The 72,089-nt window shown below is 36.6% G+C and overlaps 2 protein-coding genes across 4 annotated transcripts in view; both read right to left on the bottom strand.

Moving 5' to 3' along the window:
* Positions 1-10,332, bottom strand: part of LOC108995225 (probable prefoldin subunit 4) — a 10,916-nt gene extending 584 nt beyond the window's left edge. The window contains exons 1-2 of the mRNA XM_018970741.2: positions 10,216-10,332; positions 9,970-10,080 (exon numbers count right to left, since the gene is read on the bottom strand). Of these exons, the coding sequence (XP_018826286.1) occupies positions 9,970-10,080; positions 10,216-10,224 (120 nt within the window). The 5' untranslated portion in view covers positions 10,225-10,332. The remainder of the gene's footprint in view (positions 1-9,969; positions 10,081-10,215) is intronic.
* A 24,047-nt stretch (positions 10,333-34,379) lies between these two features.
* LOC108995221 (E3 ubiquitin protein ligase DRIP2-like) lies at positions 34,380-50,716 on the bottom strand. 3 transcript variants are annotated; one of them, XM_018970735.2, is made up of 8 exons: positions 50,243-50,350; positions 49,110-49,330; positions 48,519-48,618; positions 47,414-47,741; positions 46,782-47,278; positions 46,634-46,684; positions 36,946-37,018; positions 34,380-34,742 (listed from the first exon to the last, which is right to left on the bottom strand). In XM_018970735.2, the coding sequence occupies exons 2-8, from the start codon at positions 49,198-49,200 to the stop codon at positions 34,569-34,571; spliced, it is 1,314 nt and encodes a 437-aa protein (XP_018826280.1). In that variant the 5' UTR covers positions 49,201-49,330; positions 50,243-50,350; the 3' UTR covers positions 34,380-34,568. The 3 variants fall into 3 exon arrangements, with proteins under 3 accessions (XP_018826280.1, XP_035538655.1, XP_018826279.1); XM_035682762.1 differs by having other exon boundaries at positions 49,110-49,357; positions 50,243-50,290; XM_018970734.2 differs by lacking the exon at positions 49,110-49,330 and having other exon boundaries at positions 50,243-50,716.
* Positions 50,717-72,089: the final 21,373 nt, after the last annotated feature.

Genomic DNA, 72,089 nt, shown 5'->3' with positions numbered 1-72,089 from the left:
TATACATTTTCACTGTCATATTGCATTCGACAAATAAAAGATTTCATGCTTTAATGAGCTTTAAAGTAGACAAGAGATAAGTTGACAAAAAAAAAGACTGGAAAATTCAAGGGTAACCAAGTGACTGATCTACTTTGCATTTATAGTAAAGTGATTTCTCTCTACTCTTTATCTTGTAAACATATTGTTCCAGTTTCCTGTTGACACCTCGTTTTTATGCTACAGTGGGAAATCCCTTGATGCATGATATCCAACTACTAAACTAGTAAACATTTGTGGTTTCAACTGAAAGGACTTTATTGCCATATTACTTTGGAATGGTTTGTTTGGTATGATTATATCTTGGAGACCCTAATTAAGGGGATGTTTGGAAACAATTTTCATCTCATATCTCTCATTTTCTTTCCAAACATCATTCAAACACAAACACTTCAAAACTACTCATTACAACCTTTTCAAATTAATCATTACAATTTTTCTAAATTTTCAAACGAAAAACAAAAAACAATTCAATTTTTTCAAATCTCAAAACAAAAATAATACTAAAAAAATTAAATTATAACAATATTTTTTATTCAACTTTTTATCTCTCCTTTCTCAAAACTCAATAAATACTTAACTCAAACTATCTCACTACTATTCATAAACCATCTTACTACTATTCACAAAATTCTTATCTCATCTCATTCTCCAAGCATCCCCTAAGAGTATGCATTTTGTTGCCGATTGGTCAGGTATGTGAAATGCTTTAAGAGATTTTATAACCTCTGTAGACAGCCATGGAGGGAAAATACTTCACATTGTTTATTCATTGGTGTACAACAATATATATATGTATATATATACACACACACTACATACAATTGACGATTACCCTCATAAGTTACACTTATTACATCCATGTCCTCTAACACTCCCCCTCAAGCTAGCTAGGGCACATATATCATATAAACCTAGCTTGAAACAAATAAACTTTAATCAACTCCAACACAACGACTTAGTAAACATATATGTGAGTTGACCAAGAGACTTTACAAAAGATGTAGAAATGTCACCACTTAGTATCTTATCTCGAATGAAGTGACAATAAATCTCTATGTAATTAGTCATCTCATGGAACACATGATTAGAGGCAATATGCACTGCAGCTTGATTATCACAAAATAACTTAAGAGGGACAAGAGCTGGAAACCCAATCTCTTGAAGGAAGTATTGCAACCATGTCAGCTCACTAGTAGTGTGAGCCATTGCCCTGTATTCAGCTTCTGTACTAGACCGAGCTATTATTGCTTATTTCTTACTCTTCCATGTAACCAAATTACCTCCCACAAAGGTACAATTTCCAAGTAGTAGATCTACTATTTGAATGAGATCTTGCCCAATCAGCATTTGAAAAGGCTTCAGCCCTAAGGTGTTCATTTGGTTGATACAACAATCCAAGGCCAGGAGCTCGCTTAAGATAACAAAGAATATGAATTACAGCATCTCAATGTGAGATCCTAGGCATTTGTAAAAATTGACTTAGTAAGCTCACTGCATAAGAGATGTCCAATCTAGTGATAGTGAGATAATTCAATTTCCCAAAAGTCTTTGATACTTACCTAGATCTCCAAATAACTCTCATTCCCCTTTCAAAAATTTACGATTTGGGTTCACAGGGATGTCAATAGGTCATGATCTAATATGCTAGTTTCTTCCAGAAGGTCAAGTATATATTTCCTTTGAGATAGGTTAATACCCTTTTTAGATCTACTGACTTCAATTCCAAAGAAATATCTAAGCTTGCCCAAGTCTTTTGTCTGAAACTGATAATGTAAAAACTGTTTCAGCCTAGCAAATCCAGCAGAGTCAATCCCAGTAATTATAATATCATCCACATATACAACTAACAAAATGTGACCTGCATCACTATGTAGGTGAAATACTAAATGGTCTGTTTGTCGTCTATGAATGCCAAATGCCAAAGCAGCATTGGCAAACTTCCCAAACCATGCTCGAGGAGATTGTTTCAAACCATATAATATCTTTTTTCAAAGTTGCACACAATTCCTCGATACTCCCCCTGAGCAACAAACCTAAGTGGTTGCTCCATATAAACTTCTTCATGCAAGTCGTCATGCAGAATTGCATTTGTAACATCCAACTGAAATAAGAATCAGTCTAAATTAGCAGCAAGAAAGATCAACACTCTGAACAAAGGAGATTTTGGCAACTAGGGAGAAAGTCTCCTTGTAATCAATGCCATACGTTTGAGTGTAACCCTTAGCAAGCAAGTGGGTTTTCAGACATACCACCGAACCATCAGGATGAAATTTGATTGTATATACCCATTTACAGCCAACAGGTTGTTTACCAGGTGATAGTGGAACAAGATCCCATGTCCCATTATGGTGGAGAGCATCCATTTCATTTTTCATAACTGCCCTTCATCCCGAATTTGATAAAGCATCCTAAACTGTTTTAGAAACATAAAGTTTTTAAAATTGAGAAGTAAAACATGAGAATGAAGGAGATAAAACATGACATGAGACAAATTGGCTAATCGGATGTTGAGTAACATGAGAACGAGTACTTTTGCGGAGAGCAATAGGTGGAGAGTCTGAAGTACTAGGTAACTCAAGATCTAAAGATGGAGACACGGCCGCAAGCGCCAAGAGTAAACCTGTAACGGAATTGGAAAGGCATTGAGGAGGGTTGGGTAAGGTTGGATGAGTGTGAAGGAGAAAGTGTAAGAGTAGGTAATGGTAGAAGATCACACTCAACACTCAAAGGTGTGTCCGAGAAATAGGGTATGGACTCAAAGAAGGTAACATCAGCACTTGTGAAGTAGCGTCTAAGGACACGACTATAACAACGATATCCTTTTTGAGTTTGGGAATAACCAACAAAAAAACACTTGGTAGAACGTGGATCAAGCTTATAAAAACCTGGGCCAAGGTTATGAACATAGCAAATGCACCCAAAGATTTTTTAAGGGAAAATGGTGAAGATGAAGGAAACAAAATGGAGAAGAGAGAGGAACCATCGAGAATTGATGAAGGCATACAGTTAATGAAGTAACAAGTAATAAGAACACCATCACTCCAAAATCGTTTAGAAACATGCATGTGTAATAAAAGTACTCGGGTTACATCCAATATATGACGATTTTTGCGTTCAGCCACCCCATTCTGTTGGAGTGTATAAGAACATGAAATTTGATGAACAATTCTTTTATTACTTAAGTAGCAAAGACAATAGATTGATATTCTCTAGCATTATCAGAATACAAAACTTGAAGCTTTTTGTTAAATTGGGTTTTAATTTCTTTAAAAAACACTTTGAATATGGAAATAAGTTCAGATCTTGGCTTCATAAAAAACACTCATGTCACACGAGAGTAGTCATCAATAAATGTGACAAAATACTGAAACTTATTTGATTCAATGTTGATTGGTCCCCATATATCAGAGTGAACCAATTTAAAAGAACTTGACGCTCATTTATCAACTCAAGGTACGAAAGACACGATGATGTTTACTAAGTTGACATGCTTCACAAGAAAAGGGAAACACATTACCTAGATTTCTAACTTGATGCTTCAAAAGGGAAAGAGAGGGGTGACCAAGGTGACAGTGCCATTCATAAGCAGATGATGAGGAGGATGTAAGGGCTCGAGTGAGTGACTGTTTAACATCAAGATAATACAGACCACCAGCTTCATGCCCCGTACCAATCTTGTGTACGACCCAAAAGCTTATCATACTCATCCTTTGATATACTAATCATATATTGGCAAATGGCCTGATTAGCAAATCCAGATGTCTACCATGTAGATCCCAACAATAGTCCACCGTGTGGTTAGTGCAACCACAATGGGTGCACTTACGAGATTCTCAACCTCAAGTGCGATTACCTTTGGCATCACGTCCCCCCACATGGACCTCTACCACCCTGGCCTCCACGTGCACTAGGAGCAATATAGGAGGCAACCAACCACATCATGTAACTGTGAGTCAAATTTAGTTGTCATGGATGTAGAAAAAGTATCACAATTGAACTTGGAGATAGAAACTCTACACAGGATATGAGAAAAATCACAATTCAACTTGAAAATCCAAGAAACACAATTTGGAAATATAGAAACTCATTCAAAGTATTCGAAAAAAAACCCAAATAACAAAATCTCGACCCTATATTGGTCAGAATTACACTGTATCGGCATGTATCCACTTTGAATTGCATTGTTTCGACCTGTATCGGCTCTGAACTAGCCGGTATCGGCTCGAAACCTCCCTGTATCGGGTATGTATCGGCTCGGAACCAGCCGATATCGGTCTGTATCGGGTCTGAACTGGGTATTGACCGAAACCGACTTCAACCTAAACTTAAAACCGGATTAGGTTATCCTAAACGAGAATAAGTGGTCTGGGAATTACCTTATCCTCATTACCAAATAGGCATTATTCCAGATAGGAACAATCTTTTACTCCAGGTTGGGGTTATTTGCACTTGAGGATGGGATGGCTTATCCCTGCAACCAAACACTCCGTCCCTTCGACGTTGCTGGCGACAGGCAGCACTTCCGACGGCCACTGACAACGGGGAACACATCGGGATGCACAAACAACGACGTCGAACTCACCCCTGGTGTCCAATACCAGAGATGACACCAGAAAATTGATGGAAACACCTTGAACTTCCTATCGACTGTTGACGACAAAAAGAGAAGCCGTCGGGATGCTTAGCAAACGAAAATGACCTTGGATCCAATAGCAAAAGCCACTGTTGAGCTTAGACCCAACGACAAAATTGAGATCGTAACACCAAAAATTACTCCGATTGAACATACTCTGATCGAACACCACAAACTACTTCGGCGAGCTCAAATGACGATGGCTCTGTTACCATGTAGACAGTCATGGAGGGAAAATACCTCACATTATTTATTCATTGATGTACTACAATATATATATACTACATACAATTGACAATTATACCCTCACAAGTTACACTTATTACAACCATGTCCTCTAACATATAGAGGGCTCTTTTACTATGTTTTGAGCTTTTTTTTCCCTATTTTGTTTTGGTAGTTTATATCTTAGTTCAAGAGTTTTTCAAGTTACTTTCCTGTTTACCAAGGAATCCTGGTCCATGCATGAAGAAGCTTGGAAGTAGCCTATATAATACAAGGCAATAATGAAATCTAATATATGGAGAATGACTTCAATAAAATCCCATCAGTTTTTCTCAAAGACTTAAGGGTTTGATTGTGTACTCCTTCCTATGAGTGACTTTGCTTAGGAAACTTGAAAGTGATTGTCTAGGCTGTGTTGCCCTTTCAATTTTGTTTCAACAGCCTACTGCCAGAAAATTCATGGTTTCTAATTCAGTAACATTGGAGGCATCAAATCAAAATTTGTTCATACTAATTAACTAAAAACACTTTTACATAGAATTGCAACCAAGATTCCATCAAGAAATGTAACTATAGTGCTGAATTCCAAAGCCTCATGCATTGGAGTTGGTATCAGAGTCCCCTAGCTTCTGTCCTGCATCACTAGGATTAGAAACTTTTAGCAATATTAATAGATTCCTTTGTGCTAGTTAATGAACCATCACTGAATTACAGAAATGCAAAAGTAATCTTGCATAGAGAGAGAGAGAGTACGTTTCTATTATGTGCTTTTCTTGTACAATAACCTTTTTTTTCATAGTCCTGCATCACTTGGATTACAATAATATAATAGGAGGAATTGCACCATTGCAGACATTTGAAACAACTAAACAATTTGGAATCAAGTCGATCTTGTTCAAAGACCTAAAACTTACACAACCCACTAGCACATTCAGTGACTTCCAAATTGGCCTTATTTATTTAGTTATTTATTTGATCATAAGAATAGGCAAAAGCCCAAGTATACGGGACATACACAAGAGCATCACCTATGCATGCTAGTTTAGTGACGCAAGAAATTCATGCCATTAAAATCAGCTACAATCGACCAATGGAGGTGAAGTATTAAGAAAACAATTCTAAGCTCATCCATTGACCACTCTCAATCTTAGAAGCTTCTTTCGTTCCTCTTCCTCCAAATACACTACCATAAACATATTGGGACCATCTTCCATATTGTTGCAATCTGAGAGTTTCCCTCCAAATTGGTCTTATTAATAGAAATATATTATTTAAAGTTAATAAATTAGTTCAAGATATTGAAATTATCACTCATTATTCTGGCTCATCTTCTAATATGTATCCAGATATGAAAATACTTCACAAGATGCTCATGAATCAAGTCGAATTCTCTCTAGCATCTTTTTTTTTTTTTTATTTCCCTTGATAAGTAGTTGTAGATTTTATTATAAAGAACTCAAAAGGGATAGCCTGAATACACAGAAAGTATAGAAAATGAAATTTTGAACCTGAGTATTCAAAAAGCATGCCTAGAATTCTCTTATGCATCTTATAGGGTATTCTTAGAAATTGTAAGTTTTCTAGATTGTGGGGATATTCAGGATTGCAAATGATAACTTGAGTTTGAAATTGTGTGGCTAAAATCAGAAGGCTTTTTGGAAGAAATCAAGTAGTGGTGGGACTCAAAACATTTTCAAGGCTCTCCAAGTTATATTTTCGTGAGAAAAAAAATGTTAAAAGATGATATGGAAGTTTGGAATGAGGTATTTGGGGATATTGGAAAATAGCAGAGACTTCTTTTTAAGAGTTGAAAGGCCTCAATGTGATTGAGGAAGATAGCCATTGTATGGTGAAGAGAGATTAAATGAGACACTTATAAGTGACCTGCAAAAGGAAAACCCTTATCAAGGAGATATGTTGGAGACAAAAGTCCAGGGGTTGGTTGCTTTAAGAGGGGGATAAATGTACTAAGTCCTTCATCGGCTGGCCCATTCAAATAGAAGAAATAATACCATTGATTCCATATTTATACACTGAACAAGTTAGTTGGGATCTATGTTGGAAACATTACCCACCAAACAATTCCCTTGAGGGAGGCCCTTCTGTTAAAAAGACCCTTTGGAGTGAGCAAGGTGTGGGAGGTAGTGAGAACCCTAAGTGGAGATAAGACATTAGGCTCAGATGGCTATTAGACAGGATTTTTCAAAACCTATTGGGATGTACTAAAAGAAAAGGTAATGAAGGTGTACCATGAGTTTCACTTGAAAGGCATCTTTTGATGAACCTTAATGCTACTTTCATTGATCTTATTCCAAAGAAGCAAGAAGCGGTTGATATTAAGGATTTTTGGCCTATTAGCTTAGTGGGTAGTGTTTCTAAAACCGGGCTAAGGTAATAACGTTAGGATTGCGCCTCCCTCTCTCCCTCTATGATGGTTATTTCCAGTGCTATTGACTAAAAATAATTACGTCTCCTTTTTCTTCAGTTGACTAGTCATTTGATCATTTTCTCCTTTACTTTTGCTCCTCCATTAGTCCTTTTCATTCATTTTTTCTTTTCTATTATCACAGTGGGAAGAATGGGTGTTGTGAGGAAGTTATTTGTAGACACGAAGGTATCTAAATTCATATCGGAAGGTGCTGGCATCGTTTGTTTTGTAGAAAGAAGCAGAAAGGTGGTGAAGGAGGTCAACATGTGTAGAGTCACAGCAGGTTGGCTCGCACACATGGTGGAGGCTTGTGCGGCATTCTTGGGTAGTGGCAAGTTTCATGAAACCTTTAGAGACGAGAACCATGCATTGTTGGCCCAAAGGTGCTCCAATGAGTACGATCGTTACTTGGTGTTGAGGTGATGGAGCAAGAAGAGGGTTCAAAGCTATACCAGAAGCTGTGAAAGGGAAGGGGTGGTTGAGCTTTGCAGAAGTTCTCAAAGGTCTGCTGAGAAACTCTGTTTTAGGTGTCCAAAATAGAGGATCCACTATTGTTGGTGCCCTCAGCAGAGGGACGATCAGGACACATAATGTCATGAGTTAAAATGACAGAGGAAGGAATTAACCTAGCCCAAGAAATTGGTGGGTCAAGAATGGTGTCGGGCAATCTTCTCCAAAAGCAAGTTCTTCTTGGGGGCCAATGATTGGGGATTTTACTATGCAGGTCTCCCAAAAAAGTGTGCCAACTGATAAGGAGGCTCCAGAACATGGTGTTGTCGCAAAGACCCACCCCGACAAGGAGATTGTAGGGCAAACGTCAAGAGGTAGTGTGGCGGGCTTAGTAGGTCCTCATACAAACTTGTTGGCAATGGCGCAGTCTTCATCCCAGGTCACACAGAAAGAAGCACCGGCAATTAAGTCTATTAGAAGATGCGACACTGCTGGGATCCATATCGATAAGGAAGTTTGTAGGGGTGGTGATAGTGGACAGTGTATTGGGTTTAATGGGGCCTCATCCAAACTCCCCCGTATTTTTGCAAGCTTTAGTGGTAATGTGTGAAAGGTGTCCTCGTCTCCCTCAAACACTGGTAATGTGTGAAAGGTCAAATAACTTGGAGCTAGTAGATGGGCAAGTAGATTGGGTTGGCTAGACATTGCAGTTTGAGGATGGACTGGATGGGACAAGGGAATTTCCATTGGTGCCTTAGGAAGGAGAACTATTTGGGGCAAGTGATCGGGGTGACTAAGGACGTTGTTTCTCCAACTACTCTGCCTCTAAACCATAACACAACAATTGGATGCTACAAAAGGTGAGGGAGATACAACAATGTGTGGGGACCTCATGTGAAGGATTTGAGGACTAGCTCACTATAGAGGAGGGTCATCTCCAAACACCAAGTCAGGACCAAGGAACAAGGAACAAGGAATTAAAGTGGTTTCATTGGTCTATTTATTATGATGCAAAGGAAAGGCATTCAAGTCGAGGTAGGAATAAAGTGATGGTGGCATCAATAGCTTATGAAGCCTAAGATTAATAACTTAGAATGTCAGGGGGCTAAATGAAGCTAATAAGTGCCTTTGGATAAAATGGAATTGTATGCTTGCAGGAAACAAAAAATGGAATTTACATGTAGAAGCATTGTCTGGAGTGTGTAGGATTGACAATATGTTGGTTGGTCTTATCCATTTTAGTGGGCCTCAAGTGTAGTAGTAGTCACGTGGAATAGAAGTGTGTTGGAGAAAGTTGAGGAATACTTGGGGATTATACAGTGGCTTGCTCTTTTAAGAATGTAGATGATGGCTTTACCTGGGCAGTAGCTCAACAGAAAGAATCCCACCCAACCTAAACAATTAAAGCCATTAGACCATGACTTCAAAGGATACACATATGCACAAGAAAAAGGCTGTTAGCTTGTCCTTAACTTCCTTGGTTTTAGCCTTTCCCAAATGTCCTCTTTAATATCTTCTTTTCACCATATTTTCACATTGTGTCCTGTTTCTATTAGGGCTCAATTCAAGCATTACTAAAAATACACTTCTACACATACCATGTTTTGCTATTTATATTCAATTGATCCAAACAAACCCATTAAACAAAACCTAGAACTCATCTAATAGTCAAATCGAGCTTAGCAACAACTTTGACAAAACTTACATTCAAATACAATCAATCCAAACAAACAATAATAAACTATTTAAATTAAAGAAAAAATCGGAGCCATGTTAATTCTAACTTCCAAAACCCATCTATGATTAAATAAAAATCTAAATAACTCCCTAATCAGAAAGTAACAAAAATATTTACCAAGAAATGGAAGTTAACAACAGATGAAGTGAGAACCAAACTATATCCCTCGAGATTATGCCAAAATCAAAATGGGGTATAAGAATTTCTCAAAACCCATTTCAAATTATGAAAAAGATAGTAACTCACGACTCCATATAGCACCTGACAGTATTTATTCAGGAAAAAGAAAGGAGGAAAAAGCATAAAACAAATAAATGCAAATCAAGATGAATCCGAACTTCAATAAGAACCTCAAACAATACAACATTATCAGAAACCTTGTACACTAAAATAAATAAATAAACAAATAAAAAATCAATTTTAACTTTTCCAATATACTTGTATACAGTATACCTTGGCGATTTTGATCTCATCCTCGAGCTCGTGAAAGCGGTTATTTAATCTTCCAAACTTATTAATATTCTGCTGGTCTCCCCAAGTCACCTCCGTTTCGGAACCTCCACCCTTCGTGTCAGATTTCAAGCACGCAGAATGGATAAAAATAAAAATAATAATAAAATAAATTCAAGTATAGAAGTAATGATCATACGAATGGAATTTTTGAGGATTTTGTTAGGGTTTCATACGGATTTTGATTACCTGCTGCATGTTTGTTTGATGGCAGAAGATTGGAGAAGCTCGGTGCAACTGCGATCTGCGGAGGACTCACTGGGCGTGTGGAGTGTATTACCCCTGCGGTACGGATTACACCTACAATTTTTTTACCATTATTTTATTATTACTATTGATCTTAGTCGCTTGATTGGAATTAATTAAAATAGTAGTGAAATTAATTTATTAAAATAATTTAATAACAGTATTAAAATGTTTTGAGTTAAAATATTTTATTAGATTTTGATAAATAAGAGAAAAAAAAATTTAAATAAAAATATTATAAAGTTAAAATATTATTAAAATCTAATTTTTTATATTATTGTTTTTTTAAAATTAAAAAAATTATATATTTTTTGTATTTTGTTTGAAAGTTTTAGAAAAGTTGTAATGATTAGATAATAATTAGATAAAAAAATTAAAAATTTTAAATTGAAAAGTGCTTCTATTTGAATGATATTTGAGAATAAAATTATAAGAACTTTTAAGATGAAATCATCTTACTTCCCAAAAAAGCCCAAAATCAAGTAAAAGAATCACGTCACTTTATTAGAAAATAATTTTAATTTTATATGATTACTTTTCATTTTAAATGGGATTGTAAAATAATTATAGATTAATGGTAAGTTTTTCTTAGGAAAATGCTGGGGATCCCGATTCTTGATCCCGTTTGACGTGGTCCCTCCACGTTGTCTTGCTTTTAATTGTTTTTCCCACGTTGCTAAAACACATCCCCTTGAGCTTGGTCTCCTTCTACCCAGCCCCATCGCCCATCGAGTTCACCCCTCATTCCCACGAGTTCATTTCCCCTCCCCTCCTCTCCCCTCCATCTACGACCTCATCTCCTACCAGCACAAGGTAAATTTTTTTTTTTCTCCTCCCGCTTGGCATTCTCCTTCTTCCCAGCCCCATCGACTTCATCGTCCCCAACCCCAACGATGATACAAATCATTAAAGCAAAAACACAAAAAAAAAAAAAAGGAAGGAAGAAGAAAATTGCTGCTCAGGTCTAAAGATTAATGCTAATAAAATTGATATAACCAGAGAGAAATCATACACAAAAGCCCTTTACACCATGATTAGAACGACCCATTTTACAGACCAGGAACCCAGATAAAGGGTGTAAAGATCGGCCGGTGGGTGCAGGGAAAATTGAGGTAAAAAAAAAATTTAATTTACCTTGGAGATTCCATCGGAGATGGAGGAGAGGGGAGACAAACTCGTGAGGCTGGAGACGGTGAACTGGATGGGGCTGGGGGGTGACGTCGATGGGTGATGGGGCTGGGGAGAAGGAGACGAAGCTTGGGGCGAGGGGGGGTGTGTTTAAAAAAAAATTAAATCACGTGTCAAACGGGAAGAGAAGGAGACCAAGTCGATGGGCTGGGAAGCAACGTGGGATTAAAAAAATTAAAGGCTGTGCAACGTGTAGGGGCCACGTCAAACGAGAAGAGAAAACAGGATGAATAAGCAGGGTCTATAGCATTATCCTTTTTCTTATCATGACTGGTTCGTTTCTTTGTTTGTTTTTCTTTCTTCAATTGGTACCAAGTATTTCTGACAAAGTAACTAATTGTAGGAATGCAGGAATCCTCAAACAAAGAGTTGTTTCTTCTATTTACTTATTTATAAAAAGGGTGCAACTCTCAAAAACTTGTCTAAAACACAAGTTTAACACATTCCAGTCATAAGTAATAACCACAACGTTTTACCAATTTTCTAAGAGAAATGATAAATACAGCGTTAGTGCATGTATGTGAAAAAAGTTTCCTTTTTTGAAAAATGCTATGCTAGGGTTGCTATTTTTCCTTTGCTTGCTAGGGTTTTACATGGTTTGCATGGCGGTTGTTGATGCCTTTCGCCTCCGGCAGGTTAGCCTCGGTTGTTCGCAGATCTCATATATGTTGTGCCGCAGCCGTTGCCAGAGATAGAGGTGGCTTTCCGTCCACCCAAAGTCAAAGATGGGGAATTATGCTTCATGTTTTCGGCAGAGGAGTTACAGAGAACTGCTTAACCTTTTCATTTCTCCATGGTGCTCAAGTTCCTGTAGCAGAGGCCATCCTTAGATGCCATGAGAGCCTTCATCCGTAGCCGATGGGGTCTATCCAATATGCCAGTGGTTTCTTCTATGCAACGTTTGAGAAACGTCTTCAGTCGAATGTCCTCTGAATCTGATTTCAACAAGGCCTTATCCAGGGAGTCTTGTGACGTGAATGAGGTTTTGTATAGATCATTTGCTTGGACACCAGATTTTGATGAAGATTTTGAGCATCCTCGTGTATCGGTTTGGGTATTTCTTCCTGGGCTCCCATCCAATTTCTATCACTCGTCTATGCTTAAGTTTCTTACGATGCTGATAGGGAAGTATATTCAGCGGGATAATTCCACTACTTGTGCAACCAGAACAAACAATGTACAGGTATGTCTTGAGATTGATTCATCTAAAGATCCTCTTTCATATTTTTGGATAGGCAGACCTAGGATGCAAGGAAGTAGGAGGCATGAGATTATCTTTGAAACGTTGCCTCCATATTGTTCCTTTTGCAAATGTTAGGGACATAATGCTAGAACATGTCGTAATGGTAGTGATCAAAAAAAGAAACTGAAGGGGGGCCAAGTTTGGGTTAAGAAAGGAGAAAAATCTGGGGTTGAGGGATCACAGTTGTTGGAAACTGCACTGCCAGAAGTCGAGGGCACTATGTTGGCCACTACTGATATTGTAGGGCAAGAGGTTTTTGAGAATTTACCAGATTTTTTTTTTTATGCTGATAGAGTCATCCATGAACAAAAAAATTATGAAAATGGTTCGGGTATGCTGGTTGGGCATGTCTCTGGAGCTCAACAAGAAGAGTTGCTGGGGTCTATGGCATTTCAAGTGTTGCAGGGTGTAGGAGGAGTTAATTTCTCTTCAGGGTATGCAGGTAGTAGATCTGATAATACATTGGGCCAGCGTGAGTTGCATGGGGTTGAACCGTTTGTGCAAGGTGATCAACGTGCGATACAGTTTGTGGGCCAGCATGAAGTTCAGGTTGTTGCCATCGGGAAGAAAATTCCGCGGGCCAGAGTAAGCAGCAATTTGTGGGCCAAAGGGAGGAGCAGCTTGTGGGCCAGAGTGAGTTCCATGCCATGGTATATGTGGATCAGCGGGAGGAGTTGATTGGGCATGAGGCCCAATGTGATGCAATTGGGTTCAGTTTGATTACACCAGAGGATCAGACCAGGGTTGCTGAGAATGTTAATAAAATGGAAATGCCAGATAATTCCCAATCTGAACTTAAATTCGAGAGAGATAGATTAAAGGAAGCCATGTGAAATGATTATTGTACTGACTTGGAGGACCCAAGCAATACAGTTGGTAAGTTTTAGAAAAAGAGCTATACTAGGGCGGTGACCTTCCAAACTTAATCTATGACTAGTCCCATTATTTTTTGGAATATTAGGGGAGTTGGTACTTCTTAGTTGCGGTTGAGAAAAATCATAAAAACTTATATGCCTAATATTTTAGTTTTGGTTGAGCTTTTTTGGCTAGAGGAAAAAGTTCCTAATTTTTTGGGTTGGTTTAGTTTTGAGTTCTTTATCACTAACGAAGTGCAAGGTGGAAAGATTTGGCTGTTGTGAAATTCGGCTGTCAGTTCAATGGTTGGCAGGTTTTAATCAACAGGTGACTATGAGAGTTGAAGAGAATGGGTAAGTCTTACTTTTTACCATTGTTATGCTAAGTGTAATCAAATTGAGAGGAAAGCTCTTTGAGAGGATATGGAGGCTACTGGTAGTGGCAGCCTTCCATGGGTTATTTGCGGAGATTTCAATATTATTAAAGATGATTTGGAATAGAGAGGTGGTCATCCCGGCCTTTTTTTAGGTATGGAAGATTTCAACCTGAAAACTGTGGTTTGATGGATATGTGCTTCAAAGGACCGAAGATGACTTGGTGCAATGGTCAAGGCAGATTGGCTCGCAGCTGGGCAATGTTAGATAGATGTTTTATTAATTCTAATTTTATTAATTATTTTTCTAATGTCTTTTTCCAGGTGTTGGCTTGTACTACCTTTGATCATTCCCTGTTGATGATCCAAATGGGTGAGGATCCTTTTAGGTATGGGCCTAGTCCATTTCGATTCCAATTTATATGGACTGATCATTTAGATTTTCTTCATCTTGTGGAAGGGGTGTGGAAGCAAGAGGGGCTTGGTATTGGGCTTTGTAATTTATCTTTTAAATTGAAAAGGGTTAAGGTGGCACTTAAGGAGTGGAATCAACGTGTTTTTGGTAGGACTAATATCATTATTAAAGAGTTAGAGCAACGTATTGATAATTTAGAAAATCGTCTTTAAGTCTGTTTTAATGAAGAGGATGCTAATGACTTTTTGGCATCTAAGTTGGAGTTATTAACCTAGATGGGTAGAGAGTACACTCGTCTTTCTCATATGGCCAAGAAAAGTTGGTTTAAAGATGGGGATCAAAATTCTAAATTTTATCATACTTATTTGAACGCCAAGTATCATAAGCGGGTTAAGGACATGTGCTTGGCTGATGGTACTATTTTAAATACTCCTTTTGACATTCATAAGGCTATAATTAAATATTTTCAAAATTTCTTGAGTCATAGTAGTTTTTGTGAAGTGCCTAATTTAAGTGATTTGATTCATCCGGTTATCTCCGATGAGGAGAATTGGGCTATTTGTAGAGCTCCTTCTTTGGAGGAAGTTAAGGACACTCTTTTTAGTATTCCTATTGATAGCAGTCCTGGAACAGATGATTTTGGTTCTGATTTCTTTAGAGTTTGTTGGGATATTGTTAAAGAGGACATTTTGGAAGCCATTGTTGATTTTTTTAACAATCACTCGCTTCCTAGATTTTACACTTCTTCTTCTATTGTCTTAATCCCTAAAATGGATAAGCCTTCTGGTTTTGATAAATTTAGGCTTATTAGCCTCTGTTCGGTGATTTATAAGATTTGTGCTAAGATTATTGTGGGTCGTATGATGAAATTGCTCTCTAAGATGATTTCTCAAGAGTAAGGGGTGTTTATTCCGGGTCATAGTATATTGAGAATATTAGTTTAACCTAGGAGGTGGTCCACTCTATTAATAAAAGTTCTAATGGGGGAAATGTTTTGGTGATGCTTGATATGTCTAGCTTATGATAGAGTGGATTGGAATTTTTTATTACATGTCTTGGCTAATTTTGGTTTTTCTTCTCATGTTTGTGATCTTATTAAGTCTTGTATTTCCCCACCCTGGTATTCAATTATGATGAATGGTACTTCTTTGGGGTTCTTTAGAGGTGAGTGTGGTTTGAGACAAGGTGATCTTCTTTCTCCTTATTTGTTCATCATTATGCAAGAGGTGCTCTATCGCCTTCTCAAACAATATTTTGAGAATGACAAAATTAGTCAGTTTACTCAAGCTAGAGGTACCCCTCTTATTTTCCATCTTATGTATGCTGATAATATTGTTATTTTTGCTAGTGGTGGTAAGAGGTCTTTGAGAAGTTTGATTAAAGTTTTGAAGTTTTATGAATATTGGACAGGTCAAGTTCTTAATAAGGATAAAAATGCCATTTATTTTTCCAATAAAATTCTTGTCTCCAGGAAACTTCTCTTCTTCGTATTACAGGTTTTTCTAAAGGGACTTTCCTTTTAAATATTTGGGTGTGCCTTTCGTGGTAGGTAGACTTAAAGCTAGTCATTTTGGTGAATTTCTTGGGAAAGTTAATAAGAAAATTGCAAGCTGGAAGATGAAAATGCTCTCAGCAAGTGAGTGTACTATTCTTTTTCGTCATGTCTTATCTAGTATGACCATTCATCTTCTTGTTGTGTTACATGTTCCTAATGTTGTGCTCATGTCGTTGAATAAGCTCCTAAGCTCTTTCTTTTGGGGTGAATCTGATGGTAAAGGTAAGAGGAAGTGGATCTCTTGGAAGCATGCTTATAGGCCTACTGAAGAAGGTAGTTTGGGTATTCAGGATTTGGGGGACATTCAAAGAGCTTTACATATGAAATTTGTTTGGCATCTCATGCAAGGTCATTCTTTATAGACGGATTTTTTTAAATGTAAGTATGTTAAGGGTAATCACTTATCCCTTTTGGTGCCTAATAAGGGGACCCGGTTTTGGAAGTCTATTGTCCGTAGTATCCTGAATGTTTTAAATGGTTCTAAATGGATTGTGAAAGATGGTAATATTTCTTTCTGGTATGATAATTGGGAGGAGGGAGACCCTCTTAATGGCATCATTTTCCAGTGCTTGAGAAACCTTTGTTGGAAATAAAAGAATGTCGTATTGAAAATGGGTGGGATATTCCGTTATTGGAAAGGCTTGTGGGTTATCAGAAAGATTCTGATCTATATCAGTTCTTGGCTAGGAGGAAGAAGGGGCAAGATGTACTAATTTGGTTGAAAGATAATGGTGGGAATTTTAATACTAAAAGTGCTTGAGATTGTATTAGGATTAGGGCATCTTCTTTACCTTGGGCTCAGTGGATTTGACATATTAACCTTCCTAAGAAAATTTTAATTATGATGTGGAAGGCTATTAATTGTTTGAGCATTGATAAGAGGCTTAAAAGGATTGACATCCCTTTGGTCTCTAAATGTAATTGTTGTACTATGGAAGATACTGAAGATTTGAATCATGTGATTTGTTTTAGAGATTTTGCTAGACGTATTTGGCGGTAATTGGCCGCAATTAAGCTAGGAGTCCATATGGGTGTTTTTCAAACATAGCAAGAACAAACAAATTTTTGGTTTCGTCGGGCGGGTAAGTCTTCCCAGGTGCAAATAATTTTTTGCCTCCTCTCTTCAATTGTCTCTTGGAAGTTTTGGGATAGGCGTTGTAAGGCCTGGTACGATGATAAGGTGGACATGGTTGAGTCAGTTTGGCATGTTATTAAATTATGGTTTCGCCGTATTATAGACCTGATCATGAAAGCTTCTACCATTTCTACCAAGGATGTTGCTATTTAACCTAGACTGGAAATTCCAATCTTAGTACCTAGACCTAAGAAGGTTCGAGTGGTGAGGTGGATTCAGCCTCCTCAAGATTGGGTGAAACTTAATATTGATGGTAGTAGTTTTGGTAATCTGGGGCGTCAGGAGCTGTGGGTGTTATTCGTGATGACTGTGGCAGGTTACTTGAGGCTTATTCTATGGTTTTGGGCATGGGTTCTAATAATTTTGCTGAAATGAGAAGTTTGTTGGAAGGTATTTGTAGGTGCTATCAATTGGGCTTTTCTCAGGTTGAGATTGAGACTGATTCTCAACTCTTGGTCAATTTGCTCATCAAGGGTGAATGTAATATCTGGTATTTAAAGGATTTTTTGGACAAATTACATGTTTATTTGAATTGCATGGAGTATAGAGTGAGACATGTTTTTGGGGAATGTAATGCCGTGATTGATTTTGTTGCCAAGTAAGGAGCAGGAGGCTTAAATTCGGACTGGTCTAGTGAACATTTGCTGTCTAGTAGTCTTAGAGGTCTTCTTCGCATGGACATAATTGGTCTCTCATATATGCGGATCTCATAATGCTATTCGTTGTTCTTTTTTTTATTATTATTTATTTACTTATCTTATTCTTAGTTGCATGGGTCTTTGCTTGCAGGTTTTAATTGTTTTGTCTAGGGTTGGTTCTCCAAAGTCTAGTTTTGGTTTATCTTGTACTTAATTGATAATTTGATAATTTGTTCCGTAACCGGATGTCTTAGTAATTTTGTTGCCTGAGTTTTTATTTTTTGCTTATAATGTATCCCCCAGTTGACTTGCTGTAACCATAGTTTTCTTCCGCCACAAATGAGAGTTATCAATAAAATTAAAGTATCGTCCTCTTGTTAAAAAAAATAAAGCGTTAGAGCATGTAAGCTTTAAACAAGTCCTTTAAAAAAAGTGGAATCTCTTGTATAAAAGAAAATTAGATTTTTTTTTCTTGATAGATCTCATTTTTTATCAAAAGGCTACATAACCTTGGACTCATTTGGGATAGTTTGGACACTGATGTATTCTTGGATATTCCTTCCCAAATAACACCTAAATACAAAACATTTTTCAATTTTATATTTAAAATTTTCAACCTTTTATCTACTCATTACCTAATAATTATCCAAACATAAAATCCAATATAAATTTTCTAAACTTCCAAACAATATATATATATATATATATATATATAACTTTTTCAAATTTCAAAACAAAGATTATATTCAAACAATTTTTTAACTTTAAAACATTTTTATTCATTTTTTTCTCTCTTTTTTCCCAAATAATTTCATTACTATTTACAAACCATTTAACTACTATTCATAAATATTCTGAAATATTCTAAAGTGTCCAAACGAGCATACATAGAGTATCTCAAAATTATGTGAATAGTAGTGAAATGGTTTTTGAATAATAGTGAAATTATTTGAGTTAAAATGTTTTATTGGATTTTGGAAAATGAGAAAAAAAATTGAATAAAAATATTATAAATTTAAAATTTGTTTGAATATAATTTTATTTAAAAATTTGAAAATGTTGTATTATTTTTTACCTTTTGTTTAGAAGTTTGAAAAAGTTGTATTGAATTTTGTGTTTGGATAATGATTGGATAAAAACGATTAAATATTTGAAATTAAAAAGTATTTTTTGTTTTAGTGATATTTGATAAGGAAATTATGAGAAGTTTTGAGAATATCTAGTGTCCAAATAAGCCCTAAGTCCGCACAAACCATTTTTCATTTTGGAAAATGATTTGTACAATCCTACAATGTATAAGTATCGTGCACTCCTTTAAAAAAAAGTGAGGCAAAGTTGAGACCTACATAAAAAAAATCTATTTTTCATGGTAGCTCCTACTTATTTTAAAAGGGAATGCGAGAGATTATACACTATAGGATTATATGTAGCATTATTCTTCAATTCTATAATAAAGCAAAATCCTGAAATAAACTCCTAAAATCTTCTAAAATTATTATTGTTAATTATTTTTAGAAATTCTAGCCACCTTCCTGGTTGCCACCTTAAGAAATAGTCAGTGAAATTTGAAAATACCGTTAGTGCGGGCTCAAGGTGGCACCACCCTAAGCGGGCGCTAGAAAATTCACCAATCTGGTATATCTAGTGCCACCTTATGCCGGATCTACCATCCAATGCTAAGAAGGTGCTGGATTTGGTATATCTGATCGGATACCAAAATTGATCTATTAGGGTGATCTGTCACCACCTTCTCTATCGGGCACCCCATATGGAGTGGCTAGACCAACATAAGGGTAAAAACCATCCACCCATTTTTGTACATTTTTTTAATTTTAGTTATTTTAAGTTTTAAACTTTTTTAATTTGGTATGGGTGTGCTTATTGTACCCTTGAGCTTTCTATGGGAAGGTGTAAAGAATCTGGTTCACACCAAGTTGTGATTGTAGATTTTTCCTTATAAAAATATGTTTATAATAAACATTTTTCACAATTAAGAAATATCGTTGAAAAAAAACTTGTAATGAAATAAAATATAAAATCTATTTTCATTAAATATCTATATAAAAAAAAGAAATCGAGAAATGCAGTTATAATTCCCCGTACTCGGAGGGTCAGGGAGTTACTTTCTGTCACCTAAAATCATCTCTCAACAACACACACACACACACACATCCAAAGACTCCATAAAGCAGAGTCTCATTTGTTCAAACCAAACATACATGTTCCTCTACAAGGACATCAAATCCTAACATAATTAATTAGTAACTCCACAAGGTCTCAACAAAAGTATCAACATCCCAAATGCCAAGTCAATGAAATTCAAATCTATAGAATAGACTCCAACAATTCATAGTACCCTTCGGTACTTAGTCCACTACGCTCAACTAGTCTCGCCCCCACTTTCTATTTTTGATTCCCAGCAGGACCATTAAAATTATTTGAAATATTAAAGGTAATTAGGTGAGTTATCGACAACTAAGTAAACAGTGAAAATAGACTAGTATGTAAAATGAGCTAGTGACAAAATGCAAAACAAAACAGATTATCAAAGTATCAGAGTAACAATTTAGAAATATTTATATACAAAAGTCATTCGGCATAGCATAACTATGCAACATCATATCAGAACGGATTCCATGTTTAACTCTCGTGGTAGAGTTATACAAACCCTGACGAACAACTGAGCAGAAACAGACTATGATATCTTCCCCTTATTATTCTCAAAGCCCCGAGTGTGCACACAGAAAAAATCATGCAAAAAACCACTTTGATTCCAAAGTGGGTCTGCAGAAACAGAGATGTTAGTACCAAACATAATAATAGATGCCACAGTTCACACCCGTGGTAAGGTCGAGATGGAAGCAGAAATAGAATGTCATGATAGAGGCTTTTAGATGCAGCATTTCATATCTTAATAGAGTATTGAACATATATAGATCAGATTCATATCATAATGTATACAAATTTCAGATTTCCTATTTGCTCTTTTTATATAGTTGAGAAATAGAGTACAAAAAATGCTCATGTCTACATGTGACACCCTCAAATTCTGCTTGAGATTTGACAGAGCTTGAAGCGTTGAGACATGCAGTACAAGGTTACATACCCATTCATGATAGTTAAAGAGACAATGCACCTAACATGCATCTAATAGTATGCAATATTTACAGCAGATAATTTTTTTTCTTTGAGCAGTACTATATACTAGAAGTAATATATCCCATAAACATGAACATACTTCATAACTTCACATGATAACAGATCTCTAAAAGTTACAATAGTTGTCCAAAAGGTCTGTAACAACATAAGTACTAGAGACAACACTCCATAAATACAGTCGGGAAATAAAATCTATTCTACTAAATTGCTAAGCTGCTCAAGCAGTTCGGCTATGATCACTAAAATCGCATTCAGAAAAGTGGATAACCATAGATATTAGTTCTTTGTCGTCTCTTTATGGAGTAGTTAGTCTTGTCTAGTCCTCTGAGTGAGGATTCTCAATATCCTGACACAATGTCTACCATTTCAGGGGGAATGGTAGTTGAGACTATCAATTAGAATGTCTACCATTTCGAGTAAGTACACTGCCAAGCTACTAACGTGACTTGAAAATGTGTGACATATGCATGCGTGACAGTAAAATGGCAAGAATGTATAGTGACATGAACATGAATAATGTGTGATATGACTTCGCAAATAACATGACATGTGCTTGACTTGAAAAGTAACGTGACTAGCATGACTTGACTGAACTGAACTTGACATAAATTAAAGATGAACTGAAAATACTTGACATGAATTGAACTAGACAATTAGAATGATTTCGCCAATTGTTTCATCAGGAATACGTGAACAATTAGAATGATTACGTTAGGAGTATCTAGTAATAGTTTTAATAAAAATATTTTGACAATTAGAATGATTACGCTATAAGTACTTTGCATAAATTATCAATGGAGTTAATCAGTTAATTATAGTGATTACGCAACAAGTATCTCATGCATAACTGATTGAGAAAATCTTTCTGATGGACTCATGTGACTCATTACATGTATCCATGGTGTGTAACTATGCAACCGATGACATGACATTCATGGCATATAATAAATAAACATGATGACGTGACATTCATGGCAAGTGATGGATAAACGAGTAACAGGTATGATGACATGACATTCATGACATGTAACAGACAGACGTGTAACAATAATGGCATTCATGTAACAAGTAAACATGTAATAAATGGCATGGCATTCGTTGCATGTTACAATGACATGTAAAAGATAGATGTATAACAATAATAACATTCATGTAATAAATAAACATATAATAATGTCATGGCATTCGTGGCATGTAACACTGACATGACATTTGTGACATGTAACAGATAAACATACAATAGTTGAATGTGTAACAGATAACTGATGACATTACATGTCAGGGTGCAAATCGGTCGGTCCGTTCCAGTGATGGACTGGTCCATCATTTTCTTGGGACTAAACACCCATAGGGACCGGACCGGACCGGTCTGACCTAATTATTTTTTATTTAGTTTTTAAAATCAATTAATAAAAAGAATTTATTTAAAATACTAAATTAAAATTAAGTGACTTATTAATATGAATTATGTAATTAACTCAATAAAAAAATATTTTATATGGACAATGATAATAAATTAAATGAAAATTACATTATTAATTTATATAATTACTATATAATTAGCTAATTGATATTATATATTAGTTAATTGATAAAATATTCACAAGTGTTAATAATATATTTAAAATTTTATATTGTTAATGTTAAAAGGTTAGATGAAAATTACATAATAAATTGTACAATTATTATATAAATAATATATAAAATTTATTTTTATTTTTTATTTTTCATTCGGTCCGGTCCTGGGTGGAGAAACCCTGGACCGGGATTAGACCAAAACTTTTCGATCCGGTCCGGTCAGGATCGAAACGACTGGTCTGGTCGGTTTCTTTGGTCCGAATCAACCGTTTATCACCCTAATTACATGGCATATCATAGCAACTACAGTAAGCATAGTGACATGAATATAAAAATGGCAGTCTTACCACCGTATATACATAAATATCCCAAGAGTAAGTTAGAAGCTAACTTACAGATTTTACGTGTAAAGTAAAAGCGCAATGTAACGTTAAGCATTGCGTGAAAAATATTCCATAACAAAATATTTTTCTTTTCTTATTCAGATTTAGTGAGTTATGTAGAAAAATGATCGATATTGCTTTCAAATATTCCATAACAAAATATGTAAATTTTTTACAAAAATTGACCTAATTCCGTTTTTAGGAAAAGTCTAGTATATGAATATTGCTTACATGTCTCATAATATATTGTCTACATTTTGAGCCATTACTCTAGAAGTAGCACAACAAGCTAAACCAAAAAAAATATTTACTACATGTTAATAATCTAGACAAGTACAAAATCGATCTAACTAATAAAATCCTATAATTCATAACTATAATTCAGCACACACAATCCCCAATATTGGCTCGATTTCTAACCATGACCCAAGCACAACCTCCAAACTCCCTACACCAATACTTTAGCACAACCTCCTTAATTCCGCTTCACTATTCACAACAACATGTCAACCAAACAACCCAGAAGTTCAAAAATAACCTACATTCGACTAATCAAATGAATAACCAGCTTGCATTTATTTACACTGGTAGGCCCAACAACCAAACAACCTCTGTTAAGTCCTCTCCGCCCATAGTACTACAATCCATCAACTCCTAACATGTCACACATCAGCCCAACCAGGCACGCGTCAACCCCAAACAACCCTTGTGACGTCCTCAGATTTTACTTGGGATTAGATGGACTCTTAACTATCGGGACATGCAACACAAGGTTACTTACCCCCATTTATGACAACTAAAGATGCAATACACTTAACTTGCATATAACAATATGCAATATATGTAGCGGATATTTTTTTTTTCAAGAAATAACACTGTACTAGACTAAATTCCAAACATAATATGTTTCATAACAGACTAATATATGTAATGCTACAAACCTTGTCCATCATGACTGTAATATAAATAAGTACTGGAGATAGTGCTCCATAAGTATAGAACTTAATAACATAACTATTGTGCTAATTCGTTGAGCTGCTCGCACAACTTGACTAAGATAGCTAAAATCTTATCTATAAACTGGAGAACTGAAACCAAAATCTTCTGGTCGTCGTGTTGGGGTCTAGTCGACCTTATACAACTATCTTCAGCTGATTCTCTAGATCCTGGCACATATTCTACCATTTCGGAGAAAATGGTAGTTGAGACTACCAAGTGAGATTTGTAATCAAATGTCAACAAGTCAACTCCCAACTTACTAGTAGTATACAAATGCATGCATGATAGTAAAATGGCATGAATGCGTTGTGGCATGAACATGAACGTGTGTGACATGACTTAACAAATAGCATGACATGACCTAACAAGAACTGAAACTTGATATGAACGTGACATGAAATGAAACTTGATATGAACTGAAGACTGATATGAATTGAATATGAACTTGGAATCTTGTTCAATATAAATATGGTTAATTAAACATGAAGATGTGGATGCTAAACAAGTCCCTGTGAGTTGTGTGCTCCTGCCGATACCACATCACATCACAGGCATCTCCACCAGCTGTGAGTATGTCATGATAATTGAATTGATTAAAAAATTGATAAACATGAGGTTGGCACCACCGACGTTGGTTGCCTGACTTTGCTCTAGCAACCACTTACTTAGGTCTCATTTGAAGCCTGTTGACGGTACTTTGTCAACTTAGGAAATTCCACACCAGTTTAAATACTCCAATGTGGACAATATAGTTCTGTTAGGATAATATCTCATCCTAACACTTTGGATCATGATAAAATAAAAGTCTCCACTGAATTTAAAATATTTTTTGTTACATACTCTATGCATGGAACATGGCATGACATGTAACAACGAACATGTAACAGATGACATCACATAAAATGGTATGGAACAAATAAGCATGCACTTGAAATAATGGACATGACATGAAAAATTAGAACATTTATAATAATCATAAGTGACAAGAATATGAAATTTATGGGCTTACCACTGTACATACAAAAATACATTAAGAGTAAGTTAGATGCTAACTTATAGTGATTGTAGCATAACGTACGTAAAAATGTGTGAATTGAAATGGATTGAATATCATAAGTTGTTACAGAATTTGTCTAATTCATCAAATCATTCTCACACACTTGATACCATGTAGATCCATGAGAGTGTCCATGATGAGGGGAACAATACCAACATTCCAGAATATGAAGATCTTCCTCCCATTAGGATTCTTAGAGATTATTTGTAGCCCACTAGGAGTAGTGTTTCATCATGCATTGTCTTTCCTCCTAGTGGATATAATTTTAATTTTAAGCCTGGTATGATTCCATTACTTCATAGATTCCATGGTTTAGAATCTGAAAATCCTTATCTACACATTAAGGAGTTTGAGGAGGTATGTGCTACCTTCCCTGACCAAACTTGTGGTGATGAGACCATTAGGCTTAAGTTGTTTCCTTTCTCTCTTAAAGAGAAGGCAAAGACTTGGCTTAACAATTTGAGACTTAGGTCAATTGGTACTTGGCAAGAGATGCAAACTGAGTTTCTAAATAAATTTTTTCCAATCCATTGGACTAATACTCTCAAGAAACAAATAATGAATTTTTCACAAAAGGAGAGAGATATTTTACCAATATTGGGAAAGATTTAAATATTTGCTTAATTCTTGTCCACATCATAGTTATAAAACTTGGCGTTTAATCAGTTTTTTCTATGACAGTTTAAATCTCAAAATGTGCCAATTCGTAGAGATGATGTGCAATGGAGAGTTTTTAAACAAAGATCTTGAAGAGGCTTTTGAATATTTTGATCTCTTAGCTGAGAATGCCCAATTTTGGAATACCATTGATACTTTGGATACGTCCAAACTTTCCACCAACCCCTCTTACAAAGAATGATCTTAATTAGTTGGATGATTTAGTCATTAATGCATATATTACTTTTCAAAGATAGTTTCATGAATTAAATTGATTATAGGCAAAACAAATCTAAAGAATTTATGCGTAGGGAATTCTAAGCATTCAACAGGCCCTGAGTCTATGATAAATCAAAGAATTATACAAAATAAATCTCTTTCATAAAATGGTAAATCAATCAGAAAGCACCAAAATTTAAACATAGAAATCATAAACAGATTGTTAAGAACAAACCAAAAGATGGTTGGGCTATACCCTACACCTTAGCAAGGTGTTTAGCAATCCATCAACAAAAGAAAATAAAACAATAAACTAAAATTTTTCCTAGCCTCCTCCCATTCGATTCCCCCCAATGATATGCTTCTCTCGGGTATAAAAGAAACCCTAAAGTTTTCCTAAATCCTGCATAAAAAACTACCTAACTTTTAGGACTCAGATTGGCAGCCACATACGCACTTTAGGAGTTAGAATTTAGACATTCTTTTCAGATATGAATTTTTAACCCTTTAACATAGCTTTTCACTACATCAATAATCACATTAATCGGATGTGTGAGTGGAAAGTTATGATCAAAACACTAAGGTATGTCCAGATTGTCTCCTAGCGTGTTTCGGACTTAGACTTCTTGTAGTTTCCTTTTGTGATTTCTTTATTTTTTCTTGATCCAAATTACTCTCAAGCCCTACAAAAAAACATATTTATGCATTAAGACTCATTTTAAACAAAAACTTAAGAAAAGAACATTATTCTAAAACAACCTATAATATGCATGAATTAACCTAAACTAAATATAATAAAACTATCTACTAATGAGATAAATGTGCAAAACTTAGCTATTAGAATATCTACATAAGACCATACAAACATAAGACTTACTAACTTAGGGCTAAATTGCAAAATTACCCCTTTACAAGTGGTACATTACAATTTTGCCCCTAAAAAAAAGATTTTGCATACTGACTCCACGTCCTACTAAAATTTACATTCCTCTTATAAACTTTGTCATAAATCCAAATATGCAATCATAAAAATTTAAAAAAAAATCAAAACTATACAAACCATGCTTGGGCCGAACCACATATAGGCCAAAAATAAGGTTTTTGTTACATCTAAACCAAATATCCATCTAACATGCTTAGAACGATTTTTGTAACACACAAAAATCACATCCTAGGTCCTAAAACTATGATAAGACATCAATATGTACATATCATAAAAATCTAAACTCATTATAGGAACACAATGCCAAAAACACCAAGTTCTAAGTAGAAAAGAATTATCTCTTGAGGTTCTAGGTCTAACACCTTCCAAACAACTCCAAGGACTCCAAAAATCCATAAATAACAATTCTAACATGTTTAACATTCAAGCCTAAGTAGTATCATGCTTGATTAATAACCAAAAATCACAAAACATATATAAAACAATCTATTTGTACTAAAGCATCAAAATCAAGTATTGCATGCTTCTGATCTTGGTATAAAATACTAGATCCTTGATTTTCATGCAATGAGACTCCAAGAAATATGATCATGTACTTCATATTCAAGTTTTAACTTGTTCCTAGCATCAAACCTAGCATCACATCGCAAGTATCTCATCAAAACATAACCATCAACCCGAAAGCTTCAAATTTGAGTTCTAATCAAACGTTTGCATGTAAAACATTCTTCCAACAAAGATGTAAACCAACTCTCTTAAAAAAAAAAACTCTTAACACATAAAGGAAAGCATTAATAAAAGTATATACGAATCTCTTAGCCATTGGACTAGGTTTCTAGAACCAACAAATATCACATCCCCAAAACAGAAACTATTTTGTGTGTTCCAGATTCAACTTCAAGGAAGATGTGTATAACTCTTTAATATAAATGCTAACATGATTTGAATCAACTCATAAAATGTTTAAAAATGTGTTAGAATTTAATCATATCAATATCTACCCCAACCTTTAACAAAGACTTCATCAAAACATCAAGATTTCACACCATCATCCAAACTGTCGCTCAGCATAATCTTTTCTGGATTTCACGACATTTCTAAGGTCTAAAGAAATTCATCCACTAAATTTCTGGCGAATCTGTTACAGCCACACTTCAACCCCAAACAACCACACATCAACCCAACCACAAAGTCAAAACTCTACAATTTCCAACACTCAAACAGAGACAGTGCAACCTTCCAATAGGTACCAAAGTACAAACCATGTAAATAACAATAAAAATATGATAGTAATGCTCGCATTTCCTTACCTAAATTTTGTGCGGTTGATGCGACAAAATCGATGGCAAGAAGACGTTGTTTAGGACTGATTTTAATGCCTTGTGATACAAAGCAGTGACGTTAAAACTGAATTTGAAAACTGGGGTAATACATGATAGAAATGGCAGCTATTGAATGGGGTGAATCGACTGAGACATATCTTGGTGGTGAGAGGTGTATGTCAACTTGAACCGATAGAGACTTACCAACGTAGAGTTTGTGCACAGAGAAGAGGGACAAACATAGGGCATGTTGGTGGTGAAGGGAGGGATGGTGTGGGGTTGTCGACTGGAAATTTGTGCACAAATGGAGAGAGATCAACAGTGAGATGAAACCCTAATAGAGAGGTAAACAGAGAAATTAAATGTGAGGGACTTACCAGCATTGACAATAGGAACCCAGGGTGGAGGAGTCAGCAACATGACCCACCAATAGTGGCATCGATACTTTGTGTGCAGCATGAAGAGGTTACATATCGAGGTAGAGAGAGAGAGAAAAAAAATAAATTAGATAGGGAGAAATGTGCTGGAAGAAACAGATAGAGTAGAGCAAACGGGATTCACCGATGGTTGTGTGCTAGTGGTGCAAATCTTAGGATAACACGGTAACGATTAGCGATGGTGAGCAGCACTAAAACAGAGCAAAACATGGGTGAGAGAGATGGAGAAGTGACTGTAGAGAGAGAATTTGGGTGTGAAAAAATCGAAGTGGTGTCAAAAAGGAGAGAGAAAGTGGCCAAGGAGAGAAGAAAACTGAAGGGGAGGAAAAGTGACAGGGAGGAGAAAACTAAAAGGAAAAAAATAACTTATCGAACGATGTTGTTTCTTCAAGTGGTTGGCATTTTCACAAGCCTAGGCCAGGGTATGGGCCTAGGTGTTACATAATTGTTTATATTACTGAAAAATAATCAAGCATTTAAGTGTGGGTGTTAGATGTGGTGAAAATGTTTTACGAATAATAATGACAATTTTAAGAAGAGGGTTTAAATAGAGTTTTGTAAAGTAGTGGGATTCATTAAGAATATGTTTAGAAATGTTTTCATGTATATTATAACATATAATTTGAAAAAAAAAAAAACTCTATAAAAAACCCACCACCACCATGAGAGTGGATGCCGAGAAGCTCTCACCACCACAAAATGGCCCAGATTGGGGCTGCCTATGCCTACTAAAAAACTCTGACCAAAGGGGTCGAGATGAGATTGGAGCACTGTGGTAGCTCCTAATCATCACGGAGATTGGGTTGCCCTTGATAGTCGAAAGCCTTGGACACCACAAGAACAGTGTTACAAGATGAGCTAGAGGGCGAAAGGAAGGGAAAGTAAGGGTTTGGTAAAGTGGAGTACAAGTGGGAAGAGAGTTGGACTAGGAGACAATTGCTTGCTTGGGAACTGTAGGATTGATCAAATGGTGTACATTTGGCAACAAGACGTTAGTTACTAAATAAATTAGGACACATGAATTAAGACCCAAGAAGTTTATATTTCATTTTTAGCATTTTGTTATTCTGTTGTCGAATACGTAGTATCCCGGGAAAGAGCAACGCTAGGGAGTTGTTATTGTCTTTGTTTATATAGGAAGGATGCATTGTATGACATTTTATCTAGAAAAGTAATACAACAAATTCCTCTTTCTCTCTATCTCTTTTCTCTCTGGAGGTAGCTCCCCTTTAAGTGAGTCTTCTTACTTAGCTTGTAACAAATTTGGTTTCCAGATCTATCAATCCCCTTGTTATCATGTATCATGTCAGAAGTAACTTATTTTGAGTAGCTACAGGTGGGCCTCAATTCCTTGAGAAAAGCTATAAAGTCTCAATTCAGAAGCTTGGAGACTGAGATGCTACCTTTTAATAAGCAGTCTAATTCCTTCTTCCATCAGCTCACAACCCTGATAGAAGAACTACAAAAGAAAAATCACAGTTATGGGGAATCATCATTTAGTAATTCAAGACAAATGGAGGGAGCCATGGTACCACTAGGGGATGTGCAAACCAGAATGGTAAGTCTTGCATTTCCATTGTTCCATGTGGATGATCCCATGGGTTGGCTATACAAGGTAAACCAGATCTTCTCATTTCATCATACATTACCCCACCATAGACTGTGTTTGGCCTCCTTTCATATGGAGAGTAAGGCCTTGCCATGGTTCCAAGATCTTGATGAATCTGGAGCCCTAATGGATTGAGATTGTTTTGAAAAGGTCCTGTTGATCATATTTGGGCTCAGTTGTTATGACGATCCCATGGAAGCCTTAACAAGGCTTAGACAAATGGGTACTATAGAGGAATACAAGGCCAACTTTGAGGCATTATCCAATAGGCTAAGGGGCCTCTCTGAGTCTTACAAGATGACTTGTTTCTATAGTGAGTTTCTAGATGAGATATGTTTGCCTATGATGTTGTTTAATCCTTCAAATCTCATCATTGCCTATAGTTGTCCGAAATACAAGAAGAGAATATGGGGATCACAAATAAGTATTCAAAGAGTAGTGGTTCCGTTAAAGTGGCTGGTGGTGAACAAATAGGAAGTGAAGGTAAGGTTGGGGCGGCAAGGGTTTCTATTCAAGGATCCCTATTCTTTGTAAAAGTATATGTAATAGTTCTAGTAGGCTATGACTTGGTGCTTGGTGTCATTGGCTGCAAAAACTTGGAACCATCCTCTGGAATTTTGAGGAATTAATTATGCCATTTTCATTCTCAGGATACACAATACTTTTAAAAGGAATGTCTAATTTCAAATTGGTGGAGGAATGATGGGTCTCTCTAGTGAGCAGTCTAGAGGAGTAGTATTGCAACTAATGGAGATTATAGAATACAGTCCTAAATCTCAACCATCTCTACATATTCAAAACCTTCTAAAACAATTCACAAATGTCTTCTCAGAACCAAAACACCTAGCCCCATACAGAACTCATGACCATGTCATTGTACTTCAACCTAATTCAAAACCCATTTCCTTCAGACCTTACAGATATCCTTATTTTCAAAAGGATGAAATTGAAAAAAATCATCTAGGAGCTACTGAGCACAGGGGTAATCTGGCCCAGTCAGAACCCTTTTTCTTCCCTTGTACTCCAAAAAAGCAAATGGGACCTGGTGCGTCTATGTCGACTACAGAGCCCTAAACAATGTAACAGTTAAAGACATATTTGCCATACCTATTGTGGAGGAGTTGCTGGATGAGTTGGGAGGTGCTCACATGTTCTCCGAGTTAGACTTGAGATGAGGATATCACCAAATAAAAGTCATACCAGAAGATGTACACCAAAAGAATTTAGACTCATAAAGGCCATTATGAGTTTTTGGTCATGCCATTTGGCTTGACCAATTCTCCCTTGACCTTCCAAAATTTAATGAATGAAATCTTTAGACCCATCCTAAGAAAATTCATTCTTTTTATTTTTTTTTTATTTTTTATGATATTCTTATTTATAGCAAGAATAAGTTGGAGCACTAACAACACTTTAAAACAACTCTGGAGACTCCCAGACAGCATCAACTTTAATGCCATGATGTCAAAATGCAGATTTAGTTGATCGGAGGTGGGATATTTTGGGCATTTCATCTCATACCAGGGAGTAAAGGCAAATCTTGATAATTTCATGCAATGTTGGAATGGCCTACCCTCACTACAATTAAATATCTGAGAGGGTTTTTAGGATAACTAGGTATTACAGAATATTTATTTGTGGCTATGGGGGAGTAGCAATTGCCCTAACTAAGTTACTGAAGAAATATGGGTTCCATTGGAATACAGAGGCTGAAGATGCTTTCATAAAGCTAAAAGAATTAGTTACACAACCCCTAGTATTATCCCTACTAGATTTCTCCCAAAACTTCACCATTGAATGTGATTCTTCCAGGAAGGTAGTAGGGGCAGTTCTGATGCAAAAAAACAACATGATAGCTTTCTACAGTCAAGCTCTAAAAGGAAAGGCTTTGAATATGTCCACCTATGTAAAGTAACTATTTGCCTTAGACTTAGCAGTTCATAAATGGCGTCCTTATTTGTTAGGGCATCCTTTCATAGTAAAAACAAACCACAAAAGCCTGCAGTTTTTATTAGATTAGAAGGTGTGCACCCCTATGCAACAAAGGTGGATTGCTAAGATTTTGGAGTGCGATTTTATAGTAGAATAGAAAAGAGGGAAGGATAACAGAGTGGATGATGCCCTCTCAAGGGAGGCAGAGGAAGAAGGTGTATTAGAAATGACATTGGTTGTGATATCAATTACAACATTACAATGGTAGGAGGAGTTAATCCAACTTTATAAGGTTGATCCTAAAATTCAACTACTTCTCCTAGAGATAGAGGATGGGAATTTAAGCTCTCATTATGTACAAAGGGAAGAAGACTTGACTTACTACAAGCAAAGGTTGTATGTGGCTGATGATGCAACCTTAAAACATAAGTTGCTTAAGCATGATGCACAATAGTCTTAGTGGGGGACACTCTGGCTTGGACAAAACTCTCCATCGAGCCTGTAGGGAATTTTATTGGCCAGGCCTTAAAGCAGGAGTGAAGGATTTTGTAAGATAGTGTCAAATTTGCCAACAGATGAAATCCAACAATACTGTCCCAAATAGCCTTGTCCAACCACTTGCCATACCATCCTAACCTTGCTCCCAGATATCTATGAACTTCATAGAGGGTCTACCTCTTTCCCAAGGATTCAACAGCCTTTGGGTGGTCGTAGACCGACTAACCAAGTACAACCAGTCACACCCTTAGCCCACCCATACATTGGCACCACTATAGCCAACTTATTTCTCAAACACATATTCAAACTACATGGAATGCCTAATTCTATTGTCTCGAATATGGACAAAATTTCACCACCCAATCTTGGAGGGAGCTGTTCAAACAGCAATGGGTGCAATTAGCCTTCAACACCGCTTACCATCTACAGACGAAAGGACAAACGAAGGTTGTCAACAAAACACTAGAGAACTATTTATGTTGCTTCACAAGCGACATGACAAAGGATTGGGTAAAATGGGTACCCTTAGCCAAATGGTGGGACAATACCACCAAACATTCATCCACTCAACTATCATCCTTTGAAGCCTTACATGGGTATCCTTCTCTTGGGTTGCTCAGTTACCTTCAATGCTCCAAAGTAGATGTAGTAGACTCCACCCTTTTGACTAGGGAACAAAGCAGGTTACTTATGCTTACAAATGTATCAGTAGCTCGCAATGTCTCAACGCTGAAACACTAAGCTTGCTCCTCATTTCTACGAACCCTTCTAGATCACTGCCAGATTAGGAGAGGTGGCCTACAGTCTGAAACTTCCCGAATTGGCTAAGATCCACCAGGTTTTCCATGTGTCTCTCTTAAAGAAACATCTTGGCCAGTCTGTCACTTCATTACCAAAACTTCCACCCGTTGATTCTCTGGGAATTTTGAGACCGGAACCAGAGGAGATTTGAATCAAAAGCTCAAGAAACGTGGACATCGACCTGTAGTAGAGCTCCTGGTTCATTGCCAAAGGCATCAAGAAGATGATGCCACATGGGAGTCTTACCATAAGTTCAAAGACTCATTTCCACACATTGTGGGCAAGGTATTCTAGCAAGAGGGCATTGTTACAAGACAAGCTGGAGAGTGAAGGGAAGGGAAAGTAAGGGTTTGGTGAAGTGGAGCACACGTGGAAGAGAGTTGGACTAGAAAGACAATTGCTTGCTTGGGAACTGTAGGATTGATTGAACAATGGAGATTTGGCAACAAGAAGTTAGTTACTAATTAAATTATAATTCAAGCACGTGATTAAGACCATAGAAGCTTATATTTCATTTTTAGCATTTTGTTATTCTGTTGAATTCGTAGTAGCCCGGGAAAGAGCAATGCTAGGAAGTTGAAATTGTCTTTGTTTATATAGGAGGGATGCATTGTATAACATTTTATCCAGAAAATTAATACAACAAATTCCTATTTATCTCTCTCTTTTCTCTCTGGAGGCAGCTCCCCCCTCTATGTGAGTCTTCTTACTTAAGCTTGTTACAAAAAGTTGGGCAACCCGTTGTGGTAGCCATCACGAGATGGTTGTTCTAACTTTTTTTTTTCCTTTCTTTTGCGCAATCATGCACTTAAGTTTCATATTTCTTTGAGGCAAGCAAAATCATGGTGGGAACAGATAATGCAGGAAACATTTGAAGCGTCGAGCTATGCCTGCTGAGCGCTAGACAGCACCAGTGTGTGAGCACAATGCCACAAAAAATCATTCCGAAACAAATTCAGAAGCGTTTTTGGATCAAATTGCAGAACAGATGAAAAGTGAAACAGTAGAAAGCCCCTCTTTTTATCCACATATCAAATATGGTGCAAATTGAATTAAATTGATCATGCGAAGGAAAACACCAAAGGAGATGAATGAAAAGACATTTCGTATGTGATATGGCAAACCAATAGAATAAAATTAATTAAAAAAGTTTATTCAGGTGAAAACATACATTGTACTAACGTACATTATTGATCGAATCACCTTAGTTGATGCAGCCTCAAAGATTCAAAGGACTTGTATAATTAAAGATGTAAGTTGCAAGGACAAGAAAGCGGAAAAAACTGAAAAAAAAGTTCTCTCAAGGGGTTTGGACTTTCCGGCAATATGACAGTACCATCACAAAGTCCTTAGCAGAGGACCCAACAGATGCTGGTACTTTTTTTGATGTCGATGCTGTCCGAAACCACAGATCTACCAAGTTTTGTAGTTGCAATGATGGAACCACTGGCTGACCTCGGCACATTATCTCCACCTACAAGCAAAAATAAAAAATAAAAACAGTAAGAGTTAATACCCTGAATTGTCACCAAATATGAAGTACCAGGAAGCATTGATTTCTTTGTCAAGTGGTGAGCATTTGTCTCTGTAGACAAAGAACCAAGTGTGCATTTAGGTGCCTTTCTTACAAAACATGACTTCACCAGAAGGAAATGAAATCTGTTCAAGCATCATACTGCCATGGAGCATGTAGTGATCATACACTGCAAAGCTTCAGAAGTGGAGTACTGATACCGATAGAGAAGAATGTTTACCAGCAAAATTTTTGTGCGCTTTCTGAAAAGCCGTGATGTTTTTTAATTTTTTCCAGCATACTGGAAGCGAGGTTTTTAAAATTTTTCAACCCTAAATTTTTAATCTGGGACTTTTTTCTGTAATATGGACAAGTTCTCAGCCCCTCTCTACAAGTCCGTCTCCCTGTCACTCCCTCCCCCTCTAACAGACCGGTAACTTTTTCGCCCACAACCTACGAGCTTCTATCTTTTACTTCCTTTTTCTTCAGGCTCCCTTCAACAAGCAGAGCACATTAACATAGTTCCACTGAAAATAGTACTTTCATCTAATATGGAATTTATTTTTCTCGTACTTGCATACAACACACTAACCATTCATGTTACCAGGCTAATATGTTACTTCATCAATTTTTCTACTATCATATCTTATGAATATTTCTCTTAGGACACCATTCTTAACAGAACTTGCATATTATTTCCATCAGGCTCAAAGAGACCTTTGCGTTTAAGGGTGCCTGTACTTTTAACAGCACTGGTTGAAGGTTATCCCTTTAGTAGAAATAGGAACCAAGGATAGCCAATTTATAGGGGCATCAATGTAAAATTTATATAAACACAGACATTAAGACACAAGAAGCCAAACGAAACCTGAGGGTGTGTTGGGTTGGCGGAATAAGGAGCTGGAATGGAATACCCATTCCTCCACCATCATGAATATCTATTCCTCCCAAATATGAGAGGAATAGGTATTCTAGGGGCATCAATGTAAAATTTATATAAACACATTTTATTATCATTACTTTTATAAAAACATTTTGTTGGTGACCAACCGGCCATCAAAACCCATGGGGGTGGCCGGACCCCATGGCCAAGTGGGTGGCCAACAACTGTCCTTCTTGTTAATATTTTTTATTGATTTTTTTTTTAAATTTAAATTCTTTTTTTAAAGAATAATGGCATTTTTGTAAAAAAAAATAGTGAAATTTGGATATTTTGGAAATTTCACTTCAATTTCATAAAGATATTCATCTTTTGTCACCAAACAAAAGAATGGGAATGAGTATTCCCATCCCTAAAGGAATGCCCATTTCGTGAACAAAACATAAATTTAAAAAAAAAAAAATAAGACAGACAAATGAAACTCAAGAATAAGTGCTAAAGTAGAGAACATTGCCCAAGATGGTGATAAATGGCAAAAATTCATGGGAAACCCATATAGCTAACACTATGCTGAGCCGATATTAACTTAAAATTTTTATAGTTTTCATAACAATTTTGCCATAGAACACTGAAACATGCCGTCACTTTATATAACTATGTTGCTCGGAATAACTTTATTCCGAGTAACTTAAGAAGCCAAAAAAAAAAAACCATAAGATCAACAAGCAACTACAAGGACAACTTTCTTTTGACATATATGTTGCAGTTCAATGGAAAACTTTTCTATTATAATAACAGTGGCTCTTTTCGCAGCATTTTCTAGTTAAAATCATCCCTTGTATGTTGTTGCATCTGGGCATAAGCATTTTAGTCCAAAGGATGCATTTATATACCCACAGAAAACAATAATATAAAACAGCTCGTATGAGTATCTTTAAACTTGCATGGTAAACGCAAGTTGAACACATACTTGCTTTCATTTTTTTCAATTCTTTCCAGCTTTTTCTAGCACTTTTCCCATTTGTTTGTTAAGCGGCTTCATGTAAACTTGGGGTAACACCTTCCTTTATTAATAAAATTTTATCTTAATCGTCAAAGCTTCTTTCCATCTTTCATGGTTTCAGAAGACAATAATGAAAAAGACATATTATACGTAGCAAAATATTCAATAGGAAACAAGAAAATAGTTTATCAAAAACACACAAAAGAGAGAAAAAAAACCAACACCACCAACAACATTAATAAATCCTCGGCTTTCTGTAAAGGCAAGAAAGACAAACATACCTCAGCTTCACTCATAAGATCAAGTTTCTTCACAAGGTACTTTTGGATAAATGAAACAGGCATTTTACCATCCCTGCGAAAGGAAATAAGTGTGAACAGAACATAAGACATTTAGTGATGAAGCACAGCAATCTCCAAGAGGAAAGAATTCCAGACAAGGACACTACATGAAAAGGCTAAAAAAGAAACATTAATTATGGAACAAATTACATATGCCGCAGCAAATAGCTATCAGTGATATTGTATTGCCACAAATCTATCACAGCAAAAAAGTAATTATTTGGGAAAACAGGACGCTTTTTTAGCTACGAGGCCAATCTGAATATTCCGCACAATACAGTAACTCACTAACCACTGGAGGCAAGCTACACCATGCTACAATGACAAACCCAACCATCCCACAACCAACCAGCCTCCTTGGTCACACGTAAAACCAATGGCAGCAAGACCCGCACCACTGTAAACCACCTTCACAGTAAAACACCTTCAACCCACAAGCTTCCACCACTATAAACCACCTTCACCGTAAAACACCTTCAACCCGCAAGCCTCCATGCACAGCCACTGCACTACCAATGCAAAACAAGCAGCCCCTGTTTTACTCTACGGAAAATCTCTATCATACAACCCGAAACAGAGCACTTCCATGCCGTGTCTCTCTCTGCCAACCCCTCCAACCACCCATTGTCACACACATGGCAGCCCTAAGTATGTCACATCCTCTGTCTCAGCCGTGCAAAGTGAGGAACCACAATAAGTATGCACGGCCACTGCACTACCAATTGCACCAAAGACCCACATTGACAGAACCCCGGATCTATCTCACAGTGAAACCCAGCCACTGAAGACTGCTTCAGACACGGCCAACATCCACCACAGACTGCCCAGTTGCACCCAATCGGAACCCAGCCCAACGCCTCAAGCAAGTTGCACCATGAAACTCTCTCTCTCTCGGCACCTACCGTCGTTATACCAGCACCACAGAGGCACAACTCAGTCATGCACCAACAGGTGCAAGCCGCAGCCTTCCTCTCCACAATGAACCCTCACGGTACCTCTCTTAGAACTAGTTATTTAGGTTATGGGTGTTTTACTGATTTAATGGAAAGGCAACATATATCGAGCAAAACTTTAAGAAAGCTTGTTATTGCTGTCACATATAGCTACAAATAGCATGGATTTTACATTGATTATAGCAGGGCCATATTATAATTGTAGCTTGATCAAATGAGGGCTTTTAGTGCACAGGTTTGACTATAGTGATTAATCATGGAGTTTGGGTTATGGGTACTCCATGTGATCAAGGAGGTTGTGGAGGAAACATTTAATGGTTTGATTATTTTATGATGACATGTTTGATGATAAAATCAAGAGAAATAAGATGTTTGGGTGTGGTGATATTTTTCGGCCTTAATCATATAATTATTCGGAGAAATTGTGTGGACATCAATTATTTGGGGAATGATGATATTTTAGGGTTACGAGGATTTTAGGCTTTATGGAAATATAGGTTATTTAAGTATTTTGGGTTTTAATTATGAAGTACATGCTTAATTATAGATTTCTTACGATTGGAAATTTATGTAAGTTGCGTGCCTATTTTATAGGTGATCGCTTAGGAGGTAAGTAGCATGATCATACCTTTACACAGTTTTACGGTAAACGACATGTCCTTTATGAAAAATAGTATGTATGTACACCCTTCATTGGAAGCTCCATTTTACGTACCCAAGTCATGAAATAAGTGATTTTTTACTGCCATGATAGGTTCATAAATTCCATGGTCTTATGCACAAGTTTGTGTTAATTTGCATGACACATGTCACGATATTTTATGAAAAGTCAAGATTTTATGCGAGTCGTCATGCATGAAGATATTTTATGAAAAGTCATGATTTTATGTGAAAAATAACATCAAATTATTTATGAAAAGTCGTGATTTTATGTGAGGCAACATGTATCACGACATTCTACGAAAGGTTATGATTTCATGTGAAATCCATGATAAGGCAAGATATGACAAGAAAGTATGCATGTATAATTATGTTGAGGTATGACAATTAAGATACATAATGACCTATATTATGAAAGTGAAACGGTACCATGAGGTGGGCATATTGCATTTCTAGGATATGCTAGTAGTGCACTCAATGTTGTCATCCTCATGTATGGATTCCCAACTCGCGGCCACGGGTGGAATCGTAATCTTCAAGATTTACTAACCCTAACTCACGGGAGTCAATAGTGGGTATCGGCCAATGAGGAAAAGTGAAAGACAAGTTAAAGCATTTCATGCATAGTTCAAGTTCAAGTCCATGTTCATGTTATTTATATATGTAATTACGAGTATGAATGTTTTCCAAGAAAACCCTAAGTCTATATTATGTGTTGCTTATTGAGTATTTGACTCATTTTTGTATGTTTTTATGATTTAACCACACCAAGTGAGAATCTTTATGAGGATGGAGCTGCAGGATGGGACTTGGCCTAAGGAGGCGAGGCGAGGCGAGGCAGAGGCCTAGACAGTTATGAAAGGCTCAATTTTATGGTTTTTAGTTTTAATAAGTTACTCTTGTTAAGTACATGAGACTTGATTGACTTTATAAGACTGTCTTTTATATTTTCAGTATTTTAATAAAGAATGACTTTGTTTATTTATGGAATGTTTTATACTTGGTGCTTCGTCTAAGAAGGAAAAAAATTTTAAAGGCAAATTTAGGCCTTGTTTGTATTCAAAACCCATCTCAACTCATCTTATTTCATTATTACAACTTTTTCAAATTCCCACACAAAATATAATAAACAATTCAACTTTATCAAATCCCAAAACAATTTTTCCAAATTTCCACACAAAATATAATAAATAATTCAACTTTTATTCTACTATTCACAAACCATCTCAACACATCTCAACCCATCTCTGAATTCAAATCACTCCTTAGTTTCATTCAAGTTCCCCTAGATTTCTAAAAATGATGTTATTCATCACCCTAGGGGGATTGGGTGTTGTTACATCAAGATACCTGAACATTGATATGGTTAATATACTCTGACCACCCTCAGGTTAATTAACACCTTGTAATCCATGCTCGAGGATTTCTATTCACCGAAAATGTTAATTGACAGAAACTCTTACCTCTAATCATTTTGACAAAAACAAAGAAACATTAAGACTGCAACATCCTAAGCAAAAAGCATTTAAGTATGATGTGCGTGGGGAGTAGAAAGCAATATTTTGTGAATTTTGGAGTATAAGAAAGGTTTATTGTAACATCCAGGCCAAGGATATGGCCCAGGCCCGCAGAGAAGCCCATTAGCCTGTAAAACCGCGTCGTGTTGGTGAGTGAAATTCTCTTCTCTCTTCCCTCCTTTTTTTCCCCCGACGGTTATCTCTTCCCAGTGTTTCTCTCCACCCTGTCACTTCTCTCCCCATTTCACTCTGCCCACTTTCTTCACTCTCACAATTTCTCTCAACCCCCACAAATTTTATTCAGTTTCTCTCTCTCTCGCCACTCTTTCTATTTTCTCTCTGTGTTGTGCCATTTGTCACAGCCACAAGCCACCATCTTCTCTTCCCTTCACGCTATGACCACTGCCCTTCGATGTTGTTCCAAGCCGCAGCACCTCCACCAAGAGCCACCATCATTGTTGCCAACCCATAGATGAGTAAGCCATCCTCGGTCCCTCATGGCAAGCCGCACGTCCCACGTTCACCACGCCATAGCCTTATTCCATGTTGTACACCTCCAAAGAGGTAGACCACCATAGAAACACTGCCTCAAGCCACCATATAAATCATCTTTCCCATAGCCCAATGACCATGAGTCACGAAGAAACAACCGGTGGACACCTGCCCTCTGTTTTATACCCCAACCGAAGCTTCTCCCTCCACCGTTGACCACCATGGAAACAACCCAGGCACACAGCCCAACGCACGGACAAAGACCTCTGTTTTTGGTCAAGCTGAAACAGAGCACCCACTCTCTCAAACTCTTCCCCCTCTGTGTTCGGTTCCTCTCGGTTTCCCCCTCCACATCTCTCTGTCGTCGCTGCCCTTACATGCCAGATGACCGCATGTCATCGTCGTTGCTCAACCACCACGCTTCCGCCCATCACCGAACTACCACAACAACCCTTGCCCTACACCATAGAAAACAGACTAGCGCACCTCTCCCCTACTGTGAACGCAAACCATGGCGGTTTCTCATCCATGTTGAATTACCCCAACCCGTAAGAAAACCTCCACAAGCAACCATGTGTTGTAGTGTTTTCCGTGGTCCACACATGGACAAATACCCATGCCTTGCTTAGCCTCCTTCAACAGCCGCAAGATGTCGATATGGTGAAAACGAGACCACACCGATGCACGTTGCCCCGTTTCTTCCGCCGCCACGCTTGGTTGAAATTGCATGTTGTAACTTCTCTCTCTCTGAAGTTAATAAATTCTCTCTCTCCTCCCCATTCCTTCTCTAAGCTAACGGCAACACCTCTCTCTCAGTGTTCTTCCATCACACTTGTCGCCACACCTCCCTCCTCCCTCGGTGAGTGGCACCTGGTCTCTCACCGAGTTTATTTGAGTTGGACTTGTATTTGAGTTGGGTTTGAGTTTATTATAATTCAGGTAAATTGGACTTGTATTTGAGTTGGGTTTGAGTTTATTATAATTCAGAAACTGTTAGAACATTTTAAATGGGCTTTATTTTATTGTATTAAAAAACTAATGTATTATTTTAATTTGGGTTGTGTTTTAGTATTTTTAAATTAGGCATAATTTTACTCAGATAAATGTATTAGCCCATAAACTTGATTTCACAAAAAATATTTAAAGGTTTTAATCATATTATCTAGTATAATTTTACAACTAGATTTGGTAGTAAATTGTAAGTGTTTAATCTTTTATTTTAAACACTTTAAGCCTACTATATAGAAATAAATCTTTGATGGTAGATATGATTAGTAGTTTACATTGATTTTTTAATATAAGTATTATTAAGGATATTTTATGAACTACTATTGTTTAAGAGATTTATGATTTCCTATTACATTATATATTAGTAGTATTAAATTATGATTTCAAAAATAGTTTATAAAGATGTGAGTTTTAAATATGATTAAGTTAATTTTTGAAATGAATTTAAGTTGTTTTGCCATATTTGATAAAATTATATTAATAAGTTTAAGAATATATTTAATGATGATAGTATTTATTAGATTTCTGATAACTAAATAATTATTAAAGCTATTTCTGTAGTATGTATTAAGAAAATGGATAATTTTAGCGAGTCCTTTTAGAAATTTAGTAATGTTTAGTATTCCGTATAGGTGACGATTGATATTTTTTCAGCACGGTTGTGGAAAGATTTAGGAAAGTTAAAAAAAATCCAGGTAAACGAGGTTCCTATGCTAGACTTTGCATAAAAAGAAAATGAACTGAGGTTGATTTTATGAAAACTGTGCACAATATGTTTTGAAAAGAAATGTGAAAACAATCTCAGTTATGTGTTCTGCATTACTCATGAAATCTGTATAAAAGAGTGTTTTCTGGCATAACTGATGTAGACATGAACAATATTTTGACATGCTATTTCTGAAATGTGTAAAAGAGCGAATATGAAATTTGTGAATTTTGTACATGTTATATGAAGATGCTTTGAATCCATTTCGATTATGTGAAAATGATATGAAAATGTTCAGTACTCTATTTTATATGATATGGTATTTGAAAAACCTTTGGCATGACTTTCTGATTTTGTTTCTAGTTATGATAAGATGGCTCTGATTCTGTTTTAGAGTTGGTACCAACATCTCTGATATGAGTGCACTCCCTTTGGAAACAAAGTGATTTTTCTGCGTGTTCTTTCCTGTGTGCACACTCGAGGCTCCGAGAATGAATAAAGGAAAGTTTCACATTCTGATACTGTCTGGTTTGGCCACCGGGGATAGTACAACCCTACCAAGGAGGTTAAACATGGTATATGATATGATATGGTGGTATGATATGATAAAATGAAGATGTTCAGTCATATTATACTAAATGGTCTTTGAATATGAACAGTCGCTTTTTGACTATGAAAAAATTTGAAATGTCGCTCTGATTTTCTGATAACGTTGTGAGATTTGCATATTAAAACTGAAATGTTTTGTTTCTACATTCTGAACTCTCTGAAAAGGCCCATGTTTACATACTAGTATATGTTCTCTACTTACTGAGTTGTTAATAACTCACCATTTATCTCTACAATATTTTCAGCTGAAGTTCAAGAATGGAGAGCATGGGTAAGGCTATGTGAGCATAGTGGATTAAGTACAAAGAGAGAGTACTTTGGTTTGGAGAATTTTATTCAGTAATTTTGTTTTGTTTTGTTGACTTGATATTTTGGAAGGTTGATATTTATTTTGAGACTTAGTGGCGTTCTTAGTTAATTATTTTGGGAGCAGCTGATTTAAAACAATGAGATTTATGTGTGATTGAGAAGTTGGAGTTTATATATGTACTGTGAGATACAATATTCAGTGACAATAAGTAACTCTCCGACTCACCCAGGATTGGGGCATTACAAAGAAACATTAAGACTGCAACATCCTAAGCAAAAAGCATTTAAATATGATGTGCATGGGGAGTAGAAAGCAATATTTTGTGAATTTGGGAGTATAAGAAAGGTTTATCATATTACTATGAATCTTTTTGTAACAAAAATTTGCGTATTTTAGGCAGTTCATTGTGTTTGAAGTATCGTCAATAGTTTTTTTTTTTAAGTTATTGACCATGACAATAAATTATTGACTTACAGTGTTCTGAATGAGTCAATGAATATACACAGGCACCTAATGATAGAATGAGAAAAGTGCAGAAAAATCCTCATGGGTGGGGCTACAGAAACAGTAACATATGGGTTCTAAATTAAGGATTAGATTTATTATTATTTTTGTTAATTATTATTATTATTTTGATAAGTTATTATTATTATTTTCTTTCCTTTCGGGTGAGACTAATTGACTAAGATCTGCCGCCCCTTCATGTCGTGCCACACCTTCATGCTGCCATCTTCTCTAGGGTAATTTCTTAGTCTGAAAGTTTTCTGACTTGTAACCTACTTACACACTGGAATCTTCACGTATAAATTCTCTTTTTCCTCCACAAAAATTCCCTCCCTCGCGCCAACAAGCCCTCAAGGCCAGAACCTCCCCAAGTAAAATCAAATTTTCTTCAGCACGGTAAAGCCCGTAGCTTCCTCATAGCAAACCAAGATCTACCATTGCACGTCCATTTTCACTTGGTAATGAACTGCATAGTGAAATTTTGGTAGTAGTGCTAAGAGGTAAGTAGCACGATTACAATCTTTATGTGTGCTGTAATTATTCTATTATGCATGAAAAATGATGTTTACCTATGCTATGTACAACCAATTCCATGTTATTCCCTTTTTATGAACTCTCGATGAATTATGACGCTGTGCTTGTGAATGAAATTATGTATGTCATCCTGATTGATTGTTTGATTGAATGGATGCTATGTAACCCTTTTGTTATGTTATGTTATGTAATGCCTGAGTTATGCTATGTCATGCAATGCTCATGTTAAGCCATGTCATGTAATACTCATGTATGTTATGTTATGTTATGTAATGTTCACGTCTGTATGCCATGTTAAGTGCTATGCCATGCCTATGAGTATGACACGTCATGAAAGTTCACAAAGTCAACATGCACATGTATCATGATATGATATGTACGAAATCATGTGAATGGTAAGTAAGCTTTAAGAATGGCCTTATGTCATGGGTGGATGTGCAAGCCATGGACTTAAACGTGGTCCACCGTAAGTATACTATGATGTATTTGGTGACACGGACCTATGTGTGCCTCACCATATACTATGCTATGATGTATGTGGTAACACAAACCTAAGCGTACTTCATCATATGTTATGTTATGATTTATGCGGTGCCACAGACTTAAGCATGGTTCACCATATATATGCTATGATGTATGAGGTGCCACGGATCTAAACATAGTTCACCATATGTTATGCCACAATTTATGCGGTTAATGATAATTGAACTAATGCATGTATGTTATGATGACCACTAATCAAGTGAAAGACAAGATGAATAAGTTATGTGAGAATGATAGGAAATGCATGGAGTCAGTCATTCATGCATCCATGTTACATGTACTGCCATGATTGTTTGATTCCACTTATGTTATTAAAGAATGATCTATATGCTATGTACATGTATGACTATGAATGAAAGTTTTTCTAAATCAAGTATAAATGTCAAGTTAAATTAAATTTACAATATGATGTGTTATTATTGAGTCTTTGACTCATTTGTTTCTCTGTTTTTATGTTTTAATGTCCCAGATGATGATTTCGTGGATATAGAGCAGAGTGCCAAGAGTAGATTATTCTTCGAGAGACATAGACCTTGAACAAGTGTTAGTACCACAAGGGTCTAGTTATGATTAGACAGTTGAATAAATTAATTTGGTGCATAGGACTAGTTTATGTTTCTTTATTACGTTCTAGTTTTTACATTATGAAACTCTATTAGGCTAAGTTAGTTTGATGATTCAATAAATGAGGTATTTTTTTATGGTGTCGAATCTCTTTACCGGGCATTACGCTATGAATGTACATAACATTCCGTACCTACGGGAAGGGGTGTTACTAGGGAAGGGGGTGTTACATGTACATATGCATATATCTGATGGTATGGTGCATTGCAAACGTGAGCCTTGAGATCTTTGGTGCTCATTGCGGTGTCTTTGAAACTGAGAAAATTTCTGGTAATTCTTAAAGATGAATGCATGAGAAAGGATTTCTTCGGAGTTAGGAAATACACTATCCACCTGTTGTTACTAGAATGAGAACAATAGAAATTGAACAACTGAGAAGTACTTGCAAACCAGCATTTTGATGTTATCCATTCATTCGGATATATGATAATCATTTGTTTATCCTATCAATATATTTTCTTATGGGTTGAGTACTAGCCTAGACACCAGCATGGCCAATTCATGGTTTTTGAATATTTTAATACACGAAATACCAATGACTAGGTGGGGAATATTCTACCCTCCATGCAGTTTTCTCTATTAGCTTTTCCAAATATTTTATACATTTTAATTAGGTGTTTTCGCTTGTAAACTTCCTGTGTACTTGGGCTATGCCTAATTATGTGGATTAATAAATTTTCTTACTTGTAAAAAAAACATTTTATACATTTTATTGAAAAAATCAAAACAATCTGAAGCCCCAGAAATATAGCAAGTATTGTTCTTTTCCAAGAACTATTAATGTACTATAGCCAGCATTTATAGCCATATGCATGTAAAGAAAGAATCCAGAAAGAATCCAGAACGTGTTCCATCTGTTAGTTTAATGTCCGTCAAACTAACAGATAGAACACGTTCTTGGACTCTGGCTTTACATGTATATCACCGAATATTAATTTAATGATACGTATTAGCCTCAATCTAATAATCCATAATATCATCAAACAAGCATATTATCATTTTTCACACTTTTTTCTGCTGAAATTTGCTGTAAATGGGGAAAGAAGACGCACAAACAGAAACCCATATTTGTGTACCAGCTAGTCAAGTCAGCATTTACACATTCATATGCAAGAAAATGTTGACAAAGTAGATACTTCAATCCAATAAGAGACCAAAAGAAACTTACTTTATCCTTATGTAACAGGCAGATATTTGTGGCAAGGAAACATCTGCTTTCCTGCATACATTTATTTGAAAACATCATAGAGGCAATCACAAATCAAGATTAAGGAATATAAGAAACAATATCATGACATGGTAGAATAGAATTTTACCTGTCTTCTGAAGCAACTAATGAGAACCAAATTGGACTATTTCTTCTGTTGCGCTTAGAACCTGAAACATCTAGCATGACTTGGGACGAGGAGTGCAGCTGCCTACATGCAGCTGTGCTTTTACGACCTGCTGCACGCAACCTTCTACGCTTTAAAGGTCCTGGAGGTGAGGTTGTTCCATTAGTTTCATCCTGGACTTTAGTATTGTGTCCATTTCTTTTGCTTTTAGGCATATATACTTCACTGTCAGGAGCACTAGGTGATTCTGCTCTGGCTTTGGTTTCAGGCATATATACTTCACTACCATGGTTGGGTTGCTCCAATTTGGCAAGTGACAGCCCTGGTGAATTAAACTTAGAGGTTTTGGTTCTGTTCGCAGCTTCAACAAGACAGTTCAAGGGTGTCCACAGATCAACTTTCCCTTCAATTAACTCCACATCATTCTCTGTGTCTTTCTTAGGTATTCGCTCATTAAAAGTTTCAGCGCCTGAATAATCCTGCCACAATGTAACAAGATGCTGAACTATTAATACAGTAAAGCAAGTATGTTGTTTCCTACAAGGAGAAGCTTATAAAATCAACTTCTTCTAAATCTAAAAAGCACAAAAGATCAAACACATGCCTTCCTTTACCTGCCTTTTATTTCGAGTAGTTTTAACTTGAGAATCAAGTGAGCTGGAGCTCAAAGGATGATCACCAGCAGAATCTTCTTTCTTGGCAGCTTCCTCAATGGAAAAACTGCATCCTCGCATAACAGAAGCTTTTCTTGCAGCTTTTGTTCTCCTTCCAGTCAAGCCACTCTGTATTGGCACTTTGGGAGTGCTGACCACCAATGAAGATAGTGATCTCTCCTTCCTTTTAATCGGCAGTGGATTTGTAGCTGTAATTTCAGGGGCCTCAACTTTCCTTCTCTTCAGAGGGAAAATTTTGGCCCTTATATCTTGCAAATTGTGGTCTGGCCTGCACATTAGTAGTGACCAGGCTCTAGTGTGAGTGTATTAAAACACAAAGCATAAGGACACATAAACAACGTGATTTCCATTTCCTCAGAAGAAAGGTACACCATAACATTATGATTGAAAAACTGGAATGTGGATACATCATTTGCACCTATATAAACATAGAAAAGAGAAACAAAATATAAGAAACATATTTAATGAGGCATGTATGCCGGCCTATCTCAAAAGTAAAAATATCTGGAAAAATAACCTTACTATAAATTATTGTATTGATGAAGCACTAACTTTCTCTGCATAGCAATCATTAGACCATCACAATCTTTTTATAACCATTTCCAGATACTAATTCAACATCACTGACACGATAGGCTAGCATGAAAATCTGGCAATGTGTCCTTAGTAGGCAGAAAAACTGGATAAACCCGCATATCCTAGAAATGATACAATAAAAAGCCATGCGGAATATCTAGAGCGCGATCTGGAGGTGGCAATACTGCAATTATCCTTTTTTATAAAGGCATAACTTCATGTAAATTCTCAAAAGGAAGTGGAAAGGTCCAAATTACATGATTTCTCCACTAATAACATCATATGAAAAAACCCTTTCAATGAGACTTACCTATTGTTACTCATAAAGCGTAAATAGAATTCAACCACTTTAAATCGGGAAGGGGCGGGGGAGAGAGAGAGAGAGAGAGAGAGAGAGAGAGAGAGAGAGAGAGAGAGAGAGAGAGAGAGAGGGAGGGAGGCCTATCATAATATAGATGAAAGGACTGGCCTGAGTTTCTCCACTGGAAGAATGCCCAGATCGATGTTGCATTCAGGACAACGATCCACCTCCTCATCAGAGAGCTTCTCATATATGCACTTCCTGCAAACTGATTTGAGGTTTGAACTCCATGTGTCAGAGATGGTTGTGGAAAGAAGCAAATACATAACAGGAGATGAGGAATTCGACTATTTAATTCTCCCAAGTCTGTAGAAATATATACAGCTGAATTTAACAGATTTTTTTTATAAGTAGCTGAATTTAACAGATTTTTTTTCATAAGTAGCTGAATTTAATTTTTTTTTTTTTTTTTTAAGTAGTTGAATTTAAAAGATTACCAAAAACAAAATATGAAGAAGAAGGAAGACATAGCACTTAATTTTGCTTAGGTAGGGAAGGAAATATTGTGTCCAGACAACAAAGAAAAGAGGCCTTTAGAGATTAGCTGTAACAACCCAGGGAAAACACTAATCACATCTATGCTATAACCCCAAAAAGACAAGTCAATTTGAAGCCTCTCTAAATTACTTATAAAACTCAGTTTCACCTAGTTAGTAGTCAATCAGAGACTTAGCATTCAAGATTACATTGATAACTTACCCACTCTATTTGAGTTATTCATTCTCCCAAAGTGGGACTGGGGTGTAACAAACTCCCCCTCTTCATTTACTAACATCCTGGTCAGGTCCATGTCATACAATGGTACAAAATCGCATAGTTGATCTTACTGGATGGTTTTGAAACCATATGTAACAACCCATGGAAACCTCTATCTACATCAGCAGTATTACCCCAAAAAGGCTAATCAATTTGAAACTTCCCTAGAATCACATAAAAAGCAGAATCACCTGGTAAGCAACGGATGTGAGCTTTATTAGTAAGAAGAAAAAAATCTTTATTAGCAACCGATGTGAGCTTTATTAGTAAGCAACCGTCTCTAATCAGAAAGTAAATTCTTTCATAGAAGAAATTAGTAAGAAGATAAATTTTCTATGAAAATAGTATCTATTTTAATAAGTCCAAATATCGATATAATTGTTGAAAACTGCTTCACAGCAAGCGAATTGCCCATGCGTCATAACTGGGGGAAATGGTATCTTTCTTCTGAGATTGCTGGGGATGACTGTTACAGTAGGCAGTCCCACTTCGCATAAAGCACCAATTGTACCGACATGTTCACATTAGCAGTTACTTTTACTTATCCAAAAAAAAAAAAACATATTCACATTAGCAGTGAATGAGACTGGGAACTGCTCAAGTTCTGACAGGATAACCTTAAATAGTTCTTGTTAGTGTCTTTAGACCATACACCCTATAAAATGTGGATAAGCAACTGAATCCGACACACCAACATGAGCCTTAAAATCCATAATACGCAAATCCATAAACTTGGAATCCCACACATCAACACGAACCTTTAAAATAAAATAAAATAAAAAAGCACGCAAATCCATAACGTTAGAACGCATAGTCGGAAAAAACACGTAAGAATCTTGAGATTGCAAAATACACAAATCCCCACATCTCAGAGAGTTGAAATAGTAAGAACAAGGTCCCATAATATGCAAATCAGAACAAAAATTCAAGTACATATATCAAGAATTGTACGATGACACAAAAATTGAACAACCCAGATCAGCATATACACGGAATACAAGCACAAACCCAGATCAAAATTGTCACAAAAATAAGAGCAATTAGACGCAAAATATAGACAAAGCTGATAAACTCACACGTGTGGAGGCACAAAGATATCGTTGTAGCTTCCTTCAAGAGCTTCTTACAAAGAAGGCACGTCATGCATGCCTCCAGGGTCTCCCTTTTCACTTTCACAACCTGAGTTACCATCTCTTCCCCTCCCACTATCTGAAAATCTCTCTCTCTCTAAACTGCATTAAACAAAGACGACAATCACAACGGAAAAAGCATGAAATTTTATGAGGAACCGAAGCCTTTTGTGCTTTTAGTTTTAGCTATCGTTGGACGTGAGAGAGGTGTGGATCTGAGGTTGTGAGCACAGTGGCGGGTTTCGGGGCTAGATTAGGAGATGGGTTTCGACTGTTTGCGGCAAAATTACGTTGTTGGATTTTGGACAAAGGAGGCGTTGTTCAGGTTTTGGCTTTGAGTTTTGACGAAAGACCATGAAAATATGTAAAATATAATAAAGACGCTTTTTGTGCGTGTTTTTTTGTGTTGCGTGAGGTCCGAGCACGAGCCGAAACTCACTCTTCCCACTGCAAAGTCTGTAGAAGATAAAAGTGCGCCGTTCGATAACTGTTATGTTTTCCTTCAGCTTCACTGCTTGCTCCACGTTTTGACTTTTTTTTTTTTTTCCTTTTTTTCAAACAGTATAAATTCTAATATACTGTTTGCACAATTTTTATTTGAAAAATATGATAAAGTCCCTGAAAAAGTTTTATCGAATTGTGTTTTTCTGTTTTTACTTTATAATTAATAAAAATATTATTTAATAAGTTTGTAATTTTTTTAAATGTTTAAATGGATTTGAAAACTGTTTAAGAAAAAAAAAAATAAAGTACAATTTGCACTTACGGTAGAAAAGAGATTTTCGGCGGACGTAACAACGTGCTTTTTATTTAGTTCATGTTGAGATTGTGTTAGAAAATATTGCTTTTAGCTTAAGGTTTATAATTTACGTAATAAATTCTATTATTATAAAATTATTTACTGTTTGAAATTTATATGTCTTAAATACTTTTAAATATATTAGATTTGTTTGAAAATAAATTTTAAAAAAATACTTTTTGAGGTAAAAATGTCATAAAAGGACATTTGATTTTTCACAAATAATAAAAGGACATTTGGTAAATTTATTTCTTATGCAGGAAGAATGCAACGATAAATTGTTCATTGATAATTTGGAAGATTTGGCAAGTCGTTGAACTGGACACGCGGCTCACCTCATTTATGGGACTCGCACTCTCATTTGGCTGGTAATGGTTCATGTTGAACAGCGAGCTCTGTGGCGAAATCAGAGGACAATTCGGCGGCACTGGAGACATAGCTTAGGAGATCAGAGAAGAAGGAGGCGATCGAGTTTGAAGAGCTCTGTCGTGCCGATTGAGTGTTGCTCTAGGTTTGGAAAGAATGCTATAATAGTCAGCTAGAAATTCAGTGAATGAGTATCTTTAGTCTTTAGGAACGACGTGAAAGTTCTTGAAAGGTCTCACGAATCGAGCAATCGCATAAGTTTTAGTCTGTTAGCTTAATCAGTTTCTTACCCACTTTAATGGCAGAAACATGATTTTATTTATTTGAGATACTTTGGAGCATGAGATTGAGAAACAGTTTGTGCCATTAGTTTCAAATGAATATTTATGATTTTTCGGCACAATAATACAATTTTCGTTTTCCGTATGATAATTGTTAGAAAATGTGTTTCGATTTATTCATGGCACTAAGAAGTTGAAATTTGTGAAACTAATTGCACTATTAGGTTCATAGGATTATTTAAGATTTTATAGTGTACAATTATTTTCCCCATTTTCGGAGTAAATAGTTAGACTCGTGTTAGCACCTAGTCTATTCGTTTTCAAATCATAATGTTGATTGTTCAAATCAGTCTAGAGAAGTTTTATTTGGATACTTGGCAAGATTTTAGCCACACTTGGTGAATAGTATAGGATGCTTTGCACCAAGAGGAACCATAATATATAAATGTGAAGGAAATGAAGGAAAATCAAGTATTGTGATCATGCCACCTAAGCCGAACACTATTCCATCTAACCATTCATTTTTTAGCCAAACCAAAAAGGGTTTCAATCCTAGTGAAACTCCAAATATTTGAGATTCAATCGAAACCCCAAAACCTTGGTGAAAGTTGAAACCCTAAACGATTTCCCCAAATCCCAAACCCTAAGTGTTGGTAAGTTTTAGCTTAGTGTTTAATCACTTGATTAAATGACTTCCATATGCTATTAACTATTTAAATTATTGTCATTACACCCTTATTTATTATTTTATACCTTGGTAATTTTATTGGATCAAAAAAATTGGATTTGGGTTTGTTAGAAACTGAAACCCCAAACCAAACCCTATTGAAACCCCGAGCGAGGCCTAATTGGTTTAGGCCCATTAAGGCCCACCGAAAAGCTCCAATGCAAGAATTTTTGAAGAACTTTCTCCTACTGCCCTAGATGTATTTCCACTACCCATGTCAATCCAAATAGTGGTTGATAGGAGGTCAATCAGTCACCTCATCACCACCCTTCACATGGAAGCTTCCTTGGCTGAAAACCATGTATTGCCCATGGTTTTGTCCATAGTTTTGGCTAACAAAACCGCTATCAAATAGTCATTCTCACATTCCCTCTTAGCCCCCAACATTATATAAGTCGTCCATGGCTTATTCTTCATGTTTTGGTTACTTTCACTTTACTTTCTTGGAAAGAACTTTAGAGGGAATTTTAGATAGTTTTTCTGGTCATTCTTACTTGAATTTTTTGAAGCCTTTCTGTAACACCCAGGAAAAAAAATTAAAAACTTAGGCCCAAGCCCAAGACTCATTTCTTTCCTTAGAACCAAACCCAACCCAGGTGTGAAGCACAACGTTTAGCCCTTGGTTCAGGTACACCCTTATCTTTTCTTCCCCACATCTTTCCTTCCCATGTGCCAATGCCTTTTTCCGTTTTTAATATGCATGTTCCCTCATCATTCATCGTGTGCTGATTTTTCTCAATCGTTTCTCTTCCTCTCTCTTTTTCTCTGTTTGCCACTTGTTGGAGTTTACAAAATCATCTAGAAGGTCTGGAGTCAAGAGCTCAAGAAGCCAAACAGAAACAAAAGGCTTGCGTTCATGAAGCTGGTAGTTAAGTTAGTTATCCAACTATGAATATTAGTGGTCTAGATGGCAAGTTGTAAATAATCATTGTATCTATATAAATGAACTGATTGTATAGCATTTTCAATTCATTTGATCATAATGAGAAGTATTAATCACATTCTCCTTCTATAGTCTCTATGTTTTCTACATTTTACATGGTATCATTATGTATAAGATTTTTGCTGCTGTAACGCCCGTCCTTGTGGTGAGATTCTTTATAAAATATTTTTAGAAATGACGACAGGAATTACCGTTTGATTTAAAACTTTTTACTTCCATAGCCAGGGTGCAAGACCCTACGTTTATAAAATAAATTATGCTTTTAGAATAAAAGAGGTTCATAGCGGAAAACATTAATCTTACAATAAAAAAGGTCTCTCGTACAATTAAAACTCATGCCTAGACTTTCGTGCTCTTCCCCATGGACTGTGTCCGTCCTGGTCATTCAGTTCCTGTGGGAGGAGGGACATGCATAAAAACTAAAATGAGTCGATGACTCGTAAGCATTACTTCATACAGTTAAAATATAACGACATAGGTTTTCATTCATGCATTCATCATTCATACATATTATATGTACGTGCGTGCGTGCGTGCATACGTGCGTTCGTTTGAAAACATCATTGCATGAGGTTTTCTTTTAAAAAGGGGCTTTATTTTCTTAGAACGTGTCCCTCGTCAGTGCCTTCATTTCATAAAAGTTCATGCTTTCGTGCATTCATGCATTCATACATTTTTTCTTATCACTTTCATATGCCAGTACACACTGTTACGCCCCGTGTGTTAGGGTTAGCAGTCTTCCTTTGGACCTGGACTCTGCCCGTGACCACAGGTTGGGAATCATTTTTCAGTCAAGGGGCAGCACTGGGTGCACTACCAGTACTACTTACCCAGCATTGCAATTTGCCCATTCATTGGTACCCTTTCTATTCATTCATGTGGCTGTTACGTATCTTCATACATTTCATGCTTTCATGTCCTTCTTGATTTTCATTCATTCGTTCATGTCAGCTCTAAAGAGTTAGAGCTTTCATTCAGTCCTTTTTTTCCTTTAACAGTCATTTCATGAGAAAATGTTCCTTTTCATGAGAAAAACATCGTTACATGAGCTTAAATGTCAGCTTTCGTGGCATCCATAAGCATCACCTTAAACGTCGTCTTTTATGGGATTCATGAGCATCACCTCATGGCGCACATGAAAGCATCGGTTCGTAGGATCCATAAAAGCATCCATTTTCATGTCTTTCGTGCATTTTCATCAGTTCATGGATTTTCTTAAAAAATACATACAATAGATACAACGTATAATCATCCATTCACATGCGTACAATTAATACTTTGGTTGCGTAAAAAGGGTCTGCCAAGGAGGACCGTACATACGTATACCTTTGAACAATTAGCATTTTTTTCGTAAAACGTCTTTCGTGTCTTTTCATAAAGCATCGTGAGGAAAAACGTTTCATTTTCGTTTCTTTATACTTTAGAAGACTCTAGAAGAGTATGAATGCAACACTTACCTGGACTCCATGCTACTTGCATATCATGCAGTCCATTCATGTGTGTGTCAGATGAAAACCTACATGCATACACATAACCTTAACGTCATTCTCTATCTAATACATAAACAACTTAAACTATAAATAGAACTACACTTCACTTGGAACACTCTCCTTCTATCCCGTGCTCTTACATGTACTTTACTATGCTAAGACCTTCGAGGACCACTTATGGTCCCTACCTCTTCCAAACTCAACGTCTTGCCTCGAGTGCTCATCCACTAAAGTGAACCCATGATTCACCTTAGGATTAAGTCACTAAGACCTTCGTTTTACTCTTCTTACTGACCACATTCGACGCATGATTCCGATCGATGGAATCATGCATCCCAATCCTAGATAATACACCCACTACTACCATGCACTTTAGCCCACACTAAATCCTCATTTCCATCCATACAAGCCACACGACTCTAAGCCAACTCTGAGGCTTAAACACCGCGTAACTATGCTTAGGACAGATTACCCATTACATATGGTGAATCCATCCAGCACATGTGTCTAACCAGATTACATATATACCTTACCCCTTTATCACTTGAGATCAACATATAACATGTTGATCACCTGTTCGTAGAGACAAGGGCCATACTCCGATACTAACCTTCTCTTAACCTGGCTAGCATGACTCTTTATGCTACTTGTCCCTTTTGACAGTTCATCCCAACACTTAATATGACAAGACTCCGTTCACAACCACACCTTATGCCACATCATATAGCTCGAGACTATACCCAAGCTACATCGTGACCTTGTCACTTCACCTGACATCCCGTTACATCATTCTTACGCCAACTCTTAACTCATCACGAGTACGGTTCCTCACATACTCCTGTCACATTGTGACACCTCGTCACATTCCTGCTACAACATTCATACACTAACTCCTCACCCATCATAAGCACGACTACCAGTGGTTGTGTCATTTCGTGACATTCCCCAGTCATCCTTCCGCTGCGCACTCTTACACTTGTTCTGCTACTTCACGCATATTTCTAGCCATAAGTCCATCACAGTGATACTTGTCACCTCAGACTACAGGCTATGACATAACTACTTCGGGACACTGTTCCACAGTTCTCGACACTATCCATCACATTCCACGCCCTTCAATCACACAACCATCCTTATCTCTGAGACATGCCACACGGAGTGTCGCTGCCTCATGGAGTACACTCCACGTATACTCTCTTTTTCACATGCTATGACCCATCACCATTACGGCATACGTGCCACATGGTGCATTGCTCCACTACACGAAGTACACTTCTCATGTATTCCCTTCATACACATTATGTCATATCACCACTACGGCATACCCGCCGTATGGTGCATCACTCCACTACATGAAGTACACTCTATGTGTACTCTCTTCACACACACAACGCCACACATAGTATACTCAGTGTGTACTCTTCCCATTCCACATGCCACATCACCCATACAATACATGATCCACAACCACACTACATAGCATGGTCCACACACCTCACAGCACAATTCCCAACTACGCTCCACACTTCACAGCGCACTACACAGATATGCCCAACACTTTACTACACAAAATGCCCAACACTTCACTACACAACACATCTCAATACAACGAACTCCATAATTACCAACAGCATAGTCCACAACCTAATCAACTAATCAACATCTAACATAATTAATGAGGGATAGAGGGTTATACCAAAGACGGGATAACCTGTGCGTTGCTTGTTGATCGTCACGGTCGATGATGCCAGAAGGGTCGTACGTGGCGGCTAACCCACGTACGATGGCTGTTTGGGGGTTTGGTTAGCTAGGTGTGGTCTTGGAAGGGCTCGTGGTGGCCTTGTGATGGTGGCAAGGAGCATAACATGGTGGATATAGCAGTGTACAGTGGCGGTCAGCCACGCACAATGGTTGTCCATCATGTGCAATGGCTACCCACCATATAAAGTGGTGGTTGGACCTAAGGTTTGGCTAAGGAAGGTCAAGGGAGGCTGCTAGTGGTCTTCATGGCGGCTGGGGTGGCAGAACACGGCAGAGCCATGGGTTTCCAAGAGGAACCCGTGTGTCTTAAAGCATGGAAATGAGAGAGGAAGGCTTGGCTGGTCATGGTTGGCCACGGAGGAGTTAAGGGGTGCTGGTGGAGCTCGTGGTGCCACTAGGGTGGCGCCACGGTGGCCTATGACGGTGGATCGAAGCCGTGAAGTAAAGAGAAGTCGTGGGAGAGAGAGAGAGGGCTTGAGAGGGATGGAGAGCTTGGCTGGCTTGGAGGAGCTCGGGGAGGAGCCATGGTGGCCAGGGGAGGCGCTTGGTGGAGTTAGAACCGGCACACGGCGGCGCTAGGGCTGTTGGTGGCCTTGAAGCCTTGCGAAACCCATAAATGGGTTTCGTGCATGTGTGCGACGGAGGGGGAAGAGGTGCTTCCCGTGGCTTGGGGATCCATGGGAGGAGTTCACCGGTGAGAGGGGAGGCCATTGGTGGTGGTGTAGTGGCCGCGTACGGCGGCGTTAGGTGTTGCGCACGATGAAGCCGTGCATGGGTCTCTTCGTGTGTGCGACGGGGAAGGTGGCCGTGAGATAGGGGCTGGCTTTGCTGGTGGGAGGTCGCCGGTGTGAGGGGAGGTCAATGGTAGTGGAGGTGAGACTCACCGGCGCACGGCAGCGTCGGCTGGGCAGTGGAAGACACGACCTAGAGAGGGACAGCGTACTACGTACGTGTGGGTTGAGGGAGGGAGGAGAGAGAGAGGAAAGGGAAAAGTGAGGAAGAAAGAGAGGGGTCTGGGTATTTAATCCAGTCCCTTCGTCTGGAGATCCTTAAAACGATCTAATGATGGAGGATTAAAACACTGATTTGAAAATGCGTAAACATTAACTTAATTAAAAGCACTTAGAGGAATTAAGGTAGAATATTATTTAAACTAACTTTAGTTTATAAAATAATATTCCTTCATCATTAATAAAATGATGAAGTCTTATTTAACATATTTAAGAGAATAAAACCATTAAATTAATTAAAACTTTCAACATAATTCAAATCTCATAATATCTTAAATAGTTGAAATCATTTTAATAATAATATTAAAATTATTTATGACAATTATAATATTTTTGGAGCTCTTCAAGAATATTATAATTGTCATATAAAAAATCAAACTTAATTCAATAACACTATAAATACTCCTTATAAATATTTCCAGCACATTTAAAACACTGGGCATGCCCTAGAAGTCACAAGATATCTTTTGAAACATGCATTCGATGTTCAAGATGCCTAACGAGTCTCACAGTCGCTAGATAGAAGGGGCAGACAAATCACAAAATCTCTGCTCTCGGGATTTGCTTACGTCATAAAGAGAGAAGCATACGTAAGAAGGAAGGAGCGGGGTATTACTGCTGCCCTCTTAAAGTTTTTTTTCTCTTCATTTCTTTCTTTAATCTTTCTGTTTCTTTCCTGCTTCTATGGCGGATTCTGATTCTAAGTCTACTACGAATTCGACTGGTCCTTTTATGGAAAATACTGGTAGTTCTTCAAGAAATCCATCGGATGATTCGTCAAGTTCTTATTACTTGCACCCATCGGATAATCCTGGAGCACTCTTAGTTTTTGAGATCTTTACTGGTGAGAACTACGTTGCATGGAGTTGATCTATCTCTATTGCTCTTACAGTAAAGAACAAGATTGCATTCATAGATGGTCCTCTACCTTAATCCAATCTTGGTGATTCTTAGATTTGAATTGCTTGGTTGAGAGCAAATAATCCTGTTTTATCTAGGCTAATGAATACTATAGCCAAAGAAATTCGTGGGAGTCTACTATACTTCACAAGTGCATACGACATTTGGGAAGAACTCAAGACAAGGTATGTTTAAAGTGATGGTCCAAAAGTCTTTACTCGAGAAAAGTCTCTTAGTTCAATTTCTCAAGGATCAAGATCAATTACCGAGTACTTTAATGAATTCAAGACCCTTTGGGATGAATACATAAGTTAGGCCAATTCCAAGTTTTAGATGTGGAATCTTCAACAGATGTTCTTGCAATCTTTTAAAGAACTTCATAGAAAGGCAGCATTCCGATTATGTGATGAAGTTTCTCATTGACCTGTATGATTCTTATTCTATGATGCGAAGTCAATTACTTCTCCAATCACCTTTGCCTTCTATGAGCAAAGTATTTTCTTTACTACTGCAAGAAGAAAGCCAAAGATCATTAACTAATGCTATTGGCATTCCTATAGACTATCATGCAATGGTTGCTACATAAACCCAGAAACTAGTTGCTACAAATGGTAGACGGTTCAGAAAATCAAAAGCAAAAGCATATGTCACTTGTTCTCACTATGGATATACTAGACACCTTGCAGACAAATGCTTCCAATTAATTGGATACCCACCAGGATGGAAAGGCCCACGAGGCAAGAGAGTTTTTCCTACCCAACATGGAAATGCAAACACCAGATTGCCTAATGCAACTGTTGCTTCTTCTTTGGAGTCAGATTCAAGCATCTCAAACATATTTTCTCAATAGAAAATTCAAAACCTGTTGTCAAATAGCTTATCCCACACACACATAAATCCTAACTCCACAGTAAACACTGCTTCTACCTCAAGTATTATATCATGTCACACTGTTTCTATTGGCAAAAATAATTCTTCGCTTCCAATTAATTGGATACCCACCTGGATGGAAAGGCCCACGAGACAAGAGAGTTTTTCCTACTCAACATGGAAATGTAAACACCAAATTGCCTACTGTAAATGTTGCTTCTTCTTTGGGGTCAGATTCAAGCATCTCAAACATATTTTTTCAAGAGAAAATCCAAAACCTGCTGTCACTTGCAAATAGCTTATCCCATACACACATAAATCCTAACTCCACAGCAAACACTGCCTCTACCTTAGGCATTATATCATGTCACAATATTTTTGTTGGCAAAAATAATTCTCCATGGATCCTTGATACAAGAGCAACAGATCATATGATCTATTCTCCACATTGTTTCAATACAATTTACTTACCCAGTAAATCATCTATGATCCATTTACCAAATGGCCAATCTGTTCCAATTGCCTTCACTGGAGATGTAAATTTCTCATCTGATATAACCTTACACAATTCTCTTCATATTCCTTCATTCAATGTTAATCTCATATCTACTTCAAAACTCACTAAAGATAATTCTATTGGATTATTTTTCTTTCAGTCCAAATGCATTTTGCAGAACCTAATCAGCTGGAAGATGATTGGGCTTGCTGAAGTGAAGTCTGGCCTATACCACCTACAATAACCTTCCGCTCAAGCAAGGAGTAAACCAGATTTGAGTTGTGTACCTTCTATTTCTTTAGCAAATAATTGTAACTTCCATGCTAATATTTGGCATCTTCGACTAGGACATCTTCCACCTACCAGACTAAAAATCATTAGTTAAATAGATTCCAATGTACTAGCAAATCAAAATCATATCTATGAAGTCTGTCCTTTAGCCAAACAGAAAAAGCTACCATTCTCTATATCAAATAGCTATTCAAATAAAGCATTTCAGTTAGTCCATTGTGATATTTGGGATCCTTTCTCAACTATTTCATATTCTGGCTTCAATTACTTCCTAACAATTGTAGATAACTATACCAGATTCACTTGGCTTTATCTCATGAAAACCAAAACAAAAACTTGCACCATTCTCACAAACTTTGTTTCTTATATTAAACTCAGTTCAACACAACTATTCAAACTCTTAGGACTGATAATGGTCAAGAGTTTAACATGCCTAATTTCTATAATGAACATGGCATAATACATCAATTGTCTTGTGTTGAAACACCCCAACAGAATGGTAGGGTTGAAAGAAAACATCAACACCTCCTTAATGTTGCTAGAGCTTTGCTTTTTCAGTTAAAGTTGCCACTTTCTTATTGGACAGATTGTATGCTAACAGCCACACATATTATAAATTGAACCGCTTCTTCTATCCTAAAAAATTAGACACCATACTTCATTTTATTTCAAAAACATCCAAATTACAACTATTTTAAAGTTTTTGGATGTTTGTGTTTTGCTAGCACACTCACAGCTCATAGAGGAAAATTCCAACCAAGAGCTTCAAAGTGCCTCTTTCTAGGTTACCCACCAAATATCAAAGGGTATAAGCTTTTGGATCTTGTCACTCTCAAAACATTTGTTTCCAGAAACGTGGTTTTCCATGAATCCATATTCCCTTCCATACCAAACACAGTCCATACACCCTCTGTCTTTGCTAATTTTCCTTAGTTTTTTTAATCTTCAGAACCCAATTCTCCTTCACTTCCTATTACATCAAATTCTCAAATTGAAAACAATTAAACTGAAACTCTTAGAAGGTCTCAAAGGATTAAGGGCAGGTTTGGAGCCAAAACCAAAACACAAAATTCTCATCTCATCTCATCTCATCATTACACCTTTTTCAAATCCCCATACAAAATATAATAAACAATTCAACTTTTTCAAATCCCAATACACATTTTTCAAATCCCAAAACAATAATAATATTAAAACTTAATATTTTAAACTTCAAAACAAAACACAAAATTCTCATCTCACCCCCCAAACCTACCCTAAGAATCCTCCTACATACTTGCAGAAGTTCTATTGTGGTCATACGGCACATACAACTTCAGTTACTCAATCATCTCCCAACTACAATTCAACCTCTAATGCAGGTAAGCCTCATTCTATATTTCCTTACCTTTCTACTTCTCAATTATCCCTTCGATATAAAGCTTTTGTTGTTGCCATTACTTCAACCTTTGAACCCAAAACCTTCAAACAAGCTATTTCTCATCCTCAATGGCAAACTACCATGGCAGACGAAATAAAGGCTCTTGAACTAAACAAAACTTAGGATCTTGCTATTTTACCTCCAAACAAGACTGCAATAGGTTGTAAATTGGTTTATCGTGTCAAGTTTAAGGCTGATGGCACAGTTGAGAGGTATAAAGCAAGGCTAGTAGAAAAGGGCTATTCTCAACAAGAGGGGCTAGATTTTTTTTATACTTATTCTCCTGTTGCTAAGATGACAACCGTGAAAGTATTACTTGCTATTGCTACCATAGAACAATGGCATTTACATCAATTAGATGTAAATAATGTCTTTTGCATGGAGATCTCAATGAAGAAGTGTACATGCAATTGCCACTAGGCTATTCCTCAACCAATGACCCTCGAGTATGCAAGCTTCAAAAGAGTCTCTATGGGCTGAAACAGGCATAAAGACAATGGTTCTCCAAATTGTCTTATTCTTTGCTGCAACTTGGCTTCACTCAGGATAAATCAGATTCTTCTTTATTCATCAAACAAACCCCTTCAGCTTTCATAACTCTACTCATTTATGCTGATAATGTAATCCTTGCATATGATAACATTGATCAGATTAATATAGTGAAGAAATTCCTACATGACTCTTTCACAATCAATGACCTTGGTGAGCTTAAATACATCTTGGGTCTGGAAGTAGCCAAATCAGCTAAGGGCATTACTGTCTCTCAAAGAAAATATGCCTTGGACATTCTACAAGATAGTGGTTTCTCTAGTTGTAAACCAGCAACTTTTCCTATGGAGTCCAATCTAAAACTAAGTGCAACTAATTCTTCACCAACTCTCACTGATCCTGCATCATATCGAAGGCTTGTAGGTTGATTGTTGTATTTAACTATAACTCGACCTGACATAGTCTACTCTGTTAAAGCATTAAGTTAGTTTATGGCCAATCCAAGTACATTACATCTTCAAGCTGCCAAATCCAATGTACATTACTTCTATACATTAAAGCTACACCAGGATAGGGACTTTTCATGTCTGCAAAATCATCTCTACATCTGAAAGCATACTCAGATAGTGACTGGGGTGGCTGCTTGGACACTAGAAGAAGTATAACTAGGTTCACGTGTTTATAGGAGACTCTCTTATCTCATGGAAATCGAAGAAACAACCCACTGTGAGCAGATCATCTGTTGAAGCTGAGTATAGGGCCTTAGCAACAACTACATGTGAAATCCAATGGCTCATATATCTGCTAGCTGATTTCAATGTTCAACATTCTCAAACTGCCTTATTATATACTAATAGCAAACCAGCCTTTGAAATTGCTTCTAATCCCGTGCATCACGAAAAGGACTAAGCATATTCAACTGGATTGTCACTTAGTTCGGGAAAAATTACAAGAAGACCTCATCAAAATCATACACATTCCTTCTAAACATCAATTAGTTGTCATATTAACCAAACCCCTCAGTTCACTCAGTTTTCATCACCTTATTTGCAAGATGGAAGTGATTAATATCCATTCTCATCTTGAGGGGGGTGTTGAAGTTTACAAAATCATCTAAAAGGTCTGGAGTTAAAAGCTCAAGAAGCCAACAGAAACAAAAGGCTTGCGTTCATGAAATTGGTAGTTAAGTTAGTTATCCAACTATGAATATTAGTGGTCCTGATGGCAAGTTGTAAATAGTCATTGTATCTATATAAATGAACTGATTGTATAGCATTTTCAATTCATTCAATCATAATGAGAAGTATTAATCACATTCTCCTTCTATAGTCTCTTTATTTTCTACATTTTACACCACTCACCTCTATCCCCCAAGATTCGCTCTCTCCCTCCCACTCATCTGATTTCCCTTCCTCACTGTATCTCTCATTTTTTTTAACAGCACATTTCTTAGATTTTCCCTTCCCCACGCATCTTCAATTTCTTCCCTCTAATTTTTATTTTCTTCTCTTAGCAAACCAGTTATCTTTCCCTTTCTCTTACTCCTTCAAGCAGAGCAAACCCTCAGGCTACCATGAAGCCCAGCCACAGTAGCCAAGCTGTAGAGCGACAACAGGACTTCCTTCACAGGCGGGACATGGAGTCATTGCACCACAACTCCCAAACCACCGGCACGTAGAAAACCACATAGTTACATCGAGAGCCAAGCACGCCGAAAACCACTCAAAACCCTCTGTCCAGTCGTCGCCTACGTCCAAACTCAAGCCCAATTGCATCGCTACCTCTGCCTTACACCATGGTAGACCCACGCCACCCCAACACCACCCAACACCAACCCACAAGCCTCTATTCACAACTTTCACCCCAACACTCCTCCTCTAATCTAACCACCCAAAAATAGAGCACCTTATCCCCTCATCTTTCCATGGTTTCACACTTTACCAACACCCCACTCAGCCACTGTGGTCTTCCCTCCTACGCTCAACCTCTCTAAGTGCCACCCCACATTGTCGGCTAGAAAGCCAAATTGGGTGGAAACCACCTGTGATCACATGGTCAAGCTCAACACCACGTGCATATTGCACCACCATGTCCTGTAATCCAGCCGAGTTGCACCACTACTTCACATGGGCCAACCACCATGCCCAGCCCTCTACTCCTCTCAGTTTATATCTCATGGTAGCTCTCCTTTTTCTCTCTCATGTGAGTTGTCCTCTCTATCTTCAGTCCCTCAGTTAGTCTTTATGCTCCCTTCACAAATTGAAAATGCATGTTAACCTCTTTGCGAAAACCAAAACTCTAATAGTTGAGAACTTAATTACAATGGATGTGTAGTTATTAACGGTTAGTCTCGGTCATTCTTGTATAGTTGTGACAGAAAGGTGAGTGTATTAATTGGACTTGTTTTTACAATGAACTTGTTTTTGTCTTGGGCTTGATATATAATAGTTTGAAGGTTAATTATATGATTATTTGGAGAAATTATCTGAAAATTAGAATATTTTGAGATATGAGATTTTTAGGGTTTTCAAGGATTTTAGATTTTGAGGAATTAAAATAGGTTATTTAAGTATTTCAGGCTTAATTATGAAGTACGTGTTCAATTGAAAATTTACGCAAATTACATGACTATTTTATAGGTGACGATTGATACTCCTTTGGCACTGTTGTGAGGAAATTTAGAGAGGCAAAAAAGTCCAGATAAACGGAGTTCGTATGGTAGACTTTGCATAAAAAGAGATAGACTAAGGTTGATTTATAAAAAATATGCATGTTGTTTTATGAAACAAAAATTGGAAAACAACCTCGGTCATTTTGTTCTGCATCACTCAATGTATCTTAATAAGAAAAGAGAAATATATTTTTGTCATGACTGGTGTAGACAAGAGCAAAATTTAGACATTATGTTTCTGTACTGTGCAAAAAAAACGAATATGAAATCTGAAATTTTTTTGCATGATTACGAAAAGATGCCCTGAATCTATTTTGATTATGTGAAGATGCTCTAAATTTGTTTTGATTATGTGAAGTTGACATGAATCTGTTCAGTATTTTGTTTTGATATAATGTGGTATTTGAAAAACTTTTGGCATGACATTCTGATTCTGTTATGGTTCTGATTCGATATTTTGATTCTGTTATATAGTTGGTACCAACATCTATGTTCCGAGTGCAACCACTTTGGAAACGAAGTGGGTTTTTTGTATGGTTTTTTCTGTGTGCACACTCGGAGCTCCGAAAATGAATAAGGGAAAGATTCACATTTTGATATGATGCTATGATATTATATGATATTATGATATGATAATGATGTTCAGCCATGTTATGCCAAAGGATTTTTGAATATGAACATTTTGAACTGTCGCTCTGATATTTTGATAACACGATTCTAAAATCTGCATTCTGAAAATGAAAATGTTTTATTCTGCATTCTGAACTTCGTAAAAAGCTCATGTTTACAAACTAGTATATGTTTTTTGCTTACTGAGTTATTGATAACTCACCTATTATCTCCATCATATTTTTCAGATGATTTAAATGTTTCAGTTCAAGATCAAGATAAGGGAGCATGAGCGAGATTATTTAAGTATAGTAGATTAAGCACAAAAGGATGCCATGGTTATTGGAGAATGCTATTCAGTAAATTTATCGTATTCTGCTGACGTGGTATGTTGAGAAGTTGACATTTATATTAAGACTTTGTGGTGTTTTCAGTTAATTATTTTGGAATAGTTGTTTTAAAACATTGAGAATTTATATCTATATGGGGATATATGATGTGAGTAATTGAGAATTTGTATTTTATATCTATATGGGGACCCGCACCCCGCTGCCCCACCCCGTTTGCCTCGATACCGTTTCACTTTTAGACTTTGGTTAAGCTTGTACTAAAAGTGAAATGGTGTCGTTTCACTTTTAGTTAAGGTCCCCCTTCCCCCCGTAGCCCCGCGTCCTTCTCGAACTCTCTTCTCTCTCACTCTCAGACTCACTCTCTCTCTGTCTCGATCTCTCTCGCGCTCTCTCTGTCTCTCTCGCTTGATCTATTCTCTCTCTAGCACGACTGCAGGAGCAGCACCACCGAGACTCCAATCACTCCACCGTCGTTTGAACTTATTTTGAAATTTCGCATTCGCTGCCACTCAAAGATAAGAAATCCGAAACCCTAAATTTTATTTTTTTAGTTTTAGATTGGAGGAAGGATGGGTTGAATAGGAGATGGAGGATGAGAATAATTGTGAATTTACGTGCTGTGGAGAAATTTGTGCATGTGTTTGAAATTTATCTCTTCTCTATTTGTTTGTTTGTTTGTTTTTTTTGTTTTTTTTTTTTTTTTGTAGTTTGTATTTTACTATTTCTAGCCTCTGGGCGATAGTCTGGATGTTGTGTGAAATTTTGATTTATTGGATGAATTTTTTGGCAAGATATTGGTCCGATATTTTTATAGTTTAGAGCAAACCTGTTAACATGAAAGTTCGATTTTTTTTTTCATATTAAGTGTTTCTACTAATAATATTTGCATGATTTTATAAAGTTGGAAACTGAAGGTGTAAAAATAGTTTTCGTTTTGGGTAAGTGTTGATATTTTGTTATGGAAGCATGATCATATGGTCTTGATCTTGATGAAATGAATTTTATGCATGATAAGATTCGGTTAGTCTTGAGGCTCACCAGTTTGTCTTGTGTTTTTTTGGATTTTTGCCATGTGATCTTAGATTTAATGCTTAGATCATGTTTAGAACTTGAATACGAGGTAGATGATTTTATTTCTTGAAGGTTTATTTCATGTGAAACTTGGATCTAGTGGTTTGATCTAAAATAAAAATATGTGGTACTCAGTTTTGAAGTTAGTATGCAAGCCGATTGTGTTGGATGGTGTTTTGTATTTTTTGTGGTCTTTGACTTGTTTGTTCAAGTATGATATTTATTAGAATTGACTTATAAACATGTTAAGAGTATGTTCAGGAACTTTTGAAGTTCTTGGAGTTGACTTGAAGAGTGCTAGACCAAAAAATCAAGGATTGTTCTATTTGGTCAAAACTTAATGCTTTGGCATGTTTAATGAAATTAGGAGTTTATGATTTTCATGGAATGTATATTTTGATGTCTTAGCATGATTTTAGAACCTAAGATATGTTTTTTAGAAGTTGGTTAAATCGATTTAAGCATCAAAATGTGTTTAAAAGTCAAGTATGCATCATAGTGTTGATTTAGCCCTAGTACGTTTCAGCCTAAGCATAGTTCTTATAGTTGTATTTTTTTAAAAATTTTTCTGACTTGATTTTTAAATTTAGAAAAAAATTTACATAAGGGTAGGATTTGGAGTTTGTATGCAAAATCTTTATTTTGAGGGCAAAATTGTAATTCTTCACACACATAAATGGGTAATTTTGTAATTTAGCCCTAAGTTAGTAAGTCTTTATATTTGCATGAGCTTTAGTGAGATATTCTAAGCTTGGGAATTATCTCATTTCAGTTAATGTTTTTTCACGCTATGATTTAAGTTACGCGACAATTCTATAAGTTGGCCTCTAATTTACAATAAGGATATTTGTGGATGTATGGTGGTAAGAAACCATCATTCATGTTCGTTATATTTATATACATGTTATGTTATGCCATGCAATGATTTCATTCTAAGTACATACTTATCTGTTATACGTTATGTCATGTCATGCCATGCTTAATTGTTGCACGACATGTTATGCCATGTCATCTGTCATTTCATTTCAAGATACGTCATTGTCTCGTGCATACAGTTGTCACGAAAAATATTATTTTCTTAGTCAGTCATACATGGGATACTCGTGGCATAATCACTATGATTGTCCAAGTATCTCCACTGATAATTCATGCAAGGTACTTCTAGCGTAATCATTCAGATTATTAGAGTTCTTCTACTAAAATGCTTATGGCATAATTATTCAGATTGATAGAGTATTTTCATTAAAACTATTACTAGGTACTCCTTGTATAATCATTCTGATTATTAGGGTATCTCATTTAAAATACTCATGGAGTAATCATTCTGATTGTTTGAGTATCTTTAATGAAATACGTTGGGCGGAATCATTTTGATTGTTCACCTATTCCTAACGAAATAGCTAGTGAAATCATTCTGATTGTCAAATTCCATGTTCAGTTTCAAGTTCATTCCATGTTCAGTTCACATTCAGTTCATGTCAATTCCAGTTCATATTAAGTTCAGTCCATGTCACGTTCACGTCAGTTTCAATTCATGTTAAGTTAAGTTCAGTCAAGTCAGGTCATGTCCATATTTAGTCACATATTTTCAGTCAAGCTATGTTATGTCTAATTAACCAACTCATTTATTGAACAAGATTCTAACTTCATGTTTAGTTTCATCTTCAGTTTCAACTTCAATTTCACTTCATGTTTATTTCACATTCAAGTACTTCAGTTAATGTTAGTTCAGGTCATGTCACGTTATGTCATGCTATTTTTCAGGTCATGTCATATTCATTTATTTTCAATCATTCATGTCTTTTTACTAGCATGCCTGCATATGTAAACTGTTAGTTTAAGTTGGTTGTTAACTTATTGAGATTTGTAATCAAATCTCACTTAGTAGTCTCAACTACCATTCTCCCGAATGTTAGACCATGTGTCAAGATCAGGAGGATCCACAGAGGATCATCTAGATGAGGTTAATTAGATTGCAATGCAATCACGAAGAGCTCATCAGGTCGATGCTCTAGTTTTTGGATAGGATTATGGTTATCTTGGTCGAGTTGCACGAGCTACTCCTTAAGTTAACCTAGTTGTAATGACCTGACCCAATAATTATAAGGTTGAAATATTGATAAATTTTATTGAGCTTAAATTATATTTAATGGGTCATATTGGATAAACCCAAGAGTGATAAATTATTGAGATTGATTAGAAATTTTAATTAGACTTAATAATTAAGTTAAATCTCATTTATTATTTATTGAACGAGTTTGACTCATTTTAGAATTTAAAGAGCATCTATTATAAATTTATTTGAATTTAAAATCACTATTAATTATAGTTACCTATATATTTCCAGTCATTCTCAATCAACTACTTAATTCTAAAATATATCTTTAATTCAAACTCTGATCTCATCAGTCGATCACTATCAGAGTCCAACTAACTCTTCTTCGTCCTTCCACAAATTTCTCTAAATATCTTCCCGTTTTCCTCGTATTCCTTAGCGTCACGCATGCCCACGTCTAGCACAACAAGTCTGGCCTCTCCCACTATCGCACAACAAATCTTTTTCTACCTCTCTAAGGTTATTCTGTCTCTCTCTCTCACCGAATAGCACCAGTTTTCAATTGCTTTAATTACTCTCGCCTGGACAATCGTAAACTCTGTACCTTTCAATTCTTTTACTTTCTTTTCTTCATTTCGTGTAATTACATCAGGGCGCTCTCTCTCTCTCTCTCTTCACTGAAACTGAAAGTTTGTCCGTAAGTTATTGCTTCTTTTAACTTTTAGCCTTTTGGCTTATTACAATTATGCCATCCCTTGACCGTGTCATAAAACATGATAAGATCAATTTTCTCTTAAAGTTGCTTTCATGCTTTTAGTTTCATGCTTTTTTTTTTTTTTTTTTTTTAAGCGTGTACAGACTAGTACTAGTATAGATTTTTTTTATGCTCGTTCTTTTCTAGTCCTAGTGGTAGAATTGTATTGAATTAAAATTAGGGCAATATCAGCTATATATCAATGAATTTAGGGAAATGATGGTATTTTAAAGATTAGAAGAATTTTAAATATTGAAGAATTAAAATAGGTTAATTTTAGCATTTCAAGGTAAAATATTTAAATACGTGTTCGATTGAAAAATTTACAAAAATTATACGCTTATTGTATAGGTGACCGATTATGAGTAAAAAATAGTGGATTAACGATGTAAGGTAAATATCATGATCATACCCTTACACGTATGTACGGTAAACGACATGTATTTTATAAAAATATTATGCATGTACGCTCTCCATTGGAAACCCATTTTTACGTACTCAAATCATGATAAAATTATGAAAATTCATGATTTTATGTGTAGGTTTATGCATTAAATTATTTATGAAAATTTATGATTTTATAAAAGGAGTTATGCACTAAAAGATTTATGAAAAGACATGATTTTATGTGAGAGTTATGCATTAAAATATTTATGAAAAGCCATGCATGATTTTATGTGAACATTTATGCATCAAAATATTTATGAAAAATCATGATTTTATGTGAGGAAATATGTATCATGGAAATTTATGAAAGAATACGATTTCATTTGAAATCTATGATATGGCAAGTATTTTTTTTTTTTGATGAAGAGCCGAGAATCACCTGTCCACGAGTGATCCCGTCCTGATTATATTAATAAACCCTCACTTATGGCGGAGGAAAATCGTGGTTACATATCAATACCTGGCGTTACAATATAAAAATCCAAAACCAGATCTTAAAAACAACCTAGTATATCTAGAGAAAATTACAAAAACAACATCCTCACCTACAAAAAAACCATTAGCACAACAAACACATACAATAAAATCTAATCAAACCAACACAACAACCAAATAGAACCAGATTCTTAATTCTGACAGCACCTCAAAGAAGGTAACCCAATTTTATCCAACCGAAGTAAACCTCGAGGGACCCTAGGCAATTCTCCAGCTATATTCCAATCCATATTAAGACCAGTTGCCCCACTCCGAGCCAACCAGTCAGCAACTTTATTACCTTCCCTATAAACATGCCTAACTGTGCAAACCATCGAATCCATAAGAGTAAGAGTATCCTCCCAGAAATCTTCCAAATACCATATGCCACATCTTCGCCTATTCCACCAAGAGATTACCACTTGAGAGTCTAATTCTATTTCCACAAAAATAATCCATAGATTTTTACAAGCTTTAAGACCCTGCAACAATGCTAACAATTCAGCTCTATTATTGGAACCAAAACCAATATAAGAATTAAAAGCATGAACCAAGTGACCCTGATCATTTCTAATAATACCACCCACCCCCGAAGGTCCTGGATTTCCTAGACTACTACCATCTGTATTCAATTTAAACCACCCTGGAGCAGGTTTTTGCCAAGTCACAATTTTAATAAACTGCCTCACGGGGGCTTTAGAAGGAATATGCAAAGCATGTAAAATCTGAAGATCATACATAGAACATTTTTTTACCTTTTTCATATCATGGCTACAAGAGCTCATCCAATTTTTTATCATTTGCCAAACCGCACTAACAGATTGAATCTGCCCCTCCATATGGGCAGTACATCTTCTACGCCAAAGATACCAACTAATAATCGACGGAAGTAACCCCACAAGAATCCCCACTTGAGAATCAGTTGACGCACGTCTTAACCAAGCCGTCACTGTCTCCATCCAAGTATGACCAAGAGGTAAACCAAAAATATTAGCACAATAACACCATATATTAAATGCAAACTCTCCTCCAAACAAAACATGGTTTTGGTCCTCATACTTACCTTCTTCACAGCAATCACAACGAGAGACAATCGGGACCCCAATCCTTCTAAGACTATCATCAACACTCAAAACTATGTTCCATACCCTCCACATAAAAACCGAAATTTTAAGAGGCAACAACCTATGCCATATCCATGGATGCCAATCCAAAGTAGAACCTCTAATTCTAATACAATCCCATGCTGATTTAGTAGAAAAATTTCCACTCTCATGTTTAGTCCAGATTAACACGTCCGAACCCTCCTTACAACCGGCCAAAGCTTCAACAATATCATCAACATTCTCTTGACCAACTAAAGAAATCAAAAGGTCCATATCCCAACTATTATTTAGCATACACTCCTTTACTGTAATCCGCAGATTCCCCACCATCTGGACCTCCTCCAATAAAGGACCCCTATCTTTCCATTTATCATACCAGAAAAAAATATTCCCCTCCCTCACTTTCCATCTTG

Source organism: Juglans regia, chromosome 11 (genome assembly GCF_001411555.2).
Source record: "Juglans regia cultivar Chandler chromosome 11, Walnut 2.0, whole genome shotgun sequence".
Lineage (NCBI taxonomy): Eukaryota > Viridiplantae > Streptophyta > Magnoliopsida > Fagales > Juglandaceae > Juglans > Juglans regia.
Note: the sequence above shows the minus strand (reverse complement) of the source record. Positions and strands in the feature narration are given on the sequence as shown.

Excerpts from the sequence above, each read along its gene's own strand:
- LOC108995221 (XM_018970734.2), bottom strand. The coding sequence starts at position 50,357 with ATGGTAACTCAGGTTGTGAAAGTGAAAAGGGAGACCCTGGAGGCATGC. Across the intron at positions 47,279-47,413 it reads CTACTCGAAATAAAAGGCAG|GATTATTCAGGCGCTGAAAC; the intron begins GTAAAGGAAGGC and ends ACATTGTGGCAG. Across the intron at positions 37,019-46,633 it reads GCCTGTTACATAAGGATAAA|GGATGGTAAAATGCCTGTTT; the intron begins GTAAGTTTCTTT and ends TTCCTTTCGCAG.